Here is a 72,089-nt window from a genome sequence, read left to right on the forward strand (position 1 = left end):
GAAGAGGTGGATGGTAGAACAGAGGCTCTAACAACTCTGGTATTGTGTGTCACTAATGTGGAAAAATAGGTCATATTGTAGCCCAATGTTATACTAAGAAAGATGATATTCGCAGTGGTAAGTTACAGCAAGGAAACTATGCATCGTCTTCATGACAAAATGAAGACAAAAATGAACGTTTGTTTGTTATGCAGCATATGCTGAATGCTGTTACAGGAAAGGGAACACATGATGATGTTTGGTATGTTGATTTAGGTGCATCCAATCATATGACCAGCCATGCAGAATGGTTTGGAGAGATGCAGGATTTACAAAATGCAGGTTATGTGCAGACATGTGATGATTCATGCCACCCAATTTTACACATTGAAAAAGTTCCATTGTCCTTGCATGATGGTAAGACAAAGAGTATTTTAGATGTATTACATGTGCCATCTATTATGAAGAACTTGGTGTCAGTCGGTCAAATGGTAGAGCAAGGGCTGTAAGTCAGATTTAATGCAAAGGACTGCTTTGTAGAATACTTCAATGACAAGTGCAGGTTAGTTGCAAAGGGAAGTAGAGTTGGACGTATGTTTACTTTGGATGTTGGAATTCCTACTATGAATGCTGCTATGTATGCTAAAGGAAAAGGTGTTGTAGCAGATATTGAAATTTGGCACAAACGCATTGGACATGCAAATGTACAAAAGTTGAAATTAATGCAGTCCAAAGGGTTGGTTACAGGTTTGCCTATATTTAGAGTTGCAGAATTTCATAAGGTATGCAAAGCATGTCAGTTTGGTAAGCATGCAAGACAACCCTTTTCACATGATAGAGATGTAAGCAGAAATATCCTTGATGTTGTGCATACAGACATTTGGGAGCCTACACAAAATGTATCTCTTGGAGGAAGTTCATACTTTGTCACATTCATTGATGATTGTTCTAGAAAGCTGTGGGTATATTTTATGAAGGAAAAGAGTGAAGCATTTGAGTACTTTAGAACTTTCAAGGCTGTAGTTGAAAGAGAAATATGCTTGAAAGTAAAGTGCTTGAGTTCAGATGGGGGGGGGGGAGTACCTCTCGAATGAGTTCACTGATTTTCTGAGGTCTCATGGGATAAAGAGACAGTTCACATGCAGGTATACCCCACAACAAAATGGTGTTGTAGAAAGGAAAAACATGACTACTATTTATATTATGAACAGAACTCCCATAGCTACAGTTCATGGTATGACCCTCGAAGAATGTTTTACAAGTAAGAAGCCTGATGTCTCACACTTGAAAGTATTTGGCTACATTGCATACGCTCATGTGCTAGATGAGCTACGGAAGGAGCTTGATTCAAAGGCAAAAAAATGTGTTTTTATTGGATAATCTTTAGAGCAGAAAGGGTATTGCTGTTATAACTCTGTCACATGTAAGTTCAGAGTGAGCAGGGATGTCATATTAGATGAAATGAGCAGTTGGTATGCATCTAGAGGTGATGCATTGGATGATGATGATGATCATGACACTCATGTGTAGGCTAAAAAGCAAGAATCACGGACTCTTAGTGGACCAGAGACATCATCTGGTAGTCCTTGGTCTGGGAGACTAAGGAGTACCTCTATATATTTAGGTGCATCTAGTAGTACTAGAGGTAAAGACAAAGGAAAGAATAAAGTGTTAGATGGCATTGATGCAGTTCTTGATGGAGACTCCAATGGCTCAGAGAGCTTGGATGATGAGCTTGGTATTCCTTCTGTCATGATACTAGGTGTATAGAGAGCTCATAGTAATGTAAAGGCTCCATTGAGTGATCCGGTGGTACACAGATCTAGTAGGGTCAAATAGCCTATTAAAAGATTTGGTTTTGAAGATTATGCAGCTCAACATTATGCTTATACGGTGAAACTAGTTGAGGATGTTGAGCCCACATGTTTTGAGGAGGTTGTTGGTCATGCTCATTGGGATGCAGCAATGGATGAGGAGATGGCTACATTAGAGGCCAATAAGACTTGGGATCTAGTATCATTGCCGAAGGGCAAGAAAGCTATTGGATGTAAGTGGGTTTATAAGATTAAGCACAATGCAGATGGTTCTATTAGTAGGTACAAAGCTAGGTTGGTGTTGCAAGGCTATGCCCATACATATGGCATAGATTATGAAGAAACCTTCAGTCTAGTTGCTAGGATGGCAACTGTCAAATGTGTGATTGCTTTGGTAGCAGCCAAAGGTTGAAGATTGCAGAAAATGGATGTGAAGAATGCCTTCTTACATGGTGATTTGCAGGAAGAAGTGTATATGGATCAACCAGCAGGTTATGAAGATTTAGAGCATCGCACGTATGTGTGCAGGTTAAAGAAGGCGCTCTATGGGCTCAAGCAAGTACCTAGAGCATGGTATGACAAGATCAGAGAGTATCTTGTCAATATTGGCTTCTATGTTTCTGATGCTAATCACTTACTTTATAAAGGGAGATGCAGGTTTGGTCATCATAGTCGTCTATGTGGATGACTTGATTATTACAAGTGATAGTGATAGTGGGATTGTTGAAGTCAAGGATTTTTTGAAGAAGAAGTTGGAGATGAAGGATTTAGGTGAGCTAAGATACTTCTTTGGCATTGAGGTGATCAGATGTGATGATGGTATATGGCTCTCCCAAAGACAGTATGGCTTGGATATGTTGTCCAAGTATGGTATGATAGCATGCAAACCACTTTCAGTCCCATTGGAGCAGAATGTAAAGTTGAGTGCTGATGTTGGGGATGAGATAGAAGACCCTACTATGTTTAGGAGGATAGTGGGGAGTTTGATCTACATGACCATTACAAGGCCAGACTTGAGCTACGCTGTTGGTCTTGTGAGTCAGTTTATGCAAGTACCTAGAAAGCCACATTTGGATGCAGTCAGATGCATATTGAGATATGTGAAGTCCACATTACATTATGGACTTTTCTATGAGGTAGGTACAGATGTACAGGTGTTTCGATACATAGATGCAGATTGGGCTGGTAGTATGTTTGATACAAGATCTACGAGCGGATATATGTTCTCTCTTGGTAGTGCAGCAGTTGCTTGGAGCAGCAAAAAGCAATCTAGAGTTGCTTTGTCGAGTACAGAGGCTGAGTATAGAGGTGTTGCTATTGCAGCATGTGAGGTAGTATGGTTAGAAAAGTTGATGGCTGATTTGGATGTGCAGGTAGAAGTTCCAGTTGTCATTTATTGTGACAACATGAGTAGTATACAATCGGCTAGGAACCCTGTGTTCCATGCGAGGACAAAATATATTGAGGTACACTATCACTTTGTGAGAGAGAAGGTACTAGCAGGTGAGATTGACTTGGTGTATGTCAGCACACAGGATCACATAGCTGACATCTTCACGAAGGCATTGGGCACAGAGAAGCTTCAAAATTTTCGAAGCTTACTTGGAGTTATAGAGATGCAGTTGAGCTTGAGGGGGGGTGTTGAGATGACAAGCTCAACACATGCGGACATTGATGATGGACCGCCTGGTTAGATGGATCCACACGTCTACACTTAGCACGTCGGTGGTCATTATGACTCTCAGATGGCCACTGACTCATTACTTATTATATTCAGGTTGTTACACCTATTTACAGTTGGTATAGTTATAGCGCCAGTCGACTAGTGTAGTTGGTTATGCATTGTTTGACTTAGTAGGCCACTTTCCTTTATGTTGTATCGTATCTATACTTTGTGTACATTGTAAAAAGTGTGGAAGAAGAAGAAGAAACCAGCAAGAAAAAGTTTTTGGCCTCCATCTCTCTTCTTGTCTCTTGAGTGAGCTTCTCCTTGTGCATTCTGTGTGTGTTCGGCACAGCATCTTGAGCAAGTCCCCCCACCACGCGATTCTTGACATGGATGTAACCAAATCATCATCATCTGGCATTGCATCAATCGTTGCTAAAGCATCTATAATGCTCCTCACCTTCAAAACATACTCATTGACATACATTTTCCCTTTCTTCAAGGCATTCAACTCTTTCTTGAGTTGAATCTTTCGTGCCTTTGTATTTACTGAAAACATGCTCTCAAAAATTGTCCAAGCTGCATGTGAAGTTTTTGCATTCCTGATATGTCCCAGCATAGTATTATCAATGACTGCAGACAACCAGTACATCACCTTTTTGTCTTTTGCATTCCACTCTTTCCATGCTTTTAACTCATCTATAGTTGAAGGGATACCCAGCTCTGGCTTCTTTTCTTCACCTGAGACAAACTCATAAAGGCCCTTTCCAATAAGGAAGTTTGTCACATGGAACTTCCATGAAGGGTAGTTGTTCTTGTTGAGCTTCTCAATGATTGGACTTCCACTATTCTCTACCATTATCACAAACAAGGACACAACCTAGCAAGCTGGTCTTCTCCAATCTTTCACAACACGTGCACAAAATATCTGGTGTGCTCTACCCTGCTTCTAGTGCCTCCATTAGTACTATCCAAGAGAGAGAGTGGAAGAATGGGAGAGCTTCTTACCCGTTGCTTTCTTGCTCGAACCTTGCTTCTTCTCCTTCACTTCAACCCTCAAAGTTAGCCTCTCTCAGTGGCACAGCTTTGATACCATGTCAAGAATCGCGTGGTGGGGGGACTTGCTTCAGCTCTGCGCCAAACAAACATTGTATACATAAGAGGAAGCTCACTCAAGAACAGAAGAAGAGAGATGGAGGCCCAAAAGTTTTCTTGCTGGTTTCTTTTTCTTCTACCACACACTATACAATGTGCACAAAGTATAGATAAGATACAACATAAAGGAAAGTGGCCTACTAAGTCAAATAGTGCATAACTGACTACACTAATCGATTGGCGCTATGTCGTTGCCAGCTGTAGGTAGGTGTAATAAACTAAATATAATAAGTGATAAGTCAGTGGCCATGTAAGTATCATAATGACCACCAACGTGCTAAGTGTAGACATGCGGAGTCATCTAGCCAGGTAGTCCATCATCAATGTCCGCACGTGTTGAGCTTGCCAACTCAACAGAGTGTGTTCCTTGGTTATGCACAAGACTAAAAAACTTATAAGTGTTATGTACCGTCTACACATGAGACATTGATTAGCAGAGATGTTTTTTATGAGCTGGCATTGTGGTATGGTAATCCTATTGTAGTGGCTACTCACGGATCAACCAGCACTAGTAATGCTGAAAATACACCTACAGTGAGTACATCTTAAGTGGTCCTATAGGTGATGGGTCACCTACAGTAAGTCCTTGGTCAAGATGCTTGCGGAGTCGTACTCCTATGTCCACTGACATGGATATGTTAGTGAGGGGGAGATTGGATATAAAGGAAAAGAAAATATGCTTGAGGATGTGATAGGTCCACTTACAACAAGATATGAATCATCCAACAGTGACAGTTTGGATAGTGAGTTAGGCATTCCATCTATTATGACACTTGGAGCAAGGCAGAGTTGCTATGTACCACCTCATGAGAGTCAATCTCAGAGTGAGCCACAGTTACAAAGATATGAGAGAGTCAGAAAACCAGTTGAAAAGTTTACATACATTGGTTATTCAGCCCGCCATTATGCATATATACCTTGTGTGATAGGTTACAAAGAGCCTACAAAATTTGATGATGCAGTTACAGATGCCATAGCCGATTTTATGATGGTCTACTAGAGATAGATATTAGTCTGATTGGTTTGCCTCTCTATGGATTATATTATGGTGATAGATGTTGGTGATCCTTTTACTTATGATGAGGCCATGCATAGTGATAATAGTCATTCTTGGGAGAGGGCCATGTAGTCAAAGTATGACTCATTCTACAATGAGTCAAAGTATGATTCATTGTAGAAAAATCATATATAGGATTTGGTTCCCTTGCCTAGTGGAAAGGATACTTTGCCATGCATGTGGATGTATAAGTTGAAGAGCATCCATGGATGCCCCAAGCGAACATATAAGCCTAGATTGGTTGCTAAGGGTTTTTAATAAAAGTATGGTGTTGAATTTGATCAAATCTTCTCTCTTGTAGTCAAGATGACTACCCTACACTTGGTACTGGCTTTAGTTTCTTAATTAGATCTAGACCTTCATGGATGTAAAGAGGGCTTTCTTACATGGGGACTTGCATGATGAGATTTATATGCAAGAGCCTAAGGGCTTTGATGAAAAAGGTAGGAAACACCTAGTGTGTAAGTTGAGAAAGATCCTTTATGGACTTAAGCAAGCACCCAGGGAATAGTACCACAAGTTTGATGCTTTCATGCATTCGCAAGGATATACTCATAGTGATATGGATATGTGTCTATACATGAAGAAGGCCCATGATGCATCCTTATGATTTTTGTATTGTATGAGGATTATATTGATTCTAGGGAGTACTCATGATGGGATTTCTTGAAAAGTCAGGTTAAGTTGAGCTGAAGGATCTAGAACATGCCTCACATATTCTTCATTAGGATCAATTCAACATTTAATACTTTTTGTGTAATGCCCACCATATTCAAAATTAAATCTTGTGCTTGCTTGTAATATCTCCGATCTCTAAACCGCGTTCCTCACGAGAACCTCCTCTTGGTAGGAGGCCAAAAGGATAATTGTTGGAATTATGATAATTTTTTTTAAAATTATCCCCTCTTTCCCCCAAACGACAGTCGTGCTGGAGGAGAGGGGAATAGCAAGGGTGATTAAGCTCCTTGTTGGAGCTCACAGAAGGGTAAATTCCATGCGTAAGGCCGCGTGGGGGAGGGAGGATCCCCTCCCCTCACTTATAAAAGCCTTGTGGGGGGGAGTGAAGGGAGGCAGGAATCATCACGCTGTTGAGTGGAGAGTCGTAACACTGGGGCCGTGAAAAAGGGAGAGGCTGTGATAATCGCAATGTGCCGTGTGAGAAGGGAGAGAGTTGCCAGCTGCCGCAACAGTGCCGCCGCCATAGGGTGAACACGCCATCAGCCGCCGTTGAAGCTGCTGCCTGGGGATCACCATCTACCGCCTTCCTCTTCCTCCATGTGGGCCTCCATTTACCCCCAGAAGCTTTAGAAGCTTCTTGGGAAGCTTCTAAAGCCTCCTTGAAAGCTCCCCTTCTTGTGGGTTTCTATAAGCCCCCTTTCAAGTGGATTAAATTACCCCCCCCGGAATTTAAACCCCATTCCCATGGGATCCCCTCCAAGCTCTTTCCTATCACAAATTCCACTAAATCCTTATAAACTCACGCTAGCCGGAGGTTTAAAGCAGCCCTTCCCGTGGGCCTTTCTTATTGCCCTCTCAAGTGGGTTTAAAAGCCCAGTTACCCCGAGATTTAACCCCCTCACAGGCGAGCTATGCATCCCCCTTCTTCCCTTTTCCGATCCACTAAGACCATTTAGAACCCCCCTTGTTTTGTAGGGTCCCATACAAATCCTTTTTTATAAGCCACCTTTAGCCCCCGGGTTTCGTAAAACCCCTTTTCCTATTGGCTCTCAAGAGGGTTTTTATAACCTCCCGAGGTTTAAGCACCCCCTTTTCTCGTGGAAATCCTCACTTCTGGGTTTCAAAACCCTTTTCCCATCAGCCCTACAAAGGGGTTTTTTCAAACCCAGAGTTTGATCCCCTTAGTATTTCCATAAAGTCATTCTTGACGGTTGTAAGGTCCTAATCGTGAAATCCCTACTTCAAGGAGGGAACCTATAAAGCCTTCTAAAGCCGATTCCAAAAGAGGGTGCAAGCGGTCACAAAGGGAGTTTCGTGTGCGAAGGAGACGCTCAAGATCATAAATCTACATCCAAGGCAAAAAGGTCAAATTCGAGATGGCTCCTAAGAAGGCACAAGGAGCAATCGCAGGAGGATCATCTCCTAACAACCATGTGGACATTTCACCACAAGTCCAGGTTTTTCTTCCTAAATTTGATTAACGTCGTAATATCTTGATTGTGCATGGATCATTTATGAAATTAGGATGCACTTTTTTGATTGAAATACTTTGGATAAATTAAAAGGAAATAGCTTACAATCAAGGAATTGGTCATTTGTATTTTTCCAATGGAACGAATGAAAGGACGTAAGATGTCTATGCATTCTTAGCAATTTGTCATATGTGTTACAAGTAACGAATTTAGATCAATTAAAGATCATCTTTATAAAGTCGAAATTATTATTGGGCACTTCGATTATGCATGGAAAGAATAAATCGCATGTTGCATTATTAGGTATCTTTCCTTCGAAATGATTCATTAAAAAGAAGGTTGCTAATAATTTGTAGGAATTTGCAAGGCATGGAAGTGGTTCTTGAGCTGCATGAAGTAGATTAAACTCTAGTTGATTGTCTTAAATCTCAATCAAATATGTAAATAATTACGAAAGGTTGTGTAATGCTCACTCAGCGTACGAAAATCTCATTTAGAAAAGAAGTTAGAAAAAGCTGCATGGTTCAATTATAAAACCCTAAAGTTTAGTAGCATAAATCTTGAATGCATGTTATAAAAGGATCAATTGGAATTGTGCTATAACTTAACATATGCTTTGATCCTAACCCAAAAAGTTAGGGTTTGTAAATCCACTTATACGTAGGCAATGAATCATGTGGTTAGGAAAATGGTCGCATAATTATCTTCAAGAGTAGACAAGTAATTTGGTTTAACCTAAACACCTAAACCCCGAGGAACTCGTTAGGAATGGTTAAATCGATGCAACATATTGCAAGTGCTAACTGGGATTTAGCATGTTGAGGATGCGACTTAATCGCTATTATTTTCAAAGCTGAAACTCTTATACCCTAAAGACTTGCCCACATTCACGGAATGTAGGGACAATAGGATATACTTGCGAGAAACGATCTAGGGTTTTCACCCTAAGGTTCCCTCGCTAAAAGGATGAAACTCGAGTTGAAATTGAAACCTTAGGACCGACAATATTGGCCTAGTGCAATCAGGAATGGATTATTATGAAGACACCCTAACCCTGTTTCCTATCTAATCATGATTTCGTGATTAGAAAACGCCATTCAATGGGTAGAATAGTCCCATGGATTAGGTGCAACACTTGGCAACAAGTTGCAGAGTCGCATGATCCTGTGATTTGATCACAAGGGAATGGCCAAATCCTCAGAATAATATTGGAAAATTCTTATGCAAGTTTATCTTGCAAGAGGATGAATATTCATCCTGATATGGGGTTATGCGATCTAGGGCTTTTTGTGTCTGCCACGTAGTGGAAGTATTCCGGCCATTCCTACTTAGGATCGACCTGAATTAGGGTTTTCCTTATTGGTCATTTCCTAACGGCAACTAGCATTAGACCCAAGCGAACTACTTTACGTAGAAACGCCAGGTCAGAAGTGGATTCATGTTGCACTTGGTTTTTACCCTAAGGTTCGCTCGCTAAAAGGATGAAACTTGAGTTGAAATTGAAACCTTAGGACCAACAATATCGGCCTAGTGCAATCAGGAACGGATTGTTATGAAGACACCCTAACTGTATTTCCTATCTAATCATGATTTCATGATTAGAAAACGCCATTCGATGGGTAGAATAGTCCCATGGATTAGGTGCGACACTTGGCAACAAGTTGCAGAGTCGCATGATCCTGTGATTTGATCACAAGGGAATGCCCAATTCCTTGGAATAAGATTGACAGATTCTTACCCAAGTTTATCTTGCAAGAGGATGAATAATCGTCCTGATATAGTACCTGTCTTGGATAAAGTGACCAAGATACGGGGATTAGATATTTTCTTGGAAGCAAAGGACCAATCACTAAATTGGAATAATATATGTACTGCTAATTGAACTTAAGGTATTGATTAAGTCGGGTTAATAGGGTACGGCCCTAACCCAAGGATATAGGGTTAACAAACAAACCCTTGGGGATCTTGCCAAGTCGCAATTGATCTCGGATCGAGTGTTGGATGCATTCTGAAAGAAGGATTCGTTCCTTAGCAGTTGGCCAAAATAACAACCACTGGAAATGATTGTGCTTGTAATAGTTTAGAGAGCACTGTTTGCTTTGTTTGCTCAAATAATTAAAGGATGAATGGATATCTAATGCTTCAAGTTGAAGACCTGAAGGGAGAGGCAGCTTCAGTTACCCCCGACTGCCTGCCCGACTCTAACCAAGGGGGTTGTTAACCGCGCCGGGAAGGTGGACCGAACCCGCCACGAGAGGTCTCTCCATTGAGCGCTACTTGGAGTAGGAGGACGCTTGGGTGCCAGGGGGGCTCTAGCTGCAAATCCCTCACCTTCCGAGCCCTGCACAAGAGGCCAACGTGACTCGGGATTGGATCTCGAGGCCCGCATACTAGTCTATGGGTGGAATCTGGGATTAGTAATCCTTGTGGATTTCTCGATAGCCTTCGAGCAGATTATGGATAAGCCTATGGGCTGGACTTTATGTATTTCAAAGATAAATATGATAACCTGTTGAAAAGAAACTTGTTTGACATTGCTTTTCTATGTCAAGTGCTATGATTACGTGAAGGAACCGGTGCCTAACGGACTAATTAAGGGAGCTATTTGATGCTTGTCCAACTAAATGTGGTAGGTAATTAGATAACTAAAACAACATGAGGAAAGTGCAGTGGATGTGCCAAGCTGAAGCTCACCGGCGAAGCCAGGCTTTGGTGGAAACAATGGTGCAGAGATCAAGGGATAGCAGAAGGATCTGTTACTTGGGAGAAGCTGAAGAAAGCTGTGCAGGGAAGATACTTACCAATTGCGTATCGCACACAGAAAATGAATGAGTTCTACAAGCTAAAATAGCTGGGACTCACTCTTGACGCATACTATTCTAAATTCATCTCACTTCTTAAGTATGCGCCACAGATGGACATGACACAACAAGTGTCAAAATTTTGTGCTGGTTTAAACCCACCAGTGAATACCCGTCTCTATGCACCCATCAGATCTTCAGGACACACTCATTCGAGTTGTCCCTATAATTCAGGAGATGCAAACCAAGAGGTAACAAAACTTGGTTTTATAATGACCGGAACAGAGGAGCATTTAAGCCTCAAATGAAGAGAGTTCAAGGTCAAAGTCAGGGACAAAGAAAGAAAGAAAGGACTAATAATGTCAACAACTTTGTTCCTACTCAAAGCAATGGCCAAAACCTTTGTTGTTTCCACTACAACGAGTCTGGTCATTTCAAGAGGCAATGTCCCAAGCTTGGAGGAGGACATCGCCAAGCACCTTTCCAAGGAATTGGCCGTGGTCAAGGAGCCGCTACCTGAGGTAGAGGAAGAACCGCCTGTGTTGCCAACAGAGAAATGTGCGAAGAAGAAGAGGATTTGACCATGGAAGTAGAGTTTGAAAGGGCGACAGTCCATGCTGCTCTTCACAAGAAAGGGCCGAATCACCAGTTCTTGGTGATTCAGACACCGTCGGACTATCAAGGTAAAGGTTTCAAGACCTTGATTGATTATGGCAATATGCATTCCTTTATCTCACCAGCTTGTGCAAAAAGATTAGGAATAGCCATAGTAGAAGCACCTATCTTGCTTGTGGAATTGCAAGTGGTCGTGAGGTTACTTGTACCAGGCAAACTGTTAAGGTGGAATTATTTCTGGGAGGAAAGACGACTTCGGTCAAATTCAGAGTCATGGACCTAGGTATCCATGAGTGTCTACTCGGAATGGATTGGCTTAAACCTAATGATGCCCACATTCATTGTGGAAAGGGCCAATTTTCCTTTCGGAACTCTGGAGGGGATTTAGTCTCAACTCAAGGTGAGGCTGGAGTGCCAAAAATTCAATTGGCCAAGGCATCTCGGATTATAAAGGGAGTCAGAAAAGGACTACCTGTCTACTTGATTAATCTCAACAAGTTAGATCAAAAGCAGGAGTCTAGTGAAGAACCTTCATGGCTAAAGGAATATGCGGACGTATTTCCTGAAGAGTTAACAGAACTCCCATCCCAAAGAGAAGTGGATCATGACATCAAGCTAGTACCAAGAGCTGTGCCAATTGCAAAGAGACCTTATAGAATGTCCATCCCAGAAGCAATTGAGCTGAAGGAACAACTCAAGAAACTGCTAGATCAGGGCTACATCCATCCTAGCAATTCACCATGGGGAGCTCTAGTACTGTTCCAGAAAAAGAAAGATGGAACACTTCGACTATGTATTGATTATAGAGGATTAAATCAATCAATTGTCAAGAACAAGTACCCTATTCCTAGAATAGATGAGCTTCTTGATCGTCTTCAGGGTGCGAAGATCTTTTCCAAGATTGATCTTAGGTCTGGTTACTATCAGATAAGGATCAAGGAAGAAGATATCCCAAAGACGGCCTTCAACACAAAATATGGACACTTTGAGTTTCTAGTTATGTCATTCAAGCTTACGAATGTGCATGCCACCTTCAACAAGCTAATGCAAGATATCTTTAGGCCATATCTTGATGACTTCGTGCTCGTCTTCTTCGACGACACTTTAGTCTATTCCAAACAAGAAGAAGATCATGAACCCCAACTTTGGATTGTCCTTGAGACAATGAGGGAACACAAGCTGTATGCTAAGATGAAGAAATGTGCATTCTTCAAGTGTCAGATTGAATATCTGGGATTCATCACATCAACGGAAGGAATCTCAGTAGATCTGGCCAAAGTCAGAGATGTGCTAGAATGGCAAATACCAACAACTGTCAAGGAAATACAGAGTTTTCTTGGATTGATAGGATGGTATAGGATCTTCATAAAAAACTATGCCTTGATTGCAGCATCTCTGATGGATCTACTGAAGAAGCAAACATCCATTGCATGGTCAACTGTCGAACAAACTAGCTTCGATAAATTGAAGCAAAGTTTGGTATCAACACCTATCCTAAAACTTCCAGATCTTAGTAAGGAGTTCGAGGTAGTAACTGATGCTAGCACACTTGCCTTAGGATGTGTGCTCATGCAGGAAGGTCATCCTGAAGCATACACTTCAAGGAAACTGAAAATCCATGAGAAGAATTATGCTACCCATGATCTAGAACTATTAGCCGTCATCCATGCTCTAAAGCTTTGGAGACACTACATGTTGGGTAACAAGTTTACACTAGTGATTGATCATAAAAGTCTCAAGTGGATCTTTACCCAGAATGAGCTCAACATGAGGCAACGACGGTGGATTGAACTACTGGAAGAATATGACTTTGAAATCAAATACCGACTCGGAAAGGAGAATGTAGTTGTTGATGCACTTAGTATCGCAAGGCATTCCTTAACTCATTAATTTTGCAAAATCCATCAACAACTAGATCTCTAGCTACAAAGGTATCTATGCCAAACAGCTAGATCTCTAGCCACAAAGGAATCTATGCCAAACAATTCAATACTTGAGCTAGCTAGAGAGGAAGCATGCCATGATACAGCCTATCAAAAGATGCTAAGGGAGATCCCTATCAAAGACCAGGATCAAAAGCTACAGGCTAAGTATTATGAATTCTCTATTAATAGTGGACTTGTCTACTATAGAATGAGAGTATGTATACGGCAAGCCAGTCACTTAAGTAGAAGATATTGTGGGAAGCTCATGATTCCCCTTTCTCAAGACATCCTGGCTATGCCAAGACTCTCAATGCACTTAGGAAGAGCTACCATTGGGAGAGGCTTAAAGGTGATGTTCTCAAATATGTCATTGAGTGTTTTTCTTGTCAACGTATCAAACCGAACATGTCAAGATGCCAGGAAAGTTACAACCACTCGACATTCCCTAAATGAAATGGGAATTCATTAGTATGGACTTTGTTGTTGGCCTACCCCAAGTTCGGGGAGGATACTGTCAAGATTGTGGGAGAGAAGGAAGGAGTCTCACTTGTAGCTTTCTTGCTTGCACAATGGGGGAATACACACAAAGGTGGAGGCTGAAAACAGTTTTCCTCTTCTTAGTTGTGTAAGCCAAAAGAACTCTAATACAAAGAAATAGAAGAACCCTATATATGGGTCTCAAACCAAACTCAACTAACTAAGGTGGCATACTAACTGACCCACGAACTAGAGTAGATAAGGATAGCTATCATGTAGCTATTATTCATGGGCGGTGTACCAACCGCGTCTGCAAACTGACAAGTCGGTGACATAAATACACAACGGTCACCCTGGCATATCACGAGTGGAGCTCGATATCTCAACACTTCCCCTCAAGCTCAATCCCAATTCCTGCACACCAAGCAGGTCCATGAACTTGCGCAACTTCTCTGTGCCCAATGCCTTCGTGAATATGTCAGCTACCTAATCCTCTGTGCTGACATAAACTAGATCAATAATACCTAGTAAAACCCTCTCTCGCACATAGTGATAATGCACCTCAATGTGCTTTGTTCTAGTATGATAGACTGGGTTATTTGCCAAGTGTATACTACTCATGTTGTCACAATAAATGACAACTGGCCCATCTGTAGATTGATGCATATCATAAAGTAGCTTATGCAACCAAGCTACCTCACATGCAGCCATTGCTGCACCCCTGTACTCAGCCTCTGTGCTGGACAAGGCAACTGTAGGCTGTTTCTTGCTGCTCCAAGTGACTGCAACACTCCCAAAAGAGAACACATATCCACTGGTAGATCGTCTATTAGAAATACTACCAGCCCAATCAGCATCAGTGTATCCATGCAACTGTATTTGAACCCCAGTCTCATAAAATAGTCCATACTGCAATGTGGACTTCAAATACCTGAGTATGCGTCTAGCCTCATCCAAATGTGGTTTCCTTGGAGCCTGCATAAACTAACTTACCAATCCAACAGCATAGCTCAAATCTGGCCTGGTAATAGTCATATAAATCAAACTTCCTACTATGCATCTGTACATAGTAGGGTCTTCTAGAAGCTTACCTGCATCTGTGCTCAGCTTCACATTCTGCTCCAAAGGAACTGAAATAGGCTTACAGCTTGTCATCCCATATTTGGACAGCATGTCCAATCCATACTGCCTCTGCAAGAGCTGTATCCCACTTGGTGATCTAATCACCTCAATGCCCAAGAAATAACGCAGCTCTCCCAAATCCTTCATCTCAAACTTCTGCTTCAATAGCATTTTCACATGAAGGATATCTTCATCACTGTCACCTGTCATAATCAAATCATCAACATAAATGACAAGTAGCATAATACCTTTCTCTGTTTTTCTCACATAAAGTAAGAAATCTGCCTTGGAAATCTGAAAGCCAATAGTGACAAGATACTGTCCTATCTTGTCAAACCATGCTCTAGGTGCTTGCTTCAAGCCATACAAGGCTTTCTTCAACCTACAAACAAACTCGGGATGCACAGCATGCACATAACTTGGTGGCTGCTCCATATAGACCTCTTCTTGCAAATCACCATGCAAGAAGGCATTCTTTACATCCATCTGATGTAAAGACCATCCCTTTGATGCAACCATAGCAATGACTGCTCTTACGGTTGCCATCCTTGCAACTGGACTGAATGTTTCTTCATAGTCAATGCCATATGTTTGTGCATACCCCTTGACTACTAATCTTGCCTTGTATCTGTTCACAGAACCATCTGAATTGTGCTTCACCTTATAAACCCACTTACATGCAATTGCATTTTTACCTTTAGGCAAAGGTACCAATTCCCATGTAGCATTTGCTTCCAAGGCATCGATTTCTTCATCCATGGCTTTCTCCCATTTTTCTTTTCCCATGGCTTGCTCAAAAGAAGTGGGTTCTGGTTCCTGTATCACTTTGACCATATATGTACAGTGAATGGCTGTAAATCCATCATATTTCAGCCTATCCACAGGATACTTAGCTCTCATAGACCTGCGCAAAGTAGATTCACTCCTAGGTGCTCTCAAAACATCCCTGGTCTTCCTTACTCCAGGTGTAACAATAGAAGGAATACCCAACTCATCATCAATGCTCTATTCTGAGCCATTGGATTCACCATCCACATAAGAGTGACCTGCATTCACATCAAATATGGGTTGATCAACCTTCTCTTTTCCTTTTCGTGATACCTGCATACCATATCTGTATTACTTTGAGAAGATTCTCCTGATCTCAATCTGCCTGTCCATGGCGAAGAAAGTGAACCACTGCTAAAGGACGCTCCAGGTCCACTAATATTTTGTGATTGCTGCTGTGAATTCTGTGCATCTACATCATCAATCACATTTACTGGTTTATACCATCTGCTCATCTCATCAAAAACAACATCTCTACTCACTGTAAACTTACGAGTAGAAGGGTTATAACATCTATACCCTTTTTGTTGCAGAGAGTAACCAATAAAGATGCACTTCTCAGCTTTTGGATCCAACTTGGATCTCAACTCAACTAGCACATGTACATAGGCAATGCAACCAAAAATTTTCAAATGAGAAATATCTGGTTTCCTACCAGTATACCTCTCCTTTGGAGTCATCCCATGTATTGCTGCAGTGGGAGTCCTTTCATTATGTAGACTGCTGTAGCAACTGCTTCATCCCAATAAAAATCTGGCAGGTCTTTTTCATTGAGCATGGCACGAGATACCTCTCCAATATGCGTGTTTTTCCTTTCCGCAATTCCATTTTGTTGTGGGGTATGACTGCATGAATATTGCTACTTTATGCCATGCTCCTGTAGGAACCTTGCAAACTCATTTGAGAGGTACTCTCCCCCTCCATCTGACCTTAGGCATTTTATTTGCAGACCTGTTTCGTTTTCAGCCATAGCTTTAAGAGTTTTGAAATGCCCAAAAACTTCACTTTTCTTTTTCATAAAATACACCCAAACTTTTCTGCTATAGTCATCAATAAAAGTGACAAAATAATGACAGCCTCCAAGAGATGCAGCTTTAGTAGTCCACACATCAGAGTGGATTAATTCCAATGGCTTCTTACTCTCTTGAACATGTCTAGGAAATGGTTTCCTTGCCTGTTTTCCAAACTGACAGGCTTCACATACCTTATGCATTTCTGCAACCTTGAATTTAGGCAATCCTGCAACAATATTTTGGGCTTGCATTGATTTAAGTCGCTGTACATTAATGTGACCAATGCGTTTATGCTAGATATCAATATCTGCAACTACACCGGTCCCATGTGCAAAAATTGCTGCACTCAATTCAGACATGTCTGCATCCAGCGTAAACATTCTGCCCTTCTTCTTTCCTTTTGCTATCGAGCGAGCTTTATTTTTCATATCCTCAACAAAGCATCCATGAGGATTAAATCTGACCTACAAGCCCTGCTCAACCATTTGACCAACAGAAACCAGATTTTTGGTGATATTTGGGACATGAAATACATCGGACAGGTATTTCTTTTTCCCATCCTGCATAGACAAAGGAAATTTTCCAATCTGCACAATAGGATGTGCAGTATCATCACCAGTCTCAACAAATCCTGGTTTTTCCATTTTCCTTGTATTCTCCATCCATTGTGCATGACCTGTCATGTGGTTTGATGCATCTGAGTCAACATACCATACATTCTTGCTTTCTTCTGCACTTGTCACAGAATTGGTCATGTGCTGCACCATAAACAAATGCTCATTTCTGTCATCACCCTGTCTACTAGAAGATGCATAATTCCCTTGTTGCACTTTTCCATTTATGATGTCATTCTGCTTTTTATAGCAGTCTTTAGCCATATGACCCATTTTACCACAGTAGTAGCATTCAATATTACTGTTTGCATTTTGGCCTCTTTGCCATCCACCACGACCTCTTTGGCTCCCCCTGCCTCTAGAGTTACCACGTCCTCCTCCATAGGACTGGTTTTCTTGAGTTTGCTGCATATTCTGATTTCTACCACGGCCTCCAAATCGGCCTCCTCTACCTCTGCCTCTACCTCTTCCAGCATTTGAGTAGAAGACAGCTTCTTTTGAAGTTCCTCCTGAAGAAGATGCACCACCATTCCTTTGCTCCTCAGAAATTAGAAGAGCAATTAGCTCCTCAAAATTGGGAAATCTTTCACGAACTGAAATGGATGTTCGGAACTGTGCATAATCCTTTCCTAGACCATTCAAGGTCACTGAGACTAAATCATCATCTTCCACTGGCGACCCAATGGAAGCAAGTGCATCTGCAATCTTCTTCACCTTCATGTGGTAGTCATTGATGCTCATACTTTCTCTTTGCACATTGTGCAACTCTTGCTTGAGCTGCATTTTCCTGGCTTGCGTATTTGTGCTATACATTTTTGACAAAGTATCCCATGCCTCCTTTGGCGTACTTGCATCTTGAATATGCACAATCATAGAGTCTGAAATGTTGATAGACAGCCAATACATAACTTTCCTGGCTCTCTCATGCCATGCTTTAAATGCTTGCATTTGCTGTTGATTGGGAACATCAGGAAGAACTGGTTCTTCTTCATTTCCTGCAACAAATTCCCAATATCCTTTTCCCATAAGGAAATTCGTCATTCTAAACTTCCACGCTTGGAATTTGTTCTTGTCAAGCTTTTCAGTGACAATCTGTGAGAGAGAATCAGATGCCATTACAAAACACTACAAAAAATTCTGAACTGCAAAGAACACAGCTTCAGCCTCACAAAGGCAAATCTGCAAAACTGACGAAAGTGGTATTTGACCACACAGTCACTTTCTAGTGACGATTTTGCATCAACAGGCAATAGGGATGATTCTGTAACTCCCAATGTCTCTGCGCACAAGCATACGATGCAATTTCTACAGTAACTTTTCACCGACCTGTAGAACAGTGGCTGCACAGCATAAAACTGGGCCTTTTCCTGAGTGCGTGCAGAAAACTTCTGCCTCCAAATTAGGCCCCGAAATGGCCTCAAATAAAAAAAATAGGGTCGCCAAGGGTTAAAGCCCTTACCCGCAGCATATACTGCCCTCTTGCTTCACCGCGAAGGGCGTCTCAACCTGAGACAATGCACTCTTGCAATTTTCGACTGTGCTACCTGCAGAGATCTGCTCCCAAAATAGAAAATGAAAGCAACACTGCTCCTCTTACTAGAACACCGCAAGCTTGGCTTGCTTTCTTGAGCTCCGTACCACGAACAAGGCTCTGATACCATGTCAAGATTGTGGGAGAGAAGGAAGGAGTCTCACTTGTAGCTTTCTTGCTTGCACAATGGGGGAATACACACAAAGGTGGAGGCTGAAAACAGTTTTCCTCTTCTTAGTTGTGTAAGCCAAAAGAACTCTAATACAAAGAAATAGAAGAACCCTATATATGGGTCTCAAACCAAACTCAACTAACTAAGGTGGCATACTAACTGACCCACGAACTAGAGTAGATAAGGATAGCTATCATGTAGCTATTATTCATGGGCGGTGTACCAACCACGTCTGCAAACTGACAAGTCGGTGACATAAATACACAACGGTCACCCTAGCGTATCATGAGTGGAGCTCGATATCTCAACAGATACAACTCCATCATGGTTGTGGTTGACATGCTAACTAAGGTTGCACACCTTATTCCAGTAAAAACAAACTATAAAGCCTTAGACATTACAAGGTTGTTTATCAAGGAGATATTCAAGCTACATGGGTTATCCATAAGAATCATTAGTGATCGTGACTCTCTCTTCACATCACACTTCTGGAGAGCTATCTTTGAAGCCATTGGGACTCAAATCTATTTCAACGCAGCTTACCATCCCCAAACTGATGGCAAAATGGAGCGAGTCAATGAAGTCATTGAGGATATGCTAAGGGCACACTGCTGTCGTGAACCAAAAAGGTGGATTCAATTCTTGCCTTTGGTGGAATTTGCCTCCAATGCTTCTTACCAACAAAGCATTCAGATGACCCCTTTCCAAGCATTGTATGGTCATGACTGTTGAAGTCTCCTAAACTTCTAAGATCCAACCTTGAGGGTTGAAGCTTTAAGGCAGATGTTGGAAGAGATGGATTACCAAATAAAGTCAATAAGACAGGACATCCAAGCCGCCAAGGATAGATAGAAGACATATGTACGCAGATTTGAAGAGTCAAGATAGAATCTTCGAGGACGGAGACAACATCTTCATTGGCGTATGCCCAAAGAAGAGTTCTCTATCCTTAGGACATTGCAAAAAGCTAAGTCTAAGGTATTGTGAACCATACAAGATTCTCAAGTGCCTATGACCTAATGCTTATAAACTGCAACTCTCGGAGAACCTAAAGGTTCATAATGTATTTCATATCAACCTAATGAAGAAGTATGTATCTAATCCTAGCCATGTACTTGATGACCAACAAGTTGTAATGCCTAGTCAGGGAGTCCTTGAACTAAGGCCTGATAGGATCTTAGATGTTAGGGAGAGACAACTGAGATCCAGAACCTTGAGAGAATGCCTTGTCCAGTGGAAAGGTTATCCTGAGGAGGATGCCACTTGGATAGATGAAAGCACTCTCAACCATCAATATCCCCAGTTTATCTTGAGATGAGGACATCTCGATTCCTCCAAGGGGGAGAGAATGTAATATTTCCGATCTTTAAACCGCGTTCCTCACGAGAACCTCCTCTTGGTAGGAGGCCAAAAGGATAATTGTTGGAATTATGATATTTTTTTAAAATGATCCCCTCTTTCCCCTAGCCGACAGTCATACTGGAGGAGAGGGGAATAGCAACGGTGACTAAGCTCCTTGCTAGAGCTCGCAGAAGGGTGAATGCCATGCGTAAGGCCGCGTGGGGGAGGGAGGATCCCCTTCCCTCACCTATAAAAGCATTGTGGGGGGGAGTGAAGGGAGGCAGGAGCCGTCACGCTGTTGAGTGGAGAGTCGTAACACTGGGGCCATGAAAAAGGGAGAGGCTGTGATAATCCCAACGTGCCGTGTGAGAAGGGAGAGAGCTGCCAGCTTCTATAAGCCCCCTTTCAAGTGGGTTTAATTACCCCCCCTCCCCCCCCGGAATTTAAACCCCATTGCCATGGCATCCCCTCCAAGCTCTTTCCTATCACAAATTCCACTGAATCCTTATAAACTCACGCTGGCCGGAGGTTTAAAGCAGCCCTTCCTGTGGGCCTTTCTTATTGCCCTCTCAAGTGGGTTTGAAAGCCCAGTTACCCCGAGATTTAACCCCCTCACAGGCGAGCTATACATCCCCTTCTTCCCTTTTTTGATCCACTAAGACCATTTAAAGCCCCCTTGTTCCGTGGAGTCCCATACAAATCCTTTTTTTTAGCCACCTTTAGCCCCCGGATTTCGTAAAACCCCTTTTCCTATTGGCTCTCAAGAGAGTTTTTATAACCTCTCGAGGTTTAAGCACCCCCTTTTCTCGTGGAAATCCTCACTTCCGGGTTTCAAAACCCTTTTCCCATCGGCCCTACAAAGGGGTTTTTTCAAACCCAGAGTTTAATCCCCTTAGTATTTCCATAAAGTCATTCTTGACGGTTGTAAGGTCCTAATCGTGAAATCCCTACTTCAAGGAGGGAACCTATAAAGCCTTCTAAAACCGATTACAAAAGACGTACAAGCGGTCACAAAGGGAGTTTCACGTGCGAAGGAGACGGCCAAGATCATAAATCTACATCCAAGGCAAAAAGTTTGAATTCGAGATGGCTCCTAAGAAGGCACAAGGCGCAACCGCAGGAGGATCATCTCCTAATAACCATGTGGACATTTCACCACAAGTCCAGGTTTTTCTTCCTAAATTTGATTAACATCGTAATATCTTGATTGTGCATGGATCATTTATGAAATTAGGATGAACTTTTTCGATTGAAATACTTTGGATTGAAATACTTTTTTGATTGAAATACTTTGGATAAATTAAAAGGAAATAGCTTACGATCAAGGAATTGGTCATTTGTATTTTTCCAATGGAACGAATGAAAGGACGTAAGATGTCTATGCATTCTTAGCAATTTGTTATATGAGTTACAAGTAACGAATTTAGATAAATTAAAGATCATCTTTATAAAGTCGAAATTATTATTGGGCACTTTGATTATGCATGGAAAGAATAAATCGCATGTCGCATTATTAGGCATCTTTCCTTCGAAATGATTCATTAAAAAGAAGGTTGCTAATAATTCGTAGGAATTTGCAAGGCATGGAAGTGGTTCTTGAGCTGCATGAAGTAGATTAAACTCTAGTTGATTGTCTTAAATCTCAATCAAATATGTAAATAATTACGAAAGGTTGTGTAATGCTCACTCAGCGTACGAAAATCTCATTTAGAAAAGAAGTTAGAAAAAGCTGCATGGTTCAATTATAAAACCCTAAAGTTTAGTAGCATAAATCTTGAATGCATGTTATAAAATGATCAATTGGAATTATGCTATAACTTAACATATGCTTTGATCTTAACCCAAAAAGTTAGGGTTTGTAAATCCACTTATACATAGGCAATGAATCATGTGGTTAGGAAAATGGTAGCATAATTATCTTCAAGAGTAGACAAGTAATTTGGTTTAACCTAAACACCTAAACCCCGAGGAACTCGTTAGGAATGGTTAGATCGATGCAACATATTGCAAGTGCTAATTGGGATTTAGCATGTTGAGGACGTTACTTAATCACTATTATTGCCAAAGCTGAAACTCTTATACCCTAAAGACTTGCCCACATTCACGGAATGTAGGGACAATAGGATATACTTGCGAGAAACGATCTAGGGTTTTCACCCTAAGGTTCCCTCGCTAAAAGGATGAAACTCGAGTTGAAATTGAAACCTTAGGACCAACAATATTTGCCTAGTGCAATCAGGAACGGATTATTGTGAAGATACCCTAATCCTGTTTCCTATCTAATCATGATTTCGTGATTAGAAAACGCCATTCAATGGGTAGAATAGTCCCATGGATTAGGTGCAACACTTGGCAACAAGTTGCAGAGTTGCATGATCCTGTGATTTGATCACAAGGGAATGGCCAAATCCTCAGAATAAGATTGGAAAATTCTTACGTGTAATATTTCTGCGTACCGCGTACCGTAAGTATTAACTTCCTGCACGCCGTGTAAACCCTGTGCGAGGGTATCCCCTACTTCGTAATTATTAGTAACTTAATCCATACCATTCACGAGGCCGCCGCATTGTGAATTAGAGGCCGGGGTTGAGGACCGTAAAAACCGCAAGGAAACAACCGCTTGGGAAGGGCAATTGGATAAATTCAAGGCAAATTTTCTTATTATTATCCCTTCCCCCAGCCGATGCATGGCTGGAGGAGAGGGAGTGTGGGGGGGAATGGCCAAGGAGGAGTGAAGTCGGGCTGCATGAGGGGGAGTCCTCCACGTGTGTGGAGGCCCTCTTCCCCACCCCCCCCTCCCCCCAAGGCCTATATAAACACCCCCTAGCTAGAGGGTGCTAGGGGGTGTGCTGGACGAGCTGGAGGTGGACGGGCCGTGGAGAGGGAGAGGAGGTCATCGTGCAGGAGCCAGACGCGCTGCGGCCCAGTCTGCCAATCACGCTGCCGCCCAATCCGCCAGACGCGCTGCCGCCCCGTCCGCCTGTCGCAGGTCACTCCAATCCGCCGCCACGCTGGATCACGACCCCCCCCACGTGGCCTGTAGAAGCTGGAAGCTTCTTAGAAGCTTCTAAGGAGGGGGCTTCCTTAAGGCCCCTTCCCACCACATTCCCCAAAAGACCCATTCATACCCTTCCCGGAAATTGAAGAGGAGAGGGTGAAGGCCGTAAAGACTCCCACAAGACCCTTCGAAAAAGGCTTTCGCAAAAAGGACTTTAAAACTGCAAGCCATCCAAGAATCAACTCCGTGCCAACACGGGGTTTTCCCTAAAGATCTCCTAAAGCCCTTTTCGGCAAGCGCCATTCCGCAAAGGAATCTTCCGCATACGAGGAAAAGGCCAAAGGTCGGGAGGTTGCATTCCGAGGCAAGTAAATTCGAAGACCACAAAGGCAAATCAGAAGCCGAATCTACGCCTACGATGGCCCCCAAAAGATCACAAGGCGCGATTGCGGGAGGTTCATCTCAGAGTATACAAGTGGATATCTCCCCGACCCCTCAAGTCCAGGTTCTTTCGAGTTATTTTCGCATAAAGAAATGATTAGGCGCGCTTAGTTCATAAGGGAGATTGCATCTTTACGCTTAATTTTAATGCATGTGGAAATTGGAAAAAAATACGTTTGGTAAAGTATCTCTTGAAACATTAGGCAAGATTGAAATATGTCATGAATTTGAACGAGTTATCCACCTTAGAAGACTAGTTGCATGTAGTTTCTTTGGTACATTATCAAAGTAATGAGTCTAAACTTAGGGCAAAGAAATGGAATTTATAAGTGCATTCTCTTCCGTCCTAGACATGGTAGGAATAAGCGTGTGCCGCATGTTAGGCAACATCCTCCTCGTAATGATTTCATGAGGCAAGGTTAACACCATAAGATATTATCCGAAAAGAAATAATAGAGTACGGAAATGATCTTATGGACTTGCAAATAGCATGTAAAATGGAATGAATTAACACTAGCTTTAGTTTGGTATAAACTTCGTCAACTACATTGTAGCTAGGAGAATGTTGCGTATTGCATAGTCATCATGCGAAAACATCATTCATCAGAAGCCGCATTTAGGAAAGGTTGCATGGTTCGTCAAAGCATAAGATTCGAAAGTATAGACTACAAGGTTGTAGGCATGATTAATAGGTCTTAGGAAAAGTTAGTATCCAGATTATCATGTATTTTGCTACACCAAGGAAAGATAAAAATTATTGTGAACCATGTGATGCGTAGAAGCAATAAATCGCATGTTTATGCGTATTGGTGTAGTTGTAACTATTGTTCTCCATTAGATTTAGCTTATTACCTTAGGAAAGGTTCATCCTTGTCGTAAGACAAGTATATTGAGTTGTCTAAATCACCTAAACCACAAGGATTCTTATGGGCATGGTTGGGTCGATATGATAGGTATCCCAAGTATTAACTCGGGTTTAGTGCAATAAGAATTCGACCTAGTTTTACACTTGTTGCCAAGTCTAAACCCGCAAACCCAAAGATCTTACATACGTTCACGAAATATCGAATCAATTGGATGTTCATGCATAAAATGATCTAAGGTTTTATCCTAAGGATCATTCGTTCAAATGGTGAGACTCCGACGGAGTTGCAAATTTCTAGGACCATGGGTCAACATAATTAGGAATGGGTTGGAGGATACCCTAGACCCTGCTACTCGGCTAGAGGTAATTCCGTGGCCGGAGGACGCCATTCAATGGGTGGAATGATCCCGTGGAATGATGCAACACATGTGCAAAAAGGTTGCAACATCGTATAGACTTGAGATTTGTCCACAAGAGAGTTTTGTCATCTCTCGAAATGAGGTTGGCAAGTTATTGAAAGAATTTAACTTACAAGAGGATGAGTAATCATCCTGTTACTCACTTTTCTTGGGGAATAATTGCCAAGGAAAAGGAAAGTTAGGTATTTGCCTTGAAGCAAATAACCAGACAATAAACTAAAGCGACATGGTCGCTGGAACCTACCACAACAAAACCTAAAGTATTGGTAGGGTATGACCCTAACCCAAGAATGATAGGAATCTTGCCAAGTTGCAATTGATTCCGGATCGAATGCGGGTTGCATTCGGAGAAAAGGAGTCACTCCTTAACAGTTTGCCAGCTAAACGATCACTGGAAATTGTTTGTGCTTGTAACAGTTTAGAAAGCACTGTTTGCATTGTTTGCTCAATGAACTAAAGGATGAGAATATATCTAAATACTTCAGGTTGAAGGCCTGAAGGGAGAGGCAGCTTCAGTTACCCCCGACTGCCTGCCTGACCCTAACCAAGGGGGTTGTTAGCCGCGCCGGGAACGTGGACCGAACCCGCCGCGAGAGGTCTCTCCGTTGAGTTCTACTTGGAGCAGGAGGACGCTTGGGTGCCAGGGGGGGCTCTGGCCGTAAATCCCTCGCCTTCCGGGTCCTGCACAAGAGGCTAACGTGACTCGGGATTGGATCTCGAGGCCCGCATACTAGTCTACGGGCGGAAACTTGGATTAGTGATCCCTGGTGGATTACTGGATAGCCTTCGGGCGGATTATGAATACGCCTACAGGCGGGAACTCCTTGTATTTCAAAGATAAAAGGATAAAATGATAATAAAGAAGTTGTTTGGCATTGTTTTCTTTATGTCCTGTGATAAGATTACGTGAAGGAACCAGTGCATAACAGGGTTAATCAAAGAAGCTGTTTGTATATGTCAAACTAATGTGGTAGGTAATTACATAACTAAAACAAACCGAGGAAAGTGCGGAGGATGGACCATGGGTCCGTCCTACGGATGGGTGGTCCCGGTTAGCCGGGAACTTTTCTCAAAGTCTTCGACGAACAGAAGGATGATCAACATCACCGAAACAAGTAATGAGAACGATGACTTGGAATTACCGATTACCCGATTCACGCTGTTTTAGGGGAACGGAATGGGACTATGCCTTTTGGCAGAGAGGTCGGGCCTTGCATCCCTCTCGTTTCCCATTCTCCTTGAACCAAGTGCAGCGTGAATCCGCTTCGGACCGGGCGCTTCTGCGTAAAGTAGTTCGCTCGGGTCTGACGCTAGCTAATGACCAAACAAGAAAACCCAAACTCAGGTCGATCCTAAGTGGGAACGGCCAGGATACTTCCGCTACGTGGCAGACCCGGGAAGACCTAGATTGCAAGTCTCGTAACATTCCATGGGAGTGCCGGGCGGAGCTTTCTAGACATCCTTCCCGATGGACTGCTAAGACGTGTCCGGGATGATTCTAGTGGACACGTTACAGTTGGTATCAGAGCAAACCAACAAAGGACTTGTTTTTAGGAAATTTTAATAAGAAGTAAAGCAAATGTTGTGTCCCAAACATTTCCTTACTTTGATTGTTGTCTTCTAGAATTATGAAGCATGGAACAGGTTCTTAGTGTTCCGAGTCATGTTCATGACCGCGATGCATTCCACAAATTATCGACAAAGGGTTGAGATGATGAACATCCTAGACCGCATTTACAATCCATCACCTGTGTACATGGAACAGAGATGGATGGGTGTTTCAGGGATCTATTACATAACTGCCTATCGACCTGCGTACCTTCAAATTAACTTGAAGAGAATCAAGTGGATGGAGGATTTGAAGATCGTAAAGCTGTTCATCTTTGTTGAGGCTCACGCAAACGCGACTCTACAGGTTGGAGGTCGAAGGGTTAACCAGAATAAGTATGTGTACGGAGAAGTAATTCAAAGAATCCCTACCGACCGAATCAAGGTTTTGGGACGTCATGAGAAGAATGGATATCAAAGGAAAAGATACCCTAATCTTCCAATGAACTATCGATTCCTGAAAATCGATGACCCCAATCCGTACTACTACTCAGTTCCTGTAGCTGAATGCAACAATATCTTATTTTCTTCGAATTAATGTATTAACTTGTTCCATCGGCCCAAGAAATAATTATACCACGAAAGGGCTATGCTGATATGAATGGAATAAAACTTTTTAATCAACGATTGTCTTGACTATGAATATTGAAGTAAAGTGATTTGGTCACTTGGCTAAAGGAATACGGGGACGTAGTTCTGAAGAGTTAACAGAACTCCCGCTTTAAAGAGAAGTAGATCATGAGATCAAGCTAGTAATAGGAGCTGCGCCAATTGCGAAGAGACCTTATAGAATGTCCATTCCGGAAGCTATTGAGTTGAAGGAACAACTCAAGCAACTGTTAAACCAAGGCTACATCTGGCCTAGCAATTCACCATGGGGAGCTCCAGTCCTATTCCAGAAAAAGAAAGATGGGACACTTCGACTATGTATTGATTACCGTGGGTTGAATCAATCAACAGTCAAGAACAAGTATCCTATTCCTAGAATAGATGAGCTTCTTGATCGCCTTCAAGGTGCAAAGATCTTCTCCAAAATTGATCTCAGGTCAGGCTACTATCAAATCAGGATCAAGGATGAGGACATTCCAAAAACGGCCTTCAATACAAGATATGGGCACTTTGAATTCTTGGTTATGTCATTCGGCCTTACAAATGCACCTGCCACCTTCAATAGATTAATGCAGGATATTTTTAGACCATATCTTGATGACTTCGTGCTTGTCTTCTTCGATGACATTTTAGTCTATTCTAAACGGGAAGAAGATCATGAGCCTCAACTACGGATTGTGTTGGGGACAATGAGGTCTCATAAGCTGTATGCAAAAATGAAGAAGTGTGCATTCTTTAAACGTCAGATTGAATATCTAGGATTCATAGTATCATCAGAAGGAATATCAGTAGATCCAGCCAAAGTCAGAGATGTGCTTGAATGGCCAATACCAGTATCTGTCAAAGAGATACGTAGTTTTCTTGGCTTGACAGGATGGTATAGGATCTTTATCAAAAACTATGCTTTGATTGCAGCACCTCTTACCGACTTATTAAAGAAGCAGACTTCTATTACATGGTCTACTCCCGAGCAAAATAGCTTCGACCAATTGAAGCAATGTTTAGTATCAGCACCTATTCTGAAACTTCTGATCTCAATAAGGAGTTCGAAGTAGTAACTGATGCCAGCATTCTTGCCTTGGGGTGTGTTCTTATGCAGGAAGGTCATCCAGTAGCATATTCTTCAAGGAAATTGAAGAGTCACGAAAAGAATTATGCCACTCATGATCTGGAGTTATTAGCTGTCATCCATGCTCTAAAGCTTTGGAGACACTATCTGTTGGGAAATAAGTTCACTCTAGTAACCGATCATAAGAGTCTCAAATGGATTTTTACCCAGAACGAGCTCAACATGAGGCAGCGTCGATGGATTGAAGTATTGGAGGAATATGATTTTGAAATCAAGTATCGACCAGGGAAAGAGAATGTAGTTGCCGATGCACTCAGTCGCAAGGCATTCCTAAACTCCCTAATCTTGCAGAATCCATCAACGGCCAGATCTCTGGCCGCAAAGGTATCTATGCCAAGCAACCCTATACTCGAACTAGCTAGAGAGGAAGCATGCCATGACTCAGCCTACCAAGCAATGATAAAAGAAATATCTACCAAGGATCAGAATTTGAAGTTACAGGCCAAGTATCATGAATTTTCTGTTGACAATGGACTTATTTACTATAGAACAAGGCTATGTATACCAGCAAGCCAGTCACTTAAGCAGAAGATATTGTGGGAAGCTCATGACTCCCCTTTCGCAGGACATCCTGGCTATGGAAAAACTCTCAATACAGTCAGGAAGAGCTATCATTGGGAGAGGCTCAAAGGTGACGTCCTCAAATATGTCACTGAATGTTTGTCTTGCCAACGTATCAAGGCTGAACATGTCATGATACCAGGAAAATTACAACCACTTGACATTCCCCAAATGAAATGGGAATTCATCAGTATGGATTTTGTGGTGGGCTTACCCCAAGTCCAAGGAGGATACAACTCCATTATGGTTGTAGTTGACATGCTTACTAAGGTTGCACACCTGATTCCAGTAAAGACAAACTATAAAGCCTCCGATATTGCAAGAGTGTTTATCAAAGAAATATTCAAGCTACATGGGTTACCTAGAAGGATCATTAGCGATCGAGATTCTCTTTTCACTTCTCACTTCTGGAGAGCTATCTTTGAAGCTATTGGAACCCAACTCTGTTTTAGCACTGCCTACCATCCCCAAACAGATGGACAAATAGAGCGAGTAAATCAAATCATTGAGGATATGCTTAGGGCTTACTGCTGTCGAGAGCCAAAGAGATGGATTCAATACTTGCCGTTAGTAGAATTTGCTTACAATGCTTCTTACCAGCAGAGCATTCAAATGACCCCTTTCCAGGCATTGTATGGTCATGATTGTCGAAGTCCCCTAAATTTTTCTGATCCTACCCTGAGAGTGGAAGCTTCAAGACAAATGTTGGAGGACATGGATGACCAAATAAGGTCAATAAGACAAGACATACAAGCAGCCAAAGATAGACAAAAGGCATATGCGGATTTGTAACGCCAAGAGAGGGTCTTCGGAGAAGGAGACATGGTCTTCATTCGTGTACGGCCGAAAAAGAGTTCTTTATCTCTAGGTAAATGCAAGAAGCTAAGTCCAAGGTATGTGGACCATATAAAATCCTCAAATGCCTAGGACCCAATGCTGATAAATTGCAACTTCCTGATAACCTAAAAGTTCACAATGTATTCCATATTAGTCTCTTAAAAAAAGTATGTACCCAACCCAAATCATGTACTTGATGACCAACAAATTGTAATGCCTAGTCAAGGAGTCCTTGAACTAAGACCGGAAAAGATTTTAGATGTCAGGGAGAGACAGTTGAGATCTAGAACCTTGAAAGAATGCCTCGTCCAGTGGAAAGATTATCCCGAAGAGGATGCTACCTGGATGGATGAAAGCTCTCTCAATCTTCAATACCCCCAGTTTATCTCGAGATGAGGACATCTCGATTCTTCTAAGGGGGAGAGAATGTAATATTTCCGCGTACCGCGTACCGTAACTATTAACTTCCCGCACGCTGTGTAAACCCTGTGCGAGGGTATCCCCTACTTCGTAATTATTAGTAACTTAATCCATACCATTCACGAGGCCGCCGCATTGTGAATTAGAGGCCGGGGTTGAGGACCGTAAAAACCACAAGGAAACGACCACTTGGGAAGGGCAATTGGATAAATTCAAGGCAAATTTTTTTATTATTATCCCTTCCCCCAGCCGATGCATGGCTGGAGGAGAGGGAGTGTGGGGGGGAATGGCCAAGGAGGAGTGAAGTCGGGCTGCATGAGGGGGAGTCCTCCACGTGTGTGGAGGCCGTCTTCCCCACCCCCCCCAAGGCCTATATAAACACCCCCTAGCTAGAGGGTGCTAGGGGGTGTGCTGGACGAGCTGGAGGTGGACGGGCCGTGGAGAGGGAGAGGAGGTCATCGTGCAGGAGCCAGACGCGCTGCCGCCCCGTCCGCCTGTCGCAGGCCACTCCAATCCGCCACCACGCTGGATCACGACCCCCCCCCCCCCACGTGGCCTGTAGAAGCTGGAAGCTTCTTAGAAGCTTCTAAGGAGGGGGCTTCCTTAAGGCCCCTTCCCACCACATTCCCCAAAAGACCCATTCATACCCTTCCCGGAAATTGAAGAGGAGAGGGTGAAGGCCGTAAAGACTCCCACAAGACCCTTCGAAAAAGGCTTTCGCAAAAAGGACTTTAAAGCCGCAAGCCATCCAAGAATCAACTCCGTGCCAACACGGGGTTTTCCCTAAAGATCTCCTAAAGCCCTTTTCGGCAAGCGCCATTCCGCAAAGGAATCTTCCGCATACGAGGAAAAGGCCAAAGGTCGGGAGGTTGCATTCCGAGGCAAGTAAATTCGAAGACCACAAAGGCAAATCAGAAGCCGAATCTACGCCTACGATGGTCCCCAAAAGATCACAAGGCGCGGCTGCAGGAGGTTCATCTCCGAGTATACAAGTGGATATCTCCCCGACCCCTCAAGTCCAGGTTCTTTCGAGTTATTTTCGCATAAAGAAATGATTAGGCGCGCTTAGTTCATAAGGGAGATTGCATCTTTACGCTTAATTTTAATGCATGTGGAAATTGGAAAAAAATATGTTTGGTAAAGTATCTCTTGAAACATTAGGCAAGATTGAAATATGTCATGAATTTGAACGAGTTATCCACCTTAGAAGACTAGTTGCATGTAGTTTCTTTGGTACATTATCAAAGTAATGAGTCTAAACTTAGGGCAAAGAAATGGAATTTATAAGTGCATTCTCTTCCGTCCTAGACATGGTAGGAATAAGCGTGTGCCGCATGTTAGGCAACATCCTCCTCGTAATGATTTCATGAGGCAAGGTTAACACCATAAGATATTATCCGAAAAGAAATAATAGAGTACGGAAATGATCTTATGGACTTGCAAATAGCATGTAAAATGGAATGAATTAACACTAGCTTTAGTTTGGTATAAACTTCGTCAACTACATTGTAGCTAGGAGAATGTTGCGTATTGCATAGTCATCATGCGAAAACGTCATTCATCAGAAGCCGCATTTAGGAAAGGTTGCATGGTTCGTCAAAGCATAAGATTCGAAAGTATAGACTACAAGGTTGTAGGCATGATTAATAGGTCTTAGGAAAAGTTAGTATCCAGATTATCATGTATTTTGCTACACCAAGGAAAGATAAAAATTATTGTGAACCATGTGATGCGTAGAAGCAATAAATCGCATGTTTACGCGTATTGGTGTAGTTGTAACTATTGTTCTCCATTAGATTTAGCTTATTACCTTAGGAAAGATTCATCCTTGTCGTAAGACAAGTATATTGAGTTGTCTAAATCACCTAAACCACAAGGATTCTTATGGGTATGGTTGGGTCGATATGATAGGTATCCCAAGTATTAACTAGGGTTTAGTGCAATAAGAATTCGACCTAGTTTTACACTTGTTGCCAAGTCTAAACCGGCAAACCCAAAGATCTTACATACGTTCACAAAATATCGAATCAATTGGATGTTCATGCATAAAATGATCTAAGGTTTTATCCTAAGGATCATTCGTTCAAATGGTGAGACTCCGACGGAGTTGCAAATTTCTAGGACCATGGGTCAACATAATTAGGAATGGGTTGGAGGATACCCTAAACCCTGCTACTCGGCTAGAGGTAATTCCGTGGCCGGAGGACGCCATTCAATGGGTGGAATGATCCCGTGGAATGATGCAACACATGTGCAAAAAGGTTGCAACATCGTATAGACTTGAGATTTGTCCACAAGAGAGTTTTGTCATCTCTCGAAATGAGGTTGGCAAGTTATTGAAAGAATTTAACTTACAAGAGGATGAGTAATCATCCTGTTACTCACTTTTCTTGGGGAATAATTGCCAAGGAAAAGGAAAGTTAGGTATTTGCCTTGAAGCAAATAACCAGACACTAAACTAAAGCGACATGGTCGCTGGAACCTACCACAACAAAACCTAAAGTATTGGTAGGGTATGACCCTAACCCAAGAATGATAGGAATCTTGCCAAGTTGCAATTGATTCCGGATCGAATGCGGGTTGCATTCGGAGAAAAGGAGTCACTCCTTAACAGTTTGCCAGCTAAACGATCACTGGAAATTGTTTGTGCTTGTAACAGTTTAGAAAGCACTGTTTGCATTGTTTGCTCAATGAACTAAAGGATGAGAATATATCTAAATACTTCAGGTTGAAGGCCTGAAGGGAGAGGCAGCTTCAGTTACCCCCGACTGCCTGCCTGACCCTAACCAAGGGGGTTGTTAGCCGCGCCGGGAACGTGGACCGAACCCGCCGCGAGAGGTCTCTCCGTTGAGTTCTACTTGGAGCAGGAGGACGCTTGGGTGCCAGGGGGGGCTCTGGCCGTAAATCCCTCGCCTTCCGGGTCCTGCACAAGAGGCTAACGTGACTCGAGATTGGATCTCGAGGCCCGCATACTAGTCTACGGGCGGAAACTTGGATTATGATCCCTGGTGGATTACTGGATAGCCTTCGGGCGGATTATGAATACGCCTACAGGCGGGAACTCCTTGTATTTCAAAGATAAAAGGATAAAATGATAATAAAGAAGTTGTTTGGCATTGTTTTCTTTATGTCCTGTGATAAGATTACGTGAAGGAACCAGTGCATAACAGGGTTAATCAAAGAAGCTGTTTGTATATGTCAAACTAATGTGGTAGGTAATTACATAACTAAAACAAACCGAGGAAAGTGCGGAGGATGGACCATGGGTTCGTCCTACGGATGGGTGGTCCCGGTTAGCCGGGAACTTTTCTCAAAGTCTTCGACGAACAGAAGGATGATCAACATCACCGAAACAAGTAATGAGAACGATGACTTGGAATTACCGATTACCCGATTCACGCTGTTTTAGGGGAACGGAATGGGACTATGCCTTTTGGTAGAGAGGTCGGGCCTTGCATCCCTCTCGTTTCCCATTCTCCTTGAACCAAGTGCAGCGTGAATCCGCTTCGGACCGGGCGCTTCTGCGTAAAGTAGTTCGCTCGGGTCTGACGCTAGCTAATGACCAAACAAGAAAACCCAAAATCAGGTCGATCCTAAGTGGGAACGGCCAGGATACTTCCGCTACGTGGCAGACGCGGGAAGACCTAGATCGCAAGTCCCGTAACATTCCATGGGAGTGCCGGGCGGAGCTTTCTAGACATCCTTCCCGATGGACTGCTAAGACGTGTCCGGGATGATTCTAGTGGACACGTTACATTACTCAAGTTTATCTTGCAAGAGGATGAATATTCATCCTAATATGGGGTTATGCGATCTAGGGCTTTTCGTGTCTGCCATGTAGTCGATGTATTCCGGCCATTCCTACTTAGGATCGACCTGAATTAGGGTTTTCCTTATTGGTCATTTCCTAACGGCAACTAGCGTTAGACCCAAGCGAACTACTTTACGCAGAAACGCCAGGTCAGAAGTGGATTCATGCTGCACTTGGTTCAAGGAGAATAGGAAACGAGAGGGAGGCAAAGCTCAACCTCTCTGTCATAAGGCATAGTCCCATTCCATTCCCCTAAAACAACGTAAAATCGGGCTTAATATTAACTCTAGGTCAACGCTTTTGTTGTTCATGTTCTTTGACGATCTTCCTGCTGTCCATCGTGATTTGAGAAAAGTTCCCGGCTAACCGGGACCACCCATCCGTAGGACGGACCTATGGCCCATCCTCCACACTTTCCTCGGGCTGTTTTAGTTATTTAATTACCTAACACATTAGTTGGACATGTAGCAACCGGCTTCTTTAATTAACTCGTTAGGCACTGGTTCTTGCACGTAATCTTATCACTTGACATAGAAAAACAATGTCAGACAAGTTCCTTATTAACATGTTATCATATTTATCTTTGAAATACAAAGAGTCTAGCCCGTAGGCTTATCTATAATCTGCCTGAAGGCTATCCAGCAATCCACAGGGATTACCAATCCAAGTTTCCACCTGTAGACTAGTATGCGGGCCTTGAGATCCAATCCTGAGTCATGTTAGCCTCTTGTGAAGGACCCGGAAGGCAAGGGATTTACGCCCAGAGCCCCCCCTGGCACCCAAGCGTCCTCCTGCTCCAAGTAGTGCTCAACGGAGAGACCTCTCGCGGTGGGTTCGGTCCACTTTCCTGGCACGGTCAACAACCCCCTTGGTTAGGGTTAGGTAGGCAGTCGGGGGTAACTGAAGCTGCCTCTCCCTTCAGGCCTTCAACCTAAAGTATAGATATCCATTTATCTTTTAATTTCATTAATCAAACAAAGCCAAAGAGTGCTCTAAAATCCGTAGCAAGCACAAACATTTCCATTGATTGTTTTTGTTGGCAAACTACTAAGGAATGAATCCTTCCTTTCGAATGTATCTAGCCCTCGATCCGAGATGACTTGCAACTTGGCAAGATCCCCTATATCTTGGGTTAGGGCGTACCCTATTAACCCAACTTGGTCAAACCTTAAGTTCCTTGGGTACTTCAGTTTATCGGCTAGTTTTTAGTTTCCAATTAATCCTCTTTACTCAAGAAAGACCACTAATTTAGGATGATTATTCATCCTCTTGCAAGATAACTTGCATAAGGACATGCCAACTTCACTGCAAGAACTTGGCCATTCCCTTGTGATCCAATCACAAGATCATATGCCTCCGCACTTGTTGCGCAAGTGCTGCATCGAACTATGAGACTATGGAGTCACAAAACAATCTATTTCAAGTTCTTTACGTTGACGTCGTTAGACCTAGGGTTTCCAAGTTTCATCTTTGTAAGATTCTAAGGGACAAACCCTAGCACACTTTACGATTGCATTTCACTGTCCCTACATTCACTGAATGTGGACAAGTATTTAAGGTATAGACGTTTCTTTAACTTATTCCAAATGAGTACTCCGTGGCTTAGGTGTTTTAGGCTTATGCCAATTTGGTTAACTCTAGAATATAATTTCGAGATTACTTCCACATGATTCATTGTCTATGGGTAAATTTATTTTTCAACCTTAACTTATCGGTTTGAGGTCAGGTTAGGTTAATTCCAACTAACCTTCCTATAATCATGCGAATAAAATTCATGCTAACAAGCAACCTTTTTCTTGCTAATTTATGCAGTTGACAATGATAATTTCATAGAGTTTATGCATCGTAAGAATCATTTCATGCTTTGCACTTTCCATGATAATTCATTGCGATATGGGTTAATAGTGCGACATACAGTTTATACTTCTAGGCTTCACAGAAGCATACTATTTTAATGGATAATAATCTAGTCTTATAATTTATTTCAATGCATAAGCTATTTGCTAGAAATGCGTTTATGCTTTCTTGATTTGCATGTTTCATTTAAAAGTATTGATGACTAAGTTCCTTCATCGTGAACAACTAGGATGAAAATATATCCTATTTCTAACAATTAACCTTGCATGATTGAATTACAAGAATAACAAATAAAAATTAGGAAGGAAAACCTAGGCTTGGGGTGAGATGTCCACGTGGATGTCAGGAGATGACCCTCCCGCGTGCTGCACCTTGGACTTTCTTAGGAGGCATCGCAGTTGTAGTCTTTCGGACGTGGAAGCAGCTTTACAACTCCTCTTTGGAATTCCACCGTCGCTCCCTTGCACCGTCTATTGAAAGTAGTTTTAGAAGGCTCCCTTCTTAAAGTAGGGATTTTGAATGAAGGGGTGTTTCAAAATCTTTTGCCAATAAGACCCATTAAAGCCATGGGAGGGGCTTAATGGCCTTATAATGGCTCGCACAAACAGGAAATAAATAAAGTGTGGAATCCCTTACGAGGGTTTTTGAGTGGGAAAGGGAGGTGTTAAAAAAAAAACCTTCAATACTCTTCTTCTCTTTTACGAGTGGGGAAAAAAAGAACAAAGGCCCAAAGGTATTTTGCATAGGGCAAGGAACGGCGTGAGGGGTTTAACTGCCGGGGGGGGAGGGGGGGAGGGCAATGGGGAGTAATCCCTGAGTCCAAAGAAAAGGCTTAGGGAAATTTATAAAGCACGGGGTTTTCAAAGCCCACGGGAAGCATGGGAAGGCTAAGGGGAAAAAGGGTTTATGAGCTTTAAACACGAGGGGGGGTTCCAAAATGCCATGGGAAAGGGGGTAAAGGGGCTTGTGAGGGTTCTAAACACGGGGGGGGGGGGGGGGGGGGGGGAGGGGGAAAAGGAAAGGGTTTCAAAGCCCATAAGAAAGGGGCTTAAGGGAATTTTAAAATCGGGGGGGGGGGGGGGGGGGTGTGATTCCAAAAAGCATAAGAAGGGGGGCCTTGGGAGATTTTAGGACACGGGGGTGAAAAGGGGGATTATTTAGCCCTTTATAAGCTTCCCCCCTAGGAAGCTTCTAAAGCTTCCTCCACGTGGGGGGGGGAAGCTTAAACAGGACTGGCAGCGTGTTGGACAGGTGGTGAGGCCTGCGACTGCAGGTGGCGGCGCTGGGAGGACTAGGCAAGCGGACTGCAGAATCAAGTGGTAGCAGCAGAGTGCTCGTCCGGGCAGAGTGGCGATGAGGCTTAACCTTCTCTCTCTCCCTCAGCATTTTAGAATGGCGGCCCTCACTCCTCACGTATTCCAGCCGTCCTCTATGGCAGTGCCTCCTCTTGTTTAAATAGGGGAGGGGAGGGGATCCTCCCTCTCCTATGTGTCGCATCGCATGTCCTTAAGGCTGAGCAAGCTCCAGCGAGGAGCTTGCCCGCCCTTCCATTCCCCTCTCCCCCCTCCAGCACGACCGTCGCCGACGGGAGGATAAGAAGAAGGAAAAAAAAAATCCATTAACCTTAATAGGTGGTTCAAGCGTGATTTGGTATATTACATTTCTCTTCCCCTTAGAGGAATTGATATGTCCTCATCTCGAGATAAATTGGGGATATTGATGGTTGAGAGTGCCTTCATCTATCCAAGTGGCATCCTCTTCGGGATAATCTTTCCATTGTACGAGGCATTCTCTCAAGGTTTTGGATCTTAATTGTCTCTCCCTAACATCTAAGATCCTATCAAGCCTTAGTTCAAGGACTCCTTTACTAGGCATTACAACTTGTTGGTTGTCAAGTACATGGTTAGGATTAGGTACATATTTCTTCAATAGGCTGATATGGAATACATTTTGAACCTTTAGGTTCTCAGGGATCTGTAATCTATAAGCATTAGGTCCTAGGCATTTGAGGATCTTATACAGCCCACAATACCTTGGATTTAGCTTCTTGCAATCTCCTAAGGATAGGGAACTCTTCTTAGGGCGTACGCGAATGAAGAAAATGTCTCCTTCTTTGAAGATTCTATCTTGACGCTTCAAGTCTGTGTATGCCTTCTATCTATCCTTGGCTGCTTGGATGTCTTGTCTTATTGACTTTATTTGGTCATCTATCTCTTCCAACATCTACCTTGAAGCTTCAACACTTAAGGTTGGATCTGAGAAGTTTAGGGGACTTCTGCAGTCATGACCATATAATGCTTGGAAACGGGTCATCTGAATGCTTTGTTGGTAAGAAGCATTGTAGGCAATTTCAACCAAAGGAAAATATTCAATCCACCTCTTTGGCTCACGACAGCAATATGGCCTAAGCATATCCTCGATGACTTGATTTACTCGCTCTGTTTGGCCATCCGTTTGGGGATGGTAGGCGGTGCTAAAATAGAGTTGAGTCCCAATAGCTTCAACGATAGCTCTCCAAAAGTGTGACGTGAAAAGAGAATTATGATCACTAATGATTCTTCTGGGTAACCCATGTATCTTGAATATCTCCTTGATAAATAATCTTGCAATGTCTGAGGCTTTATAGTTTGTTTTTATTGGAATAAGGTGTGCAACCTTAGTAAGCATGTCAACCACAACCATGATGGAGTTGTATCCTCCCTGGACTTGGGGTAGGCCTACAACAAAATCCATACTGATGAATTCCCATTTCATTTGGGGAATGTCAAGCAGTTGTAGTTTCCTTGGCATCACGACATGTTCTGCTTTGATACGTTGGCAAGGCAAACACTCAGTGACATATTTGAGAACGTCACCTTTGAGCCTCTCCCAATGGTAGCTCTTCCTGACTGCATTAAGAGACTTGGCATAGCCAGGATGTCCTGTGAAAGGGGAATCATGAGCTTCCCACAATATCTTCTACTTAAGTGACTGGATTGCTGGTATACACAGCCTTGTTCTATAGTAGACAAGCCCACTATTGATAGAAAATTCATGATACTTAGCCTGTAACTTTTGATTCTGATCCTTGACAGAGATCTCCCTTAGCATTGTTTGGTAGGCCGGATCATGGCATGCATCCTCTCTAGCTAACTCAAGTATTGGATTGTTTGGCATAGATACTTTTGTAGCTAGAGATCTAGTTGTTGATGGGTTCTGCAAGATTAGGGAATTAAGGAATGCCTTGCGACTAAGTGCATCGGCAACTACATTCTCTTTTCTTGGTCAGTACTTAATTTCAAAGTCATATTCCTCCAACACTTCAATCCACCGATGTTGCCTCATGTTGAGCTCATTCTGGGTAAAGATCCATTTGAGACTCTTATGGTCAGTTACTAGAGTAAACTTGTTACCCAAGAGGTAGTGTCTCCAAAGCTTTAGAGCATGGATGACAGCTAACAACTCCAGATCATGTGTAGCATAATTCTTTTCATGACTCTTCAATTTCCTTGAAGAGTATGCTAGTGGATGACCTTCCTGCATGAGTACACATCCCAAGGCAAGAATGCTAGCATCAGTTACTACCTCGAACTCCTTGTTGAGGTCTAGAAGTTTTAAAATAGGTGCTGATACCAAACTTTGCTTCAATCTCTCGAAGCTATTTTGTTCGGGAGTTGACCATGCAATGGCTGCTTGCTTTTTTAGTAAATCCGTCATCAGAGGTGCTACAATCAAAGCATAGTTTTTTATGAAGACCCTATACCATCCTATCAATCCAAGAAAGCTGCGTATTTCTTTGATAGATGTTGGTATTGGCCATTCTAGCACATCTCTGACCTTGGCTGGGTCCACTGAGATTCCTTCTGCTGATACTATGAATCCCAGATATTCAATCTGACGTTTGAAGAATGCACACTTCTTCATTTTAGCATACAGCTTATGTGACCTTATTGTCTCAAGGACAATCCGAAGTTGGGGTTCATGATCTTCTTCATGTTTAGAATAGACTAAAGTGTCATCGAAGAAGATGAGCACGAAGTCATCAAGATATGGCCTAAAGATATCCTGCATTAACTTGTTGAAAGTGGTAGGTGCATTCGTAAGCCCGAATGACACAACTAGAAACTCAAAGTGCCCATATCTTGTATTGAAGGCCGTCTTGGGAATATCTTCTTCCTTGATCCTTATCTAATAGTAACCTGACCTGAGATCAATCTTGGAGAAGATCTTTGCTCCCTAAAGATGATCAAGAAGCTCATCTATTCTAGGAATAGGGTACTTGTTCTTGACCGTTGATTGATTCAACCCTCGGTAATCAATACATAGTTGAAGTGTCCCATCTTTCTTTTTCTAGAATAGTATTGGAGCTCCCCATGGTGATTTGCTAGGCCGGATGTAGCCCTGATCTAGTAGTTGCTTGAGTTGTTCCTTTAGCTCAACTACTTCTGTTATGGACATTCTATAAGGTCTCTTTGCAATTGGCGCAGCTCCTGGTACTAACCTAATCTCATGATCTACTTCTCTTTGAGGCGGGAGTTCTGTCAACTCTTCAGGGAATACATCCGCTTATTCCTTTAGCCAAGAAGGTCCTTCATTAGACTCTTGCTTCTGATCTAACTTGTTGAGCTTAATTAAGTAGACAAGTAATCCTTTTCTGACTCCTTTTATGATTCGAGATAATTTGGCTAATTGGATTCTTGGCACTCCAGCCTCACCTTGAGTTGTGACTAATTTCAGAGTTTCGAAAGGAAACTTGACCCTTTCCACAGTGAATGTGGGCGTCATTAAGCTTAAGCCAATCCATTCTGAGTAGACACTCATGGATACCTAAATTCATGACTCTAAATTTGACCGAAGTCTTCTTTTCTCCCAGAAAGAATTCCACCTTAGCAGTTTGCCTAGTACAAGTAACCTCACGACCATTTGCCAATTCCACGAGTAGGGTAGGTGCTTCTACTGTGGCTATTCCTAATCTTTTTGCACATGCTGGTGAGATAAAGGAATGTGTACTGCCAAAATCAATCAAGGTCTTGAAACTTTTACCTTGATAGTCCGACAGTGTCTGAATCACCGAGAACTGGCGATTCGGCCCTTTCTTGTGAAGAGCAGCATGGACTGTCGCCCTTTCGAATTCTGCTTCCATGGCCAGGTCTTCTTCTTCTTCATCTTCACACATTTGCCTATTGGAAATGCAGGTGGTTCTTCCTCTGCCTCGGGTAGCGGCTCCTTGACCAGAGCCTGTTCCTTGGAAATCCACTTCTTGGCGGTGTCCCCCAACAAGCTTGGGACATTGCCTCTTGAAGTGACCGGGTTCGTTGCAGTGGAAACAATGGAGGTTTCGGCCATTGCTTTGAGTAGGAACAAAGTTTTCGACATTGTTAGTCCTTGCTTTCTTTCTTTGCCCCTGATTATGACCTTAAACTCTCTTTATCTGAGGTCTGAATGCTCCTTTGTTCGAGCCATTATAAAACCAAGCTTTGTTACCTCTTGGTCTAGACTACACCTCCTGAATTATAGGTGCCGCTCGAATGAGTGCGTCTTGAAGATCTGATGGACGCATAGATTCGAGAAGGGTATTGACTGGTGGATTTAAACCCGCACAAAATTTGGACACTTGCTGTGTCATGTCCATCTGCGGTGCATACTTAATAAGTGAGACAAATTTGGAATAGTATGCGTCAAGAGTGAGTCCCAGTTGTTTTAGCTCGTAGAACTCATTCATTTTCTACATGCGATATACAGGTGTTAAATATCTTCCTTGCATGGCTTTCTTCAGCTTCTCCCAGGTAACGGATCCCTCTACGATTCCTTGATCCTTGCACCATTGCTTCCACCAAAGCCTGGCTTTGCCGGTGAGCTTTAACTTGGCGAGCATAGCCTGATTGGCGGGTGCAGTACCGGCTACTTCGAAGTAATCCTCCATGGATTCAATCCAAATTTCAACATCTGCTTGGAGGGACTTGCCTCTCCTGTCAAACTCGGATGGCTTAATCTGCTTGTGAAGGAACTTCTTCTCCTGGATTACAGCAGTACTTGATATAGGAGGCAAACTAGGAACCTGTACTACCTGGGGTTGTGCCTGGATAAAGGTTTCTTAACGTTATTATACGATAATCGTTATTGATTACATCTTCAATTATGCTATTACGTAAGCAATGTAGCTACTTAACTTTTTATCAATTCTCATGCACAATCAGACATTGATAAAAGGAAGTCTTATTTGTATTTATATGGGCATAGCCCTTTCGGAATACAACATTTCTTGCAATGATAAGCCAATTGTTACATTTAGTTTGGGGAGAACAACATTGTATTACATTTATCTACAGGAACTGTATAGTAATATGGTTTTGGGTCATGGATTTTCGGGAATCGGTAAATCATTGGAAGTTCAGGATATCCTTTTCGTTGGAATCCATCCTTCTCATGGTAGCCCAACACTTTAATCCTGTCGGCGGGGATTACATGGGTTACTTCCTCACATACATATGAGTTCATCTCAACCCTCCGACCTCGAATATGTAAAGTTGAGTTTACGTGAGCTTCCACAAAAATGAATAGCTTCATGACATTCAGGTCTTCCAACCACTTGATCCTCTTTAGGTTGGTTTGTAGGTAAGCAAACCGGTGGGTGGCTATATAGTAGATTCTTGAGGCACCCATCCATCTTCGTTCCATGTACAAAGTTGATGGATTATAGATTTGCTACAGGATGTTCATCATCTCAACCCTTTGTCGATAATGCAGAGAATGCATTGCAATCATAAACATGACTCGAAATACCAAGAACTTGTTCCATGCTTCGTAATTCTGCAAGACAGCAGTGAAGGTAAGGAAATGTTTGGAATATCAAAATTTTCTTTACTTCTTCTTATTAAGATTTCATAAAACAATTTCGTTGTTGGTCTGCTCTGATACCAACAACTGTAACGTGTCCACTTGTATCTTCAGGACACGTCTTAGCAGTCCATCGAAAAGGATGTCTAGAAAGCTCCGCCTGACACTCCATGGAATGTTATGGGGTTTGCGATCTAGGGCTTTCCGCGTCTGCCATGTAGCGGAAGTATTCCGGCCGTTCCCACTTAGTATTGACCTGAATTAGGGTTTTCCTTATTGCTCATTTCCTAACGACAACTAGCGTCAGACCCAAGCGAACTACTTTATGTAGAAATGCCAGCTTCGAAGCAGATTCATGCTGGACTTGGTTCAAGGAGAATGGGAAACGAGAGGGAGGCAAAGCTCAACCTCTCTGCCATAAGGCATAGTCCCATTCCGTTCCCCTAAAACAACGTAAAATTGGGTTTAATCATAACTCTAGGTCAACGCTTTCGTTGTTTGTGTTCTTTGACGGTCTTCCTGCTGTCCATCGTGATTTGAGAAAAGTTCCCGGCCAATCGAGACCACCCATCCGTAGGACGGACCTATGGCCCATCCTCCACACTTTCCTCAGATTGTTTTAGTTATTTAATTACCTAACACATTAGTTGGACATGTAGCAACCGGCTTCTTTAATGAACCCATTAGGCACTGGTTCCTTCACGTAATCTTATCACTTGACATAGAAAAACAATGTCAGAAAAGTTCCTTATTAACAGGTTATCATATTTATCTTTGAAATACAAAGAGCCCAACCCGTAGGCTTATCCATAATCCGCCCGAAGGCTATCCAGCAATCCACAGGGATTACCAATCCAAGTTTCCGCTCGTAGACTAGTATGCGGGCCTCGAGATCCAATCCCGAGTCACGTTAGCTTGTTGTACAGGACCCGGAAGGCGAGGGATTTACGGCCAGAGCCCCCCCTGGCACCCAAGCGTCCTCCTGCACCAAGTAGCGCTCAAAGGAGATACCTCTCGCGACGGGTTCGGTCCACTTTCCCGGTGCGGTCAACAACCCCCTTGGTTAGGGTTAGGCAGGCAGTCGGGGGTAACTGAAGCTGTCTCTCCCTTAAGGCCTTCAACCTGAAGTATAGATATCCATTTATCTTTTAATTTCATTGATCAAACAAAGCCAAACAGTGCTCTAAAATCCATAGCAAGCACAAACATTTCCATTGCTTGTTTTTGTTGGCAAACTGCTAAGGAATGAATCCTTCCTTTCGAATGCGTCTAGCACTCGATCCGGGATGACTTGCAACTTGGCAAGATCCCCTATATCCTGGGTTAGGGCGTACCCTATTAACCCAACTTGGTCAAACCTTAAGTTCATTGGGTACTTCAGTTTATCGGTTGGTTTTTAGTTTCCAATCAATCCTCTTTACTCAAGAAATACCACTAATTTAGGATGATTATTCATCCTCTTGCAAGATAACTTGCATAAGGACATGCCAACTTCACTGCGAGAACTTGGCCATTCCCTTGTGATCCAATCACAAGATCATATACCTCCGCACTTGTTGCGCAAGTACTGCATCAAACTATGAGACTATGGAGCCACGAAACAATCTGTTTCAAGTTATTTAAGCTGACGAGGTTAGACCTAAGGTTTCCAAGATTCATCTTTGTAAGATTCTCAGGGACAAATCCTAGCACACTTTAGGATTGCATTTCACTATCCCTACATTCAGTGAATGTGGACAAGTATTTAAGGTATAGGTGTTTCTTTAACTTATTCCAAACGAGTACTCCGTGGCTTAGGTGTTTTAGGCTTATGCCAATTTGATTAACTCTAGAAGATAATTTTGAGATTACTTCGACATGATTTGTCTATGCGTAAATTGATTTTTCAACCTTAACTTATCGCTTTGACGTCAGAGGCATAGGTTAGGTTAATTCCAACTAACCTTCATATAATCATGTGAATAAAATTCATGCTAACAAGCAACCTTTTTCTTGCTAATTTATGCAGTTGACAATGATAATTTCATAGAGTTTATGCATCGTAAGAATCATTTCATGCTTTGCACTTTCCATGATGATTCATTGCAATATGGGTTAATAGTGCGAGATGCAGTTTATACTTCTAGGCTTCACCGAAGCATACTATTTTAATGGATAATAATCTAGTCTTATAATTCATTTCAATGCATAAGCATTGATAGAAATGTGTTTATGCTTTCTTAATTTGTATCTTTCATTTAAAAGTATTGATGACTAAGTTCCTTCGTTGTGAACAACTAGGACGAAAATATATCCTATTTCTAATAATTAACCTTGCATGATTGAATTACAACAATATCAAATAAAAATTAGGAAGGAAAACCTAGGCTTGGGGTGAGATGTCGACGTGGATTCTCGGAGATGACCCTCTCGCGACTGTGCCTTGAACTTTCTTAGGAGGCATCGTAGTTGTAGCCTTTCGGACGTGGAAGCAGCTTTACAACTCCTCTTTGGAATTCCGTTGTCGCTCCCTTGCACCGTCCGTCGAAAGTAGTTTTAGAAGGCTCCCTCCTTAAAGTAGGGATTTTAAATGAAGGGGTGTTTCAAAATCTTTTGCCGATAAGACCCATTAAAGCCATGGGAGGGGCTTAATGGCCTTATAATGGCTCGCATAAATGAGAAATAAATAAAGTGTGGAATCCCTTACGAGAGTTTTTGAGTGGGAAAGGGAGGTGTTTAAAAAAAAACCTTCAACACTCTTCTTCTCTTTTACGAGTGGGGAATGGGGAGTAATCCCTAAGTCCAAGGAAAAGTCTTAAGGAAATTTATAAAGCATGGGGTTTTCAAAGCCCACGGGAAGCATGGGAAGGCTAAGGGGAAAAAGGGTTTATGAGCTTTAAATACGAGGGAGGGTTCCAAAATGCCATGGAAAAGGGGGTAAAGGGGCTTGTGAGGGTTTTAAACACGGGGGGGGGGGGGGGGGAGGAAAGTGTTTCAAAGGCCATAAGAAAGGGGCTTGAGGGGATTTTAAAACCCGGGGGGCGAGGGGGGGGGGTGTGTGGTTCCAAAAAGGATAAGAAGGGGGGCCTTGGGAGATTTTAGGACACAGGGGTTAAAGGGGGGTTTATTTAGCCCTTTAGTAGCTTCTCCTCCAGGAAGCTTCTAAAGCTTTCGCCACGTGGAGAGGGGAAGCTTAAACAGCGAGGCGATGTGTTGGATAGGCGGGGAGGCCTGCGACGACTGCAGGTGGCGGCGTTGGGAGGATAGGCAGGCGGACGACAGAATCAGGCGGCAGCGGCGGCAGAGTGCTCGTCCGGGCAGAGTGGCGACGAGGCAGCTCTCCCTCCTTCACTATTGCAGGGCGGCAGTGGCGTTGGCTTAACCCTCTCTCTCTCCCTCAACGTTTCAGAATGGCGGCCCTCACTCCTCACGTATTCCAGCTGTCCTCTATGGCAACGCCTCCTCGTGTTTAAATAGGGGAGGGGAGGGGGATCCTCCCTCTCCTATGTGTTGCATCGCATGGCCTTAAGGCTGAGCAAGCTCCAGTGCGAGGAGCTTGTTGGCCCTTCCATTCCCCTCTCCCCCCTCCAGCAGGACTGTCATCGATGGGAGGATAAGAAGAAGAAAAAACAATTTTCCATTAACCTTAATCGGTGGTTCAAGCGTGATTTGGTATATTACATTAGATATTTGCTTGGAAGCAAAGGACCAATCATTAAATTGGAATAACATATGTACTGCCAATTGAGCTTAAGGTATTGATTAAGTCCGGTTAATAGGCTATGGCCCTAACCCAAAGATATAGGGTTAACAAACAAACCCTTGGGGATCTTTCCAAGTCGTAATTGATCCCGGATCGAGTGTTGGATGCATTCAGAAAGAAGTATTCACTCCTTAACAGTTGGCCAAAATAACGACCACTGGAAATGATTATGCTTGTAACAGTTTAGAGAGCACTGTTTGCTTTGTTTGCTCAAAGAATTACAGGATGAATGTATATCTAATGCTTCAGGTTGAAGGCCTGAAGGAAGAGGCAGCTTCAGTTACCCTCGACTACCTGCCTGACCCTAACCAAGGGGGTTGTTAACCACGCGAGGAAGGTGGATCGAGCCCGTCGCGGGAGGTCTCTCTGTTGAGCGCTACTTGGAGCACGAGGACGCTTGGGTGTCAGGGGGGCTCTAGCCGTGAATCCCTTGCCTTGTGGGCCTTGCAAAAGAGGCCAACATGACTCCGGATTGGATATCAAGGCCCGCATACTAGTCTAGGGTGGAATCTTGGATTAGTAATACCTATGGATTGCTGGATAGCCTTCAGGAAGATTATGGATAAGCCTATGGGCTAGACTTTATGTATTTCAAAGATAAATATGATAACCTGTTGAAAAGAAACTTGTTTGACATTGCTTTTCTATGTCAAGTGCTATGATTACGTGAAGGAATCGGTGCCTAGTGGACTAATTAAGGGAGCTATTTGATGCTTGTCTAACTAAATGTGATAGGTAATTAGATATCTAAAAAAACCTAAGGAAAGTGCGATGGATGTGGCCATGGGTCTATCCTATGGATGGGTAGTTCCCGGTTGGCCGAGAACTTGTCTCAATCATGATGGACATCGCGAAGATCGTTCAAAGCAGACGAACAGCAAGGGCGTTGACCTAGAATCTAAGTTATAATAATCCTGATTTACTCTCTTTTAGGGGAACGGAATGAGACTATGCTTTATGGCAGAGAGGTTGAGCTTGCATCCCTCTTGTTTCCCATTCTCCTTGAACCAAGTGTAGTGTGGATCCACTTCGGACTTGGCATTTCTGCGTAAAGTAATTCTCTCGAGTTCAACGCTAGTTGCCATTTAGGAAATGACCATTAGGGAAAACCCTGATTCAGGTCGGTCCTAAGTGGGAATGGCCAGAATACTTCCGCTATGTGGCAGATGTGGAAAGTCCTAGATCGCAAACCCCGTAACATTCCATAGGAGTGCCGGGCGGAGCTTTCTAGACATCCTTTCCGATGGACTGCTAAGACGTGTCCTGAAGATAACAGGTGGACACGTTACATTGCTAAATCTCTTAGGCCATGCCATTGTAACCTTGAACTACTCACCAGGGGAGATTTCCAACTTGTTTAAGTTGAATCGAGTTTTCACAAAACTATTTGACATATTTATCCCTCCCTTGAGTCTGCAAACATTTATGTGTAGTGTCCACCCGAATAAAAAATGTAGATGATGCCACTCTCATTGTGAGATGACCAACATGAAAAATCTTCTTAGTCCTTCGATTGAACTCAAAAATGATTCCTCTCTCATCATCCTTCCTTCTAAAGCATACTGATTGAACTCTTAGATCAAACACATAGATTATATCCTCTTAATGCCATGCAAGATACTTTAATAGGCTAGTTTAAAACATGGAAGAATCATATAACTCATATGCATATGAAATACTATCCCAAGTAATGTGTTCCATAGAAAAAATTCCCACAAAAATTGCTTCATTATATTGCTAACCTTTTTTCTATCTCTAAGCTCCAGAACCTCTTTCTCAAAAACTGCAAGTTTTGCAAACATCTGTATACATCCAAATAAGAAATTCAATAAGGTTTGAATGAGCTTTTGCATCCTTGTAGGAATATATATACCGATAAGCACATCACTTTGCATAAGCTCTTGATATACAACAATCCCATCATCATCATAATTTCCCAAACTATCCAAAAACATCTTCTCAATACAAGAAGCATAATCCAACTTCAATGAGTACTTATCAAGAATTCTCTCATTCTCTAGCATACATGATAGGTGCTCTAGTTTACTTCCTTCAACAACCATCTCTGTAACCAACTCATCACCATCAACAATTTGAGAAACATAATCATGGAACACTTCATCATGATGAATCTCAATATTACCCAACACATCACCAAATCCAAAAGAAACATCAAGACCCTCCTCACAAAACCAAGGAGTCTAAACCAAAGTTAGTAGACATAACTCCTCTTGTATCACCAAAGATGGAGGGGACTCATGGAAGCCCTTCCCCTCTTCTCTATTATTGCCAAAGACCGTCATACTTGCAAGAAAAAGAGATTTTTCCAAAGCCTTATCTTCAACATATTGATCACTACTTAGCTGATATACCCCATATGCCAAATCATGTAACTTCTTGCCAAATCAGATCTAGTATATCTATATAATGCTCATAATATCATTCCATCTCTCTAGTATCATCTAGTCGAAGACTGGTACAATCCCTTAAAACTTTCTATAAGTCTGATCACTCATGCTAGAACTTGCAGGATGACAAAATAAATTTTTTAAAATAGACAATGAGAGGCTCTCCCAACTGCTAATAATATCATGTGGCACACAACTAATAACTTCCAAGGCATAGTCTTCAAATCCCTACAAAGAAAAACTCACATTCTCTTCTTCATCCACAATATAAAATCATTCCATATGTTGCTCCACATAATCAACCCAAGCATTAACATCTTCATCCAATCTCCTATGGAAAATCCTTGCATGTGCTACTTCACATAATCAACCCAAGCATTAACATCTTCATCCAATCTCCTATGGAAAGTTTCCATCCCTATGACCAATAACTACCAAACAATAACACCAAATAACACCAAACCATTGTTAGTGCTCCTCTATGGAGGCACCAAAAAATAATGTATCATGAGTGATATTTGAGGATAATCCTCTCACACAACCCAAAGACACAAGAGAGAGCATCAGTATGAATTTGTGACTTGGTATTAGTCTCTAATAATTGGAATTGGGACCTCAACAATCTTGCTAAACACCTCAAAGCTTGCACAAAAAACAAAATAGATTGACATATATAACCCCAATACCACCACCCAACCACCCAATATGAGCTTAAAATACTCTATACCCAAGTATAAATCTCTGACTGATCATCTATGGAGTTTCTATCTCCAACAGAGTACTATTAACTATCTCAATACAAAGATATAATATCAGTGTCCTTTAGAAAGCCAATCACATAGAATTGATTTTGAAGAAGGCAACCTTTACCAATGATGAATTACTACTTTTAAAATAAACTATCATCGAGTGTTATGGCCAAGTATACACTCAATATGACATGCTTCATTATGCAAATCTTAACTTCCTTGACTAGCCACCAAAATAAGCCATCTCTCTTCTTGTCAAAACAAGGCACCACCTCCAAACTTAACATATTACCATGTTGTAGGATAATAATGTTGCCATGTCAATTGCAAGCTTGAAACATGAAGACTACAGTCTTTAGCATAATGTCGTGATTTTCCAAAAAGTACAAAGTACCAAACATTGATAATACTCTGTCTAAAACATAATAATGTAGCACTTCTACAAGAAATGCTGATAGGCTTTATGAGCCTTAAAATCCATGATGTTGAACCTCTCCACAATCATGATAACCTTATGTACATCATCCAAATACTCTAGCATGGCAATCAAGGCTCGTCAAAAGAAGCATCTCCTCATAGACTATAGTTCTTCATGTCATGTTGTAACTAGACTCCATCAAAACAATGTTTCCCTATGAATCTACCCTACAATCCCTTACTTTTATCTCATGCTTTTGGATGTGACAAATGCTCATGCATCCTAATTCACATTGATTATCCATCATGGCTCCTTCATGTGAGATAGCACGTTGTCGTGATGTTATGAGGACATAGTGTGAAAATGTATGGAATGCATCATCATCCGACTTCTCTATTGATCTAGAGAGTCAATGTGATCTTAGCCATTAGTACTAGTGCGAGTTGCATGAATTATCCAAAAATACTAGATTTTTGGATAATTTTAGTCTATTTTTGATATTATTTATTGTAAAAATTTGAAAAAGTTGGAAAAAGCTTCTAGATTAGGATGGCATGCAAAAAGCTAATTGATTTTCCAGCCAACTAGGGAATTTTCACAAGAAGGACAGATTGACGAGATCGCGCGCGTCGCGATCGCTGTAAACAGGCTGAAAACTGCAGATTGAACTGAAAGAAGAAGAAGGAGTGATTTGGGAGATCCGTGAGCAGGTGTGCTGGGGTTTTACCCCCCTTTCGAAGCCAATGGAGCCATTAGATTTGGATTCCGGGCAGCATAGAAATAGCTGATTTTTCTGATCCACGTTTTTGGTCTACGAAGGAGCTCCAGGAGAACTAATGCCTCGAGATTGCTTCTAAGCAGAGCAAAGATTCTAGGTTCTTTCAATACATATTGTTTCAATTCATTGTGATTTGTTTTTGTCGTGTTTACCACTTGGGCATTCTCTATCTTCTCTTCCATCTCCTATCTCTAATTCCTTCTACTTCTAATCCCCGGTGGATTCGACCTTTCGACAAAAACCCCTCCGACATTGGTGAACCCGATGTGAAAGGTCGTCACAGAAGAAGGAAATATAAGATGGGAGAACCTTCAAATACAATCTCCAGTGATGTTTTGCAATAGTTGGTGCAAAATATGAATATGCTTATGCAGGTACAACAACAACAGGTGATGCAAGCTTTAGCTCAAACAGAAAGTGTTGTGATGAATGCTTTGCAAGCAGTTGAGCGTGAGGTGAAGTTATTCAATGGCAAGAATGTATCTGCATATGTACATACCTATGTTTAGAAGATGGAATTCTTTGGAGTGGCTCAATTTGCATGAAGCCGATATTTTGTACGTGTTACTGCTCATGAACTGAAAGCATGGATGACTGAATTATACTTGCACAATGCTGACTGGGTAGCCTTCAAGAAGACACTCAGGGAAGAATTTTACATTGAGGACACGAGTTTGATTACGCGCAAGACTTTTCAGGAGTGGGTTATACAACCCAATAAGGGTCTTGTGGCTACAGAATTGTTAAGAGAATTTGAAAGTAGATTTGAGTAGTTGGATCTTGTAGAATAGCAAGCTCTTGCAAGTCAGAAAATTGAATTGTTTCTACAGGCAGTTGATCCTGAGCTTCAAGAGAAGCTTGATGATTTGCTAGAGGATCACACTATAGAGACAAGTTTGAAAACAAAGTGGCGACATGTCAAGGAATTTGTTACTGCACTTGTGAAGAAACATAGAAGAAGAGAAAGATTGCATATCTCTAGCTTGCTCACTGTTACGGGTAAGACAGTTGAAGTATCCAGTAAGCTACTCGCTTCTGTGGCTAACCCTATGGCTGTACTTGCTATTGTTCCCTCTGTTAGGGAAGATGTCTTAGATGAATTGGTCAAAGGGATGCGGGATCTTCAATTGAAGGTTGCAAAATTGGATGAAAAAGGACAAGAGGAAAGGGAATGGACAGGAGCCCCTAAGCCTGGAAAAAGATGTATGCGGTGTGACAGTTTGCAGCACGAGAGAAAGGATTGTGCTGCCTATCAAGAGGCCTTGGCGTGACAGCTTATCTTTTGGAAAGATGGCAAGATCCATGCACAAGAAACGGGATTGCCTCTTGCTTTGAATTTTGGAAAGGGAGGTATGCAGAAGTTGTTGGAAGACTTGGCTGTCTGAAATGCTTATGCAGTGGTAGATGCTTCTACTTTTGGTCTACAGTTGGATAGAATGCATGGCCAAGTGATGGTTGGTCCAAAGGCTGAAATATGGACACATGCTTTACATGCAACTGAAAAAAGAAAGGTCATTGATAGTGAAATGTCTCATGTAGGGAAAGACATTAGTGGCATAACTGGTTGGGAATCATCGGTAGATGCATATTCAGTGTATGCATATTTAGTTAAGGTACAAAATACAGATGTACTTGTGGAAGAAAAACAAAAAAGAAATGAAGATATTGTAGGGACATCTAAAAGAATGAAAAAAAGAAGTATGGATCAGCCTAAAGCTACAAATCAGCCACCTCTCGTGCATGATATGGAAGAGATCAGTCAAAAGTAAAAACAAGATAACAAACAAGAGGGCAAAAAGAAGGGCAAACAGCAAGGATATAAGCTGCAATCTGACATTGAGACAGCCACAGATCTTAAGAAGGTTATTGAAGAACGGATCTTAAATAGCCGGGTGGAATTTACCTTGGGAGAGGTGCTTGGCATTGCCAAGTGATAATTTCATGATGAGATCATTGACATAATTAAAAGGAAGCGTCCGTTTCTTGGTGATACCACTAGTGCATTGCTACAATTTGAAGAGGAAACTGGTTTGTTGGGTATTCGGGCTGAATATGAGCATGAAGTAAGTACAGGATTGTCTATGCAGGATGCTACTAATCAATGGATAGCAAGTGGAAAAGAGAAGAAAGTGGCTGAAAATGCATTGTCTTATAGCAATATGCATGGTGGAGTAAGGCAAATGCAACAATATGGAGAAGAGACTCTAGGATTTATTCCTCGAAGTCACTACACAAGAAATCATTGGGCTAGAGCTACCATTGAAACAGTAGTGAAAATAGGGGAGCGTGAAACTCCTTGTGTTGCTTTACTTGACCATGGGTCTGAGATAAATGTCATTGAGCGGGGATTGTGTGAAAATGGTGCATGGCTTGTGGACACTGATCATGGTTGGCGTATGAGGGCTGCAAATAATTCTTTAGGGGAGCTCTATGATGCATGTCCTAATGTAAAAGTGACAATTGGTGATGTACAAGAAGAGCAACACTTCTTTGTACAAGATAATTTCTCATATGCAGTGATTTCGGGATAGCCCTATATTACAGGTGTGTGTATGGAAACAAAGGTGCTTGATGATGGTTCTGCTTATGCAAGAGTCAGAAGTAAAGATGGGAGGAAAGCAGTCCAATTTCTTACTGTTTGTGTTAATCATCTTAGAAATCGTGATATGCTTCGAGAGTCTCCTTTGGTTCCAAATGTAAGGGAATTCAAACACCTAGATTTTCATTAAGCACTACTGTAATGTGGGGCTACAGTAGTGCTGATCAAAGAGTATCCTCGCCTCTTAATGAAATGAAGTATGTATTTACTATTGGTAATTCTTAGTTTACAGCAAACAGTTCATGTTGGTTTAAGCCTATGGAAGCTATGTGTGGGGCTGAACGCATATCTATGAAATAGGCTATTAAGAAACTGAGATCATTGGCAATTTCAGGCTAAAAATGATGGCATTTCAGGCATCTTTTATGGGCTGAATATTACTAGCACTATGACTGAAATTTCAGCAACTATACATGTAGAAAATGAGGCCGAAAACAGAGTGTTGTCAATATGTTCTTTGGATATGTATGATGCTATAGCATTGTTTGCTCAGCAGGAAGGATTACAATGGGCTGAAGCACTTGTGGAGACAAAGTATAAGACAATTGACAAAAAGGTGAAACCAATTGCTTTGCCACTTCCACCAGAGAGTGAGGGTATGTATGAAAAAGTGTCAAGGCAGCCAAGCTTACGGGATCCTAAAGATATAGGTCATCAGTTTATATCTGAAACATTACAGGAATTGAAAGTTGGCGCAGAAGGGTTTCTTTTGCCTACTGAGAGAAACTGTTTTATGTAGATGTTGGCTAGACATGGGAAGGCATTTGCATTTCAACCAAGTGAAATAGGTTGTGTGGATCCAAATGTTGTCTCTCCTATGGTCATATTTACTGTGCCACATGTACCATGGAACTTGAGGCCTATTCCAATGCCTAAATCTTACTTGCCAAAGCTAATGGATTTGCTAAATGAAAAGATTCGCATGAAGATCTTGGAGCCTTGTTCAGCCCCGTACTCAAATCATTGGTTTACTGTGCCCAAAAAGAATGGGGCTTTGAGATTTATTCAAGACATGCAACCGGTGTCAAGATTGTGGGAGAGAAGGAAGGAGTCTCACTTGTAGCTTTCTTGCTTGCACAATGGGGGAATACACACAAAGGTGGAGGCTAAAAACAGTTTTCCTCTTCTTAGTTGTGTAAGCCAAAAAGAAGTCTCATACAAAGAAATAGAAGAACCCTATATATGGGTCTCAAACCAAAGACAACTAACTAAGGTGGCATACTAACTGATCCACGAACTAGAGTAGATAAGGATAGCTGTCATCTAGCTATTATTCATGGGTGGTGTACCAACTGCATCTACACCTGACAAGTTGGTGACATAAATGCACAACGGTCACCTTGGCATATCATGAGTGGAGCTCGATATCTCAACACTCCCCCTCGAGCTCAATCCCAATTTTTGCACACCAAGCAGGTCTCTGAACTTGCGCAACTTCTCTGTGCCCAATGCCTTCGTAAATATGTCAGCTGCCTGATCCTCTATGCTGACATAAACTGGATCAATAAGACCTAGTAAAACCCTCTCCCGCACATAGTGATAATGCATCTCAATGTGCTTTGTTCTAGCATGCTAGACTGGGTTATTTGCCAAGTGTATACTGCACATGTTGTCACAATAAATGACAACTGGCCCATCTGTAGGAGACTGATGCATATCATAAAGTAGCTTATGCAACCAAGCTACCTCACATGCAACCATTGTTGCACCCCTGTACTCAGCCTCTGTGCTCGACAAGGCAACTGTAGGCTGTTTCTTGCTGCTCCAAGTGACTGCAACACTCCCAAAAGAGAACATATATCCACTGGTAGATCGTCTATCATAAATACTACTAGCCCAATCAGCATCAGTGTATCCATGCAGCTGTATCTGAACCTCAGTCTCATAAAATAGTCCATACTGCAATGTGGACTTCACATACTTGAGTATGTGTCTAGCCGCATCCAAATGCGACTTCCTTGGAGCCTGCATAAACTGACTTACCAATCCAACAGCATAGCTCAAATCTGGCCTGGTAATAGTCATATAAATCAAACTTCCTACTATGCGCCTGTACATAGTAGGGTCTTCCAGAAGCTCACCTGCATCTGTGCTCAGCTTCACATTCTGCTCCAAAGGAACTGAAATAGGCTTACAGCCTGTCATCCCATATTTGGACAGCATGTCCAATCCATACTACCTCTACAAGAGCTGTATCCCACTTGGTGATCTAATCACCTCAATGCCCAAGAAATAACGCAGCTCTCCCAAATCCTTCATCTCAAACTTTTTCTTCAATAGCATTTTCACATGAAGGATATCTTCATCACTGTCACTTGTCATAATCAAATCATCAACATAAATGACAAGTAGCATAATATCTTTCTATGTTTTTCTCACATAAAGTGAGAAATCTGCCTTAGAAATCTGAAAGCCAATAGTGACAAGATACTGTCCTATCTTGTCAGACCATGCTCTAGGTGCTTGGTTCAAGCCATACAATTCTTTCTTCAACCTGCAAACAAACTCAGGATGAACAGCATGCACATAACCTGGTGGCTGCTCCATATATACCTCTTCTTGCAAATCACCATGCAAGAAGGCATTCTTTACATCCATCTGATGTAAAGACCATTCCTTTGATGCAGCCATAGCAATGACTGCTCTTACGGTTGCCATCCTTGCAACTGGATTGAATGTTTCGTCATAATCAATGCCATATATTTGTGCATACCCCTTGACTACTAATCTTGCCTTGTATCTATTCACAGAACCATCTGCATTGTGCTTCACCTTATAAACCCACTTACAGCCAATTGCATGTTTACCTTTAGGCAAGGATACCAACTCCCATGTAGCATTTGCTTCGAAGGCATCCATTTCTTCATCCATGGCTTTCTCCCATTTTTCTTTTCCCATGGCTTGCTCAAAAGAAGTGGGTTTTGGTTCCTGTATCACTTTGACCATATATGCATAGTGAATGGCTGTAAATCCATCATATTTCAGCCTATCCACAGGATACCTAGCTCTGGTAGACCTGCGCAAAGTAGGTTCACTCCCAGGTGCTCTCAAAATATCCCTGGTCTTCCTTACTCCAGGTGTAATAATAGAAGGAATACCCAACTCATCATCAATGCTTTGTTCTGAGCCACTGGATTCACCATCCACATAAGAGTGACTTGCATTCACATCAAACATGGGTTGATCGACCTTCTCTTTTCCTTTTCGTGATACCTGAATACCACTATCTGCATTTCTTTGAGAAGATTCTCCTAATCTCAATCTGCCTGTCCATGGCGAAGAACGTGAACCACTGTTAGAGGACACTCCAGGTCCACTAATATTTTGTGACTACTGCTGTGAATTCTGTGCAGCATTACCGTTTTGTGCATCTACATCATCAATCACATTTACTGGTTTATACTAGCTACTCATCTCATTAAAAAAAACATCTCTTCTCAGTGTAAACTTACGAGTAGAAGGGTTATAACATCTATACCCTTTCTGCTATGTAGAGAGTAATCAATAAAGATGCACTTCTCAGCTTTTGGATCCAACTTGGATCTCAACTCATCTGGCACATGAACATAGGCAATGCAACCAAAAATCTTGAAATGAGAATATCTGGTTTCCTACCAGTATACCTCTCCTCTGGAGTCATCCCATGTATTGCTGCAGTGGGAATCTTGTTCATTATGTAGACTGCTGTAGCAACTGCCTCAGCCCAATAAAAATCTGGTAGGTCTTTTTCATTGAGCATGGCACGAGATACCTCTCCAATATGCTTGTTTTTCCTTTCTGCAATTCCATTTTGTTGTGGGGTATGATTGCATGAATATTGCTGCTTTATGCCATGCTCCTGCAGGAACCTTGCAAACTCCTTTGAGAGGTACTCTCCCCCTCCATCTAACCTTAGGCATTTTATTTGCAGGCATGTTTCTTTTTCAACCATAGCTTTAAGAGTTTTGAAATGCCCAAAAACTTCACTTTTCTTTTTCATAAAATACACCCAAACTTTTTTGCTATAGTCATCAATAAAAGTAACAAAATAATGACAGCCTCCAAGAGATGCAGCTTTAGTAGTCCACACATTAGAGTGGATTAATTCCAATGGCTTTGTACTCTCTTGAACATGTCTAGGAAATGGTTTCCTTGCCTGTTTTCCAAACTGACAGGCTTCACATACCTTATGCATTTCTGCAACCTTGAATTTAGGCAATCCTGCAACAATATTTTGGGCCTGTATTGATTTAAGTCGCTGTACATTAACATGACCAATGCGTTTATGCCAGATATCAATATCTGCAACTACACCAGTCCCATGTGCAAACATTGTTGCACTCAATTCAAGCATGTCAGCATCCAATGTAAACATTCTACCCTTTTTCTTTCCTTTTGCTATCAAGCGACCTTTGTTTTTCATATTCTCAACAAAGCATCCATGAGGATTAAATCTGACCTGCAAGCCCTGCTCAACCATTTGACCAACAGAAACCAGATTCTTGGTGATATTCGGGACATGAAATACATCGGACAGGTATTTCTTTTTCCCATCCTGCATAGACAAAGGAATTTTTTCAATCTGCATAATAGGATGTGCAGTATCATCTCCAGTCTCCACAAATCCTGGTTTTTCCATTTTCCTTGTATCCTCTGTCCATTCTGCATGACCTGTCATGTGGTTTGATGCACCTAAGTCAACATACCACACATCATTGCTTTCTTCTGCACTTGTCACAGAATTGTTCATGTGCTGCACCATAAACAAATGCTCATTTCTGTCATCACCCTGTCTACTAGAAGATGCATAATTCCCTTGTTGCAATTTCCCATTCATGATGTCATTCTGCTTTTTATAGCAGTCTTTAGCCATATGACCCATTTTACCACAGTAGTAGCATTCAACATTGCTGTTTGCATTTTGGCCTCTTTGCCATCCACCACGACCTCTTTGGCTCCCCCTGCCTCTAGAGTTACCACATCCTCCTCCATAGGACTGGTTTTCTTGAGTTTGCTGCATATTCTGATTTCTACCACGGCCTCCAAATCAGCCTCCTCTACCTGTGCCTCTACCTCTTCCAGCATTTGAGTAGAAGACAGTTTCTTTTGAAGTTCCTCCTGAAGAAGATGCACTACCATTTCTCTGCTCCTCAGAAATTAGAAGAGCAATAAACTCCTCAAAATCAGAAAATCTTTCATGAACTGAAATGGATGTCCGAAATTGTGCATAATCCTTTCCTAGACCATTCAAGGTCACAGAAACTAAATCATCATCTTCCACTGGCGACCCAATGGAAGCAAGTGCATCTGCAATCTTCTTCACCTTCATGTGGTAGTCATTGATGCTCATACTTTCTCTTTCCATATTATGCAACTCTTGCTTGAGCTGCATTTTCCTGGCTTGCGTATTTGTGCTATACATTTTTGACAAAGTATCCCATGCCTCCTTTGGCGTACTTGCATCTTGAATATGAACAATCATAGAGTCTGAAATACTGATAGACAGCCAGTACATAACTTTCCTAGCTCTCTCATGCCATGCCTTGAATGCCTGCATTTGTTGTTGATTGGGAACATCAGGAAGAACTGGTTCTTCTTCATTTCCTGCAACAAATTCCCAATATCCTTTTCCCATAAGGAAATTCATCATTCTAAACTTCCATGCTTGGAAGTTGTTCTTGTCAAGCTTTTCAGTTACAATCTGTGAAAGAGAATCAGACGCCATTACAGAATACTGCAAAAAATTTTGTCACTGTAGAGAACACAGCTTCAACCTCACAAGGGAAAATCTGCAAAATTAACGAAAGTGGTATTTAACCACACAGTCACTTTCTAGTGACGATTTTGCATCAACAGGCAACAAGGATGATTCTGTAACTCCCAATGTCTCTGCGCATAGGCATATGATGCAATTTCTACAGTAACTTTTCACCGACCTGTAGAACAGTGGCTGCACAGCATAAAACTGGGCCTTTTCTTGAGTGCGTGCAGAAAACTTCTGCCTCCAAAACAGGCCCCAAAATGGCCTCAAATAAAAAAAACAGGGTCGCCAAGGGCTAAAGCCCACGCCCGCAGCATATACTGCCCTCTTGCTTCACCGCGAAGGGCGTCTCAACCTGAGACAATGCACTCTTGCAATTTCCAGCTGTGGTACCTACAAAGATCTGCTCCCAAAACAGAAAATGAAAGCAACACTGCTCCTCTTACCAAAACACCGCGAGCTTGGCTTGCTTTCTTGAGCTCCTTACCACGAACAAGGCTCTGATACCATGTCAAGATTGTGGGAGAGAAAGAAGGAGTCTCACTTGTAGCTTTCTTGCTTGCACAATGGGGGAATACACACAAAGGTGGAGGCTGAAAACAGTTTTCCTCTTCTTAGTTGTGTAAGCCAAAAAGAAGTCTCATACAAAGAAATAGAAGAACTCTATATATGGGTCTCAAACCAAAGACAACTGACTAAGGTGGCATACTAACTGAGCCACGAACTAGAGTAGATAAGGATAGCTGTCATCTAGCTATTATTCATGGGCGGTGTACCAACCGCATCTACAACTGACAAGTTGGTGACATAAATGCACAATGGTCACCCTGGCATATCACGAGTGGAGCTCGATATCTCAACAACCGGTCAATAAAGTGACCATAAGAATGTGGATGCAGGTCCTGTGGTTGATGAATTTGTAGAGCGATGGGACCTGAAATGGGCCGGCACTAGCTATGGCACTAGCCGGACCTCATACTCATAATAGACAAACACACCCTCACGTCCTCGCAGACCAGGAGCGTCAATCTACTACCAAAGGACAAACTGCCCTAAAGCCTAATCTATGCGTTTATAGTTTTGTAGTTTTGTAGTCCAACGTTTCCCTTTCTATAAACTCCACAAAGGGAGAACCCATACACTAGCAATAAATACCATGATCACATATATGGAGGCAACCTCTCGGTAAAAACACCGCGGCCCCACTGCAGCTCTCCTACATTACATGGATTGGCCCCTTGATGCGCTGCTCAACATATAAAACAAATGAACACACTCCACTCTTTCATTTTGAATCCAAGAGATATACCATGTGTCCTTACTTAACAGTCCCTTAGGAAACCGACCCTCTATCCTATGGCAAGGGATAACCTTACGCTCTCAATCGTGGGTCAAATTCCTAAGAAAACAAGTGCTATGCAGTCCAGGAGCTTTTCCGTTGATACCATGAACTATGCATAGTGAATAATGTGAATGGTTTAGTACACAAGCAAGAGAATGTGCATCGTGCGAAACCATTCTTTTCATGATTTCCATGCTAGCATTTATGTGCTGCAATAAGAAAAGACATTGAGCCTTACGCTCATGCTGTCTTTCTCTTTATTTTAAAACAATGTCCTATAGGCATGATGCAACACATAAACCAGATTTTAGTTTATGTTTTGATGCTCAACCTCCCCTCTCACCCTGCCGTTTAATGTTTGCATTCATTGATAGGTGAAAGGATCGTTTTATGTGTGTTTCCTTACAAAGAAAGCGATAAACATGAACGGAAACATGGAAACGAGGGTAAACCGAGGCCAACCTCATGCTTTACCTTCATTATACGCTGCACAAACACACATTTAATTTTTTGGAATTTTTATTTTACCATTTCCTAATTTTCTCCCATTTAAAACCCATTTTTTGGTATTTTTCCTCTATTTTCTTCAACAAAAAATGACTAAAAATAAAATTGATTATGGGTTGTGGCCCTTTGGTTCCTTGAGAGTAAATTTTTAGGTTTTGTAGGTGTTATGTCTTATATTTCCCATTTATCTTGCAAAAACCCCAATTTTACCCCCTTAAACGCGTTTTTCAGATTTTATAACATTAATTTCAGCCATATCATTTATGATTTTCTGATTTTCTGATTATAAATTGTTGAAACTCATTAAAAAAAACATCATAATGAATATTCAGCCCATGGGAACAATGTTTCATCAATCAAATGGCATAAAAACTCATTTTTCTTCATAAAAATTTGAATTACCGCTTAGGTTTCGTGTTTTAGAATTTTGGTTTTTGCTACGGGACTACAGGTCAGCCCACATTTAATGTCCAGCATCTTCACAATCAGCAATCTTCATGTCTACATCGACCCGGAAGCAATCCGGTTCCAACCGGACAATCTTTTCTTCACTGTTCTTCATTTTCTCTTGCATGCAGGAACAACCCTTTAGGGGAGAGAGAGGGAGGAGAGAGAAAGGCTAGATCTGGTTCTCTTCATTCAATCCATCATTCCACGAGTGAAGGGCAGCAATAAGACCAGCAAAGAGGGGGAAGATCAGCCCCATGATTAGTTGTATGGGTTCTTCATAGCCAGAAAATCAACATCCATGGAGATGAGGCGCATTTTTCGGCCGCCTGATGGCACCATCTTCCCACGTTTTTCTCCATCTTCTCTCTCCACAATCTCATCTTTCATGTGGCATAAAATTTGGGGGGGTCCAAGGCTCCCAAAGGGCACCACCCCTTTTGGTCACAAACTTGTGCACATTTTCAAATCTTGACCCTTTGTGGCCATTTCCGCGTCCTGCATCCGATTCGAGCTCTAAAAAATCTTGGGCATCCGGCTTAACATACCACATTGACTGGCAACTCCTGACACCCCGCATGGTAGTCGAAAAAATTATCAAAAATCCACAAGTGTCGCTCGGGCGCCTTTTAAAAGTCGTCTTTCACTTGGTGCTAAAAATCATCCTAGCTGGAGCCGTCGCCTTCAATGTTAAATATTTTTCTCCTAAATTCTAGATTTTTTGGCAAATTTTAGGCACATCCCAAGCTCAAAACTCCGCTTTCATTGGCGATCATGAGATAGGGTGACTCAGCCCGTCGAATCCCACAACAGATCTGCACAAAACAACCAAAGGAGGCATCAAGCTGATACAAAATAGATACATATTAAAACACAATACAATACTCACCCTACCCCCTGACAAAACCAAGGCATGAAATCCACAAGGAGTAGGCCTAGCATAATCTAATAGAAGGTCTGAAGCTAGTCACTAACTGACTGCTCCAACACGGCCAAACGAAAAAGAACTATCAAAGAGGTCGCCCTAAGTGGTGGTCTGAACTACCTACATAACTAAGGAAAACACAACCAGGAGCTCCTACTAGGCGAGGACTCCTATAGCCTGATTAAGAAGTATTTTCTTTTAACACGTTTCTCCTTTTAGGTTTTTATGTTTCCATACTCCGACATGTAAAAAGGAGGGAGCTGAGCATAGTGACCCAAGGAGAACAGGGCATCGGCCTCAGGTCCTGTCTCGGTACCCAAGAACCTACCAAGCCCTCGCAAGGCGACACTTAATCCTTTTCTAACACTTACTTTTATTTTCACTCCAACCTTCCTTACTTTATTCTTTTCCGGCAAGACGTCACCCCTAGGAAGACAAGGCATCGGCCCCGAGTCTCTGACTCATCCCTAGGAACCTACCAGGCCTTCGCAAGGCGATGATCAGCTGCTTATAAAATTTCCATTCTTTTCTTTTTTATTTTGTTAGGGGTTAGAACCCCTTTTTACACACCTTTGTATATATTCATTGTCTTAAGATATTCAAGGTTTTTTGTCTCTCTATCATCATCATTTTTCCTTTGGCAGACTTCTCTAATTGCCTCACAACTAACAAGAACTCCTAGAATGGTTGCCTATGTGACATTCCCAATTTCTAAGCACTCGTTCCTTACATGAACCTCCTCTTAATAGGAGGTCATGAGAATAATAGTTTGAAAATAAGGGAACTTTTTTTATTTTCCCATTTTCTTCCCCCATCGACTGTCGTGCCGGAGGGAAGGGGAATAGCAAGGATGACTAAGCATCCTTGCTGGATGCCTGAGGGGAGGGTATGGCCATGCAGGATGCCACGTGGGGGGAGGGAGGATCCCCTCCCCTCACCTATATAATGAGGGGCGTGAGGGCGATGTCGGCCTGCCATGGGCGCTGGCGGTGCACACGCTGGGATGGTGGGGGTATGGGCGGGTCATGGCTCTGCCTGAGGGGCATGAGGGCGAAGGTGCCGTGATGCACCGTGAGAGAGAGAGAAGAGGCAGAAAGCTACCATGCTGAGGTCATGGTTGAGAGGAAGGGAAGATAGTGCTGATGCTGCCGACGCCGTGAGAAAGGGAGGCCGCCACCGTACTCGTTGCAAGCCGCTGGTCATCGCCGCCCCGTCCAGTTCGCTTGTTCCGCCGCGTCAGGCCGCCGCCGTTTCCTGAGGAGGCCATAAGATTTTCTTTTCCACGTCAATCCTGACTAAAGTCAGAAGCTTCTTCTAAGAAGCTTCTAAGGGGGGCTTTCTAAGCCCCCTTTTCTATTACCTTCTCAAGTGGTTTTTTTTCAAACCCGGGGATTTAAGCCTTGCTCCCCTTGCATTCCACAAAACTATTTTACCCTTCCATGGATTCCCACACTAGACGGTTTTAAGCCATTTTTCCCTTGAATCTTCGTAATTCCACTTTATCCCCCAGCTTTCTTTTAAAGCCCTTCTCATGGACTCACATAAAGCCATATTAGCCGGGTTTTTAACCCCTTCCCCATTGAATCTTCTTTAAGTCCACTCTACCCTCTGGAATTTAAATCCATCCTTCCCATTGTAACTCCTACAAGCCCCCCCTAGCCTCGGGCTTTGAAGAGAAAGCCTATAAGGCCCTTCCTACCAAGTCTCCCACAAGCCCCCTAGGCCCGGTTCTTTAAGAGAAGAAGAGGGGCCTCCTTAAACCACCTTCTCACTTGATCCACCAACAAGCCCATCCCTAGCCGACATTTTGAAGAGAAGGAAATGAGGCTTATAAAGCCCCCTTCCCACCAATCATCCCTAGCCAAGAATTTTGAAGAGAAGAAGAAGAAGCTTATAAAGCTCCCTTCCCGCGAGACCCATCGTAAGAGCCTTTCCGCAAATAAGCTTCAAAGCCCACAAGCCATCCGTAAATCCATTCCTAGCCACCACCCCGGTTTCTTCCTAAGAAGCTCATAAAGCCCCTTTTTCCGCAAGCACCATTCATCTGAAGTCCCGCGAAGGAATTTCCTATGTACGATGGGAAAAGGCAAAGATCATAAGGCTGCATACCAAGATGAGTAAAATTGGTAGACCGCGAAGGCAAACCACAAGCCGAAATCATGCCTACGATGGCCCTAAAAAGTCACAAGGCGTGCCAGCGGAAGGATCTTCTCCTAGTATTTACGTGGATATTTCCCGGAGTCCACAAGTCCAGGTTTTATCTATTTGGATTCCACACAAAAGTTTTGAATTAGTCACGATAACTTCATGGATTAGGAAGCACCCATGCATGTTTGAATTCACCTAGTCAAGTTAAATGCAATTGGAAAATGAATTGGCTATTCAAACAATTTACTAGGATTAGCTCAAAATATGAAAATTGGTCATTGGTACAATGGAATGAATGAAAAGAACATAAGGTGTCTATGCATTTTTAGGACCTTACCAATAAGTTTCCTTTTGTGCATTCAAAAGTGACAAGCCTAGGTCAACTGTTGCCTCATTACAAGGTTGAAGTTATTGAGGTACACTTTTTTTACTAGGCATGGAAAGATTAATGGCATGTCACATTTTTAGATAAATCTTCTTGGTAATGATTCATTAAGGAAGTCGTTATCACCCGTAGGAAATAGCAAAGCATGGGAATAATTCTAAGGGTTGCATTAATAGGTTAACTCTAGCTTCAATTGGCATAAATCTCATTTAACTACGTGTAGTTAGGAAAGGATTGCATGTTGCACACTCATCGCACGTAAGAATTTCATTCATTCAGTGTACGAATATTTCTTTCAAAAATGTAGTTAGGGAAAGGCTGCACTGTTCATTTTAACGTAAAACCCTAAAAACTTAGTAGCATGAATCGTGAATCCAGGTCCTAGTAGGATCAATGGAAGTTATGTGAATTTTAGCAAGTACTTGGTCTTAACAAGAGTAGTTAGGGATTGCGAATCTAGATGAAATGAATCGCGTGCTTACGTAAGTTATGACGTAATGCAACTAGTTTTTCCCCTCTTAGATCAAGACAATATCTTTAGGAATGGTTCATCCTTGTCGTAAGACAAGTAAATGGGTTTACCCAAAACACCTAAACCGCAAAGGACTCATTTAGGATGGTTAAATTGATACAATATACTCCAAGTGCTAGCTAGGGTTTAGCACATTAAGGACTTGACCTAGTTTCACGCGTCTGTTACCAAGACGAACCCTTAAACCAAAGGTCCTACCCACATTCACGAAATGTAGGGCACAATTGGACGCTCATGCATTAAAAAATCTAAGGTTTCTACCCTAAGGATCACTCGTTCAAATGATGAAACTCGGATTAAGTTGGAATTCCTAGGACCGAACGTTGTTGGCCTAGTGTAATTAGAAATGGGTTGGATAAGAAGACACCCTAAACCCTGCTTCTCGACTCGGATTAAGTTGGAATTCCTAGGACCGCGTTGTTGGCCTAGTGTAATTAGAAATTGGTTGGATAAGAAGACACCCTAAACCCTGCTTCTCGGAGATAATTCCGTGACCAAAAAATGCCATTCAATGGGTAAAATGATGGAATAGATGTGACACTTGTGCAAAAAGTTGCAACGTCGCATAGACTTGTGATTTGTTCACAAGAGAGTTTTGCCATTTCTTGAAATGAGGTTGGCAAGTTCTTGCGCAATTTTAACTTGCAAGAGGATGAGTAGTCATCCTGTTACATCACCTTTCTTGGGGAAAATTTTCCAAGAAAAAGGGAAATTAGGTATTTGCTTAAAAGAAAATGACCAATCAATAAATTGAAGCGACATGGTCGCCGGGATTTACTGTTAATAAAACCTAAGGTATTGGTTAAGTTGGGTTAATAGGGTATGGCCCTAACCCAAGGACAAAAGGGTGAACAAACAAAACCTTGGGGATCTTGCCAAGTCGCAATTGATCCCGGATCGAATGCTGGATGCATTCGGAGAGAAGGATTCACTCCTTAACAGTTGGCCAAATTAAACGACCACTGGAATTGATTGTGCTTGTAACAGTTTAGAAATCACTGTTTGCATTGTTTGCTCAAGGAACTAAAGGATGAAAAGATATCTAAAGCTTCAGGTTGAAGGCCTGAAGGGAGAGGCAACTTCAGTTACCCCCGACTGCTTGCCTAACCCTAACCAAGGGGGTTGTTGACCGTGCCGGGAACGTGGACCGAACCCACCGTGAGAGGTCTTTCCGTTGAGTTCTACTTGGAGCAGGAGGACGCTTGGGTACCAGGGGGGCTCTGGCCGTAAATCCCTCGCCTTCCGAGTCCTGCACAAGAGGCTAATGTGACTCGCGATTGGATCTTGAGGCCCGCATACTAGTCTACGGGCGAAAGCTTGGAATAGTAATCCTTGGCGGATTACTGGATAGCCTTCGGGCAGATTATGGACAAGCCTACGGGCAGAACTCCTTGTATTTCAAATATAAAATGATGAAATGTTAAAAGAACTTTCTTGATATTGTTTTTCTATGTCACGTGATAAGACTACGTGAAGGAACCAGTGCGCTTAACAGGTTTAATTAATGAAGCTGATTGTTATATGTCAAATTAATGTGTTAGATAATTACATAATTAAAACAAACTAAGGAAAGTGCGGAGGATGGGCCATGGGTTCATCCTACGGTTGGGTGGTCCCAGTTAGCCGGGAACTTTTCTCAAAAATCTCGAAGAACAGCGGGATGATCGTCATCATCAAAACGAATAACGAGAGCGATGACCTAGAGTTACGTCTTACCCGATTTACGCTATTTTAGGGGAACGGAATGGGACTATGCCTTATGGCAGAGAGGTTGAGCCTTGCATCCCTCTCGTTTCCCATTCTCCTTGAACCAAATGCAGCGTGAATCTGCTTCGGACCTGGCGTTCTGCGTAAAGTAGCTCGCTTGGATCTGACGCTAGTTGCTGTTAGCTAATGACCAAATTAGGAAAACCCAAATTCCAGTCGAAGATCCTAAGTGACAACAGCCAGGATACTTCCGCTACGTGGCAGACGTGGGAAGACCTAGATCGCAAAACCCGTAACATTCCATGGGAGTGCCGGGCGGAGTTTTCTAGACATCCTTTCCGATGGACTGCTAAGACGTGTCTTGGATGATACTAGCGGACACGTTACAGCCTAACAAGCTAGTAGAACATGGTCACTAGGACTACTTTCTAAAACAGGTCTTTTGATGCTTGGCAATGTCTTTACAGGAGGCAATGACTACTCGTACCTCCCTCAGACATACCTAACCTAAACCTAGGACTTCATGCCTTGGACGCCGGTCCCCAACAAGAAAAGAAAATCCGCTACAAGTACACAGACACATATAGCATAAAACACGTTACTCGTAAAGGAGAGATATCACCTGGATAGGGCACGAGAAGCTTCCACGCAACAAAGGCTCCTTCCAAGCTCTTCTTTGAACTTGTCTAGCATAGAACTAAAACAATCGCACCTGTACTAAACAGACAACTGGCCCTCTTGGCCTAAGGAAATAAAGTATTTAAAACCTACACATCCCTCCCCGAAATAGTATAGATATAATAATATGCTCCTTTCCAAGGAGGAAAAATAGGGTTCACAGCCCTAAACTAAATGCATAAGATTATGACCCATACCTCCTGCATATATAGGAAGAGGCGTACGCATAACATGTTGTCTAATCAACCTATGGGTCCAGGATAACAACGGTAGAGCGATCTTGGCTACTCTTTGCATCACCCATATCAACCATCGCTTGCCATATATTGCATGCTCTAATAACATTCTCCACAAGCGACCGGGTCCTGTCTCATTATTGATAGCAATATCCAAACTAGAACCACAGTTGAAGAAAAGGTTTTCTTCATAAGCAAGATTTGCTAGTGAATCCACAAAATGATTTCAGTAACGTGGAATCAGCTGAAGAGACACTCTCTCAAACTCCTCAAGTAGGGTCATAGCAATTCAATGATACATACAAAGGATGGGATTCTGCACTGTGTATGTCCCATCTAGCTGATTCAGGATCAACTAGGAATCCCCTTTTACTAACAGCCACACTGAATACCACCTTGCTTAGCAATATGCAATCCCATAATCAAGGCTTTATACTCCACCATATTGTTAGTGAATCCTACCCCGAGATAAGCAACTAACCTCATCGTAACTCTACGTCGGGGATCTCGGATTACTACTCCAACACTCCCTTTTTTATTGGGGCCCTTGGACGCTCCATCAAAATATAATGTGTACATCCACAATGGGTTTACATAGCCTACTATCACGAACTCCTCTATTTGTAATTATGATAGTCAAAATTTAGATGTTTAGAGGAACAACTGACGGCTCAATCCCACCTTCTTCATTAAACTCAACAGGGATACTTATCAACATTCGTAAGTAGTGATGGCAGAAGACTTTGATCTCCCACACAAAGGTTCCGTCTTCTTTCTCAATCACTTTGTATCCTTTGCTCCACTAGATAAGTTTCCCCTAATGGTATCTCTGCTCCAGATATGGGTGCTCCAAATAAGGAATTAACCGTCCCATCAACCGGTTTTAAACTCTTGTGCAGGTCTCAAATCAGCCCCAGTATGGACCTGCAATGCATTTCTCCATATTAGTATACTTAGAAATAATAAGGTTTAATCTTAGTAAGATTAACCTTATTTTTAAATTTCACTCCCTGCAGATTAGCTAGTAGAGCTGTAAACCTATTTTTCCCTATCCTAACAATCTTGTAGCGGCCATCCCATCTAGGTTCCAGCTTCCCTGGAAACAGCTCCCTACGTGCATCGTAGCACACAACTAATTTCCATTTTTTAAAGGTATACTTCTTTGGTTTAAAGTCATGCAACTGCTTCATCCGACGTTTAGCTACCTCCTAGTGTAATAAGCTCTGCAATTTCAGTTCATCTAGGTGGGCTATGGTCGTGAAACGTTCAAAGAGTGAGTCCTCATCTCCCAAAGAGTGGTTAATTGCAAACCATATGGTTGGCAGCTCGATTTCGAGGGGTAACACACACTCTTCCCCATAAACTAATTTAAATGGAGTATGGACGGTAGCTCGCTTGAACGTTTTATTGTATGCCCATACAGCCACATACAACTTCCTGCTCCAGTCTCATTTCTTCTTAGAGACTATTTTAGACAAGATGCCCACAAGCTGCATATTAGTACTTTCCACTTGCCCGTTGGCTTGCGGATTATAAGGGGTCGTTTTATTGTGCTTGATTTGCCAAGCTTCACAGGCTTTTGATCACTTTATTCAAAAAGTGGGTTCCACGGTCCGACACTAATATCACATTTAACATTTGGACAGTTTCTAGGGAAATGTTTTCGACCATACCACTTACAGCTGAATCTTGAGGGACCACCCTCTTCAGGGCGACGAATCCCTATCAGATTTTGCTGCTTCTTCAGGAAATTGACGTCAACAGCTATTTGCCGATATTGTTCAGAAGTCATGTCAGTGTAGTGCTTCTTCATCATATCCTTAACTTCCCCAAGGACATTAGAGGCACTCGACTCATAGCCTTGATCGTCTATCCGTCATTCCATTGGCCTAACAATTTGATTGGGCATTGGTTGTTGACTCATAGGGACAACATTAGGGTTCAAAACTTGGCCTCCAACATTTGGTGGAGCCAAACTGACGAGCCATAGGCATAGTCACACTGGGAGGAGCTAGCAGTAAAGGTACATTTTGAACCATGCTTCCTCTCCCATTAGGGTTATTCATAGGCATCCCTTGACTTCCATTCATCAATGGTAAATTGCCTCCAGGTACTAAACCTGCATTAAGATTTATTTGAGAGGATTAGGCCGTTTGTAATTGTGCTTCTACTCCTTCTGCCCGTGCAATGGCGGTGTCTATATTAGCCAAAGCCACATTGCTCAATTGTACCTAAATATTGAAATCCAATCCATGCAAAAAGTATTGCAATTGGGCAGACAGTGGAATAGGAATGTAAGTTTGTAACTTACGAAACACTTCCTTAAGCTTCTTGGCATAGGCCTTCACATTCTCCTGGGGGTCTTGGCGTGTTAGATTCAAAACACAAAACCAGTATTGGCCACCTCTTTCAGGGGCATATTCTCCTCGAAAATCTGCATAAAATTGGTCGATTGTGGTTATGGTTCCAGTCTCTATGCTATGATACCATACCGCAGCCCTTCCTTTTAATGTCATGTTAAAGAACATCATAAGATGTCCCTCATCTTGGATACGGTAATTAAACATTAATATTTGGAATTCACAAATGTGAAACTCTGCATATTCTTCGGCTAACCCATTAAAAATGGGCAAAGAAACTCCTAAAGCTGGCAAATCCAGCATCCCTACAGGAATTGCAATGGGTTGAGCCATGACGACAATCGGATTGACAGTAGGAGTTTGAACTGATGGAATCACACCCCCGCTTGAAGTGGGTTGACTTGGTGGATAAGAGGAAGAACTTGCGCTTCCTCCTGCACCTAAAGGACTATGTGCAGCAGTTGGGTTACTAAGACCACTACCTCTTATGCGTATTGGGCTACTCCTTTGAGGAGAATAACGACTTAAAATCTCCAATCTCTGTCTAGCCCTCTCAGCACGTTCTACTTTTTGTATTTTGGCTTGATGGTCCTTGTTAGAGGATGTAAACCAACTTTTTGGTCCCTAAAAACCCTAGATTCGAGAACCACCACTTGTTGGCAGCTCCTGGCAGACATTGGGACTTGAAATAGGCCGGCACTGGCTATGGCACTAGTCGAACCTCATACTCATAACAGACAAACACACCCTCACGGCCTCGCGGACCAGGAGCGTCAATCTACTGCCAAAGGACAAACTACCCTAAAGCCTAATCTATGCGTTTATAGTTTCGTAGTTTTGTAGTCCAACGTTTCCCTTTCTATAAACTCCTCAAAGGGAGAGCCCATACACACTAGCAATAAATACCATGATCACATACATGGAGGCAACCTCTCGGTAGAAACACCACGGCCCCATTGCAGCTCTCCTACATCGCAGGGATTGGCCCCTTGATGCGCTGTTCAACATATAAAACAAACGAACACACTCCACTCTTTCATTTCAAATCCAGGAGATATACCATGTGTCCTTACTTAACAATCCCTTAGGAAACCGACCCTCTATCCTACGGCAAGGGATAACCTTACGCTCTCAATCGTGGGTCAAATTCCTAAGAAAACAAGTGCTATGCAGTCCCAGAGCTTTTCCGTTGATACCATGAACTATGTATAGTGCATAATGTGAACAGTTTAGTGCACAAACAGGAGAAAATCAGCATTGTGCATTGTGTGAAACCATTCTTTTCATGATTTTCATGCTAGCGTTTATGTGCTGCAATAAGAAAAGACACTGAGCCTTACGCTCATGCTGCCTTTCTCTTTATTTTAAAAAAATGTCCTATAGGAATGATGCAACACATAAACTAGATTTTAGTTTACGTTTTGACGCTCAACCTCCTCTCTCGCCCTGCCATTTAATGTTTTGCATTCGTTGATAGGTGAAAGGATCGTTTTATGTGTGTTTCCTTACAAAGAAAGCGATAAACATGAATGAAAATATAGAAATGAGGATAAACCGAGGCAAACCTCGTGCTTTACCTTCATTATACACTGCACAAACACACCTAATTTTCTGGAATTTTCCTTTTACCGTTTCCTAATTTTCTCCCATTTAAAACCCATTTTTCACCTTTTTGGTATTTTTCCTCTATTTTCTTCAACAAAAAATAACTAAAAATTAAGATTGATTATAGGCTGTGGCCCTTAGGTTCCTTGATA

The sequence above is a fragment of the Lygodium microphyllum genome, chromosome 6 (genome assembly GCF_053477565.2).
Source record: "Lygodium microphyllum isolate KBCC chromosome 6, Lygodium_microphyllum_v1.1.10, whole genome shotgun sequence".
NCBI classification, from domain to species: Eukaryota; Viridiplantae; Streptophyta; class Polypodiopsida; order Schizaeales; family Lygodiaceae; genus Lygodium; species Lygodium microphyllum.